This window comes from Liolophura sinensis, chromosome 12 (assembly GCF_032854445.1).
Source record: "Liolophura sinensis isolate JHLJ2023 chromosome 12, CUHK_Ljap_v2, whole genome shotgun sequence".
Lineage (NCBI taxonomy): Eukaryota > Metazoa > Mollusca > Polyplacophora > Chitonida > Chitonidae > Liolophura > Liolophura sinensis.
The window spans coordinates 15,916,536-15,988,624 of NC_088306.1; the positions used below are offsets into that span (position 1 = coordinate 15,916,536).

The 72,089-nt window shown below is 38.4% G+C and overlaps 1 protein-coding gene across 2 annotated transcripts; it reads right to left on the reverse strand.

Moving 5' to 3' along the window:
- Positions 1-7,117: 7,117 nt before the first annotated feature.
- Positions 7,118-60,059, reverse strand: LOC135479093 (ras GTPase-activating protein 3-like). Of its 2 annotated transcripts, XM_064758815.1 has the most exons (25): positions 60,001-60,059; positions 46,189-46,306; positions 43,778-43,871; positions 29,674-29,778; positions 27,976-28,058; positions 27,362-27,524; positions 26,344-26,414; positions 24,719-24,847; positions 22,866-23,016; positions 22,207-22,355; positions 21,319-21,433; positions 20,060-20,134; positions 19,461-19,584; positions 18,027-18,133; positions 17,567-17,644; positions 16,875-16,958; positions 16,174-16,247; positions 15,552-15,658; positions 14,496-14,578; positions 13,985-14,055; positions 12,857-12,946; positions 11,745-11,899; positions 11,345-11,365; positions 8,829-9,009; positions 7,118-8,268 (listed from the first exon to the last, which is right to left on the reverse strand). In XM_064758815.1, the coding sequence occupies exons 1-25, from the start codon at positions 60,050-60,052 to the stop codon at positions 8,205-8,207; spliced, it is 2,544 nt and encodes an 847-aa protein (XP_064614885.1). In that variant the 5' UTR covers positions 60,053-60,059; the 3' UTR covers positions 7,118-8,204. The 2 variants fall into 2 exon arrangements, with proteins under 2 accessions (XP_064614885.1, XP_064614886.1); XM_064758816.1 differs by lacking the exon at positions 11,345-11,365.
- Positions 60,060-72,089: the final 12,030 nt, after the last annotated feature.

A 72,089-nucleotide genomic window follows, 5' to 3' on the forward strand; every position in this document is an offset into this window, starting at 1 on the left:
CTGAATTGCTTAAATTCTTTTCGCAGGAATCTTGAAACCGAGAATAATTTCACCTACACCCCTGTCCCTCTGGTCAAAATACTGCTCTCTCTCAGTTTCGTCACATGACTCAAAAATTGTTAAGTACGACGTTAAAACCTCAAGCACTCACTCATTCTCAGTTTCATACTGCTCCACGCATGTGCTTATTTCACCGGTGTAAAATGCCCTTCTCGAGAATTTCTTTTAAACTCAAGTTCACGGGTGGAGGTATCTCAGGGCAGAGCATCACATTTCCCCAGGCACACTGGATTCCCCAGAATCCGCCTCACCCTAATCCTGCAGCCTATAAACCAGTCAGGCCAAGGTGAATCGGCTTCTCCACTGGTCCCTTAAGCTCCACATACATATGCCAGAAGGCTGAAGAATTACACATCACACATTAGCGTCAGAACAAAGACAGTGAGGCTATACAGAAGATACCCTAATAATATAGCGTCAAATTTAATATCTTTTAGCTATTATATAGGATGACACTCAGGGTTACACAAGCCACACAGGTTATATTCTTCACACATATTCAGTATCTTTCCAAAATTGTGACCACTGAAAAGTTGTTTTAACGTGTTATTTGTTTCAACATGTGTTTCTTATACATCTTGTGGCAAATGTGCTAACATACATGTGCCACTGATGACAAATGTGCTACCATACATGTGCCACTGATGACAAATGTGCTACCATACATGTGCCACTGATGACAAATGTGCTAACATACATGTGCCACTGATGACAAATGTGCTAACATTGATGACACACATCCGTTTGTCAGTACAACAAAAGTGGCAACTGATAACATTATCACTAGTAATACAATTTTATTACATAGGCCTACATGTCTATGTTACTTGTGTTCATTACAATTAACTTGTTGCCACTGATAAAATTACACTTAACTTGTTGCCACTGATAACATTACACTTAACTTGTTGCCACAGATAACATTAAACTTAAGTTGTTGCCTCTGATACCATTACGCTTAAGTTGTTGCCACTGATAACTTATGTTTGCCTTACAGCGTGTGGCAACTGATAACATTACATCACTGTTACATGTAACATACTTTCCTTCTATACCTTGTGGCAACTGATAACATCACATCTCTGTTACATGTAACATACTTTCCTTCTGTACCTTGTGGCAAATGATAACATTACATCACTGTTACATGCAACATACTTTCCTTCTATACCTTGTGGCAACTGATAACATTACATCACTGTTACATGTAGCATACTTTCCTTCTGCACCTTGTGGCAAATGATAACATTACATCACTGTTACATGCAACATACTTTCCTTCTATGCCTTGTGGCAACTGATAACATTACATCACTGTTACATGTAACATACCTTCCTTCTACATCTTGTGGCAAATGATAACATTATCACTAGTAATACATGTTCAACAAAAAACTTAAGTCAACTGTCAACATCTTTTCTCCTCTAAAAGTGTGCCCACTGAAATCACTGCCAGCAACAGCAATTTTCACACGTCAAAACAATTTACACCTTTAGCCAGGTGTATAAATGCAATTTATTAGAAAAAAAGTAAGAGAAAAACTGAAAACTTTGAGCAAAAGGGAGAACACTTTAGAGGTGATGAATCAACAAAGACAGGTCTAATTAAGGTTAATTAAAATGAAATTCTACAAACATCACTAACACAAGACTACATAAGTTCTGTTAAGTACAATGTAGTTTATCACATCTCAATTTAATATGCTGTATGTGAACAGTATTTGTTTATGAGGTTCCCCAAAAAAAAGAAAAAAAAAACAATGAAAAAAAACAATGAAAAAACAGGGAAAAAACAATGAAAAACATAGCCGTGGTCACATCTAATTACATCATTTCATCAAAATCTAAAGTTATGAAGAAGTTTACCTGAAAAATGTCAGATAATCAAACAGCTGGTCCTCAATAAATGTATCAAAAATAAGTAAAAACAGCTGTTTCAAAGTGAAGGATTAAAAGAAAAAAAAAATGTTCAAAATTTGGTCTCTTTTGATGATGGATATTTTCGGATGTACAAGACTGAAGTGTTATCACAGTTAATTCAAATCGTGCGAGGAATAATTCATCAATTGGAAATTATATCCCATAATATTACAGATGACGATCAATGATAAACTTACACCTCGAAACTACATTCTTAAGATCAGGCAGATGGAAAAATTGAGGTTTTTTTCTTTCTTATTAATTGATGATGCTCACAAACTGTTAGGTTGTTAAAAAACGGAAAATCCATGTTTGTCATTCAAAAATGCTTGTGTTAACCAGTACATGTGGCACCAAAAATGTTGCCAGCTGCACACAGAAAAAGTATGAAAACAACAGAAGTATATCACTGAATATAACTAAATACCACTAAACAACATTTATGTCAATTAAGAACTTCAATAAAACAATCTGAATGGCACTTTTATTTTATAGCTGCATTTCAACAGTGTTATGCTTAAAGAGGTAGATATTTTACGTGGTCGTTTAATAATTGGCTTGTATAAAATATATACACTTTTCTAGTGTTACCATCGTTACATAGAAAAGGCAAAGCTCTTCCACTACGATAATTCTCCCACCTTTTCAACCACCTTTACGACCAATACTTTGAAACGTTATGAGAGAGCTTTAGCATCATTTTGATAATATCTGTATGCTTAAATTCCCGGGAATAAAAGTGCTCCAGTGTTTAAAAAGATTGAGGATTTACAGTATACTCATGTTCTGTGAGAGAACAAAACAATGTGTTCCACTATTTGGAGCCATTTGTGTAGGCCGGCATTTCTCTTGATTGTTGAGTGTGAATTAATTGAACTGCAGGCCTGTTTTTATTTGACAGTATCACATCTCTTGTTCGATTATGGCAGATACGTTGGACAAAGTGGTTTATCCTCAAATCACCTACACCATTTCTTAGATGGTCACGCTTAAGATCTGCTTAAGATCACCTGGCTGTTCAAAACCATGTTCAAATTAAATCCCAATATTAAATGCAATCTGGATTACCACTGCATTTGTTATGTACTAGGACCAGACTGCATGTAATTTATGATTTACATCTTCTTTATAAATTTTAATACCAAGCTGTACACTTCATCCTCAATGGCACATTCACTGCTCCCCTTACTTCACTGCCAACCTTTACCAAACTTTGCTTTAACCAAAGGTTACTGGTGATGAAAGGCTCAAACTAAATCATTTCTGTTTATTTGATAATCCTTTTTTTTTTTGGTTTATGCTTGATGTAGTTTTGGATGTAGTTCATTTTTGGTCAAATTATGCAAAACAAAAATTGCAATAAAGACTTCATACATTTTCATTTCTGTCAACGCAGCTGAAACACAGGTCAGTCCATAAATCAAATAATAATCAGAATGAGCCTTTAAACAAGGGTACACAGGTCGCAAGCATGTGGCAAAAGGTCAAAAGGTCATCCATGCCCTGTGGTATCAGTGATGTAAGAATGATGTGAGAGTGATCAGAGGAAGTTGTAGTGGGGTGTGAAAGCTCTGAACAACACATTCCCCCAGCAAAGTGACCTGCTTAAGTCCTCACATGTATCGGCAGGTCTGTTACATGTATCATAATACAAGAAAAATCAAAACGGTATTTCAAACAGCCATCATCACGATCACAAGTTTTTACATCTTTGAACATCTTATCAGCTACAACAAAAATATATTTTCTACTCGCTACAGCACTTTGCCTGTAAAGGTTCTTTACATAAAAGATATATCCTACATGTATAGCATAATAAAAGTCAAACAATTAGCACAGAATTACAGGTCAACCAGCATTTTTATCTCTGAATGTGAAAATAATCAGTACACCATGAATATTAATTAAGCCAGCCAGTTATTATGCATTTCTCTACAGAATCACTGAAGGTACTAAACTATAATTATGCTCACGATACGGCTGGGTGACACATTTGATGACGATGCCCTTGTTTGGTGCAACTTTAACAACAAATGAGAAATATATAACGTGAATCACTTTGATATTAAACAACAATTTTGTGTACGGTAACCTCATTATTTGGATTATCAACAAAAAAATCACATGGCATGATTTCGATACAAGCAGATTTCTAACAACTTCATGAATCTGACAACTCATAACATTAGTAACCAAATAAATCAGCAGATCAATTTGTGACAATATTTTTACTTTGGTCCATGCAAAAGGCAAATCGTTACAAAAAATGCTTGAGTATTGTTGGCAATACAGACACAAAAAAGCAATAAGACATGATTACTCTCAGCTTTAAAATATTTAAGTAAACTGCTCAGTTGTTGTTGATGGGTCTAAAATTCACAACCTCTGCAGAAAGAGAACAGCAGCATGAAATATGCCATGTTTTCTTCATTTTTTTTTTCTTTCCGGATGGCATAGACTTTAACGTCTTCATACTGGTGCTTGTTGTGTATAAACCAAATACCGATGGTTTCCTATCTCATCAGATCCCATGAATATTGCACATCCTCAGGATTTGATTCAAAAACAGCAATATCGGGTTACACAACAAACCTGGCTAAGCCGGTGTTAAACCCTTAGTTAATTACACCCAATGAATCATAATGATGCCAGCTCAGCAAAAAGTCAATTTGTCACGATTATCAAACCCTGATAAAACCTTCTGGAGAAACGGTGCGCTTGTCATGCTAACATGCATGGTGAAAATCATGCTACAAAGTCAAAAGAAGATCCGAGTTGATTTCTCCAAAACTGAATACATGTCTATAAATACCCTTTCCACACAAAGTATTGCACATCACAATCAAAGTCCGATAAAAAAAATCCAGAACGGAACTTTTCTGACACCATTTGCGTGGACAAGAACACAATTTAGAAGAGAGCTACAAGCATGTGTAGATTGTCTACCTGTCAAATCTCATGCTGAGATTTTCAGTCAGTTTACAAACAAAACAAAAGAAGAAATTAGAAAACAAAACAATGACATTACAGTCGTCCATATAGTTATTATAGCAATTTACACAAATAGTAAACAAACCCTGAATTGAGAAAAGCCTCATCTATGGATTAGCAGGTGTCACTCTACGTGCATACCACAAAATCTAATATTAGCACAGTTGTTTAACTTCTCATGGATGCATGAATAATTAGTTTTACGAGTTTCCATAGCAACGCAAAAATCTCTCTCTGTCTTACATCACATGGTGTACTGTCAACAGTCTTGTATCAATGCAAGATCTAAATAGTTTAAAATCTGTATACGAGGGAAATTTGACTGCAAAAGACTTCCAGCATTCCACAACCACTCCACTAGCCTTACATCTGCTGAGGGTGTAGAGTCAGTGTTGTGACCTCAGGATGTGGTCCCTAACGCCACTAGCTCCATCACTACTTGCACACCTTTAGCAGACTTCCAGCATTCCATAACCACTCCACTAGCCTTACATCTGCTGAGGGTGTAGAGTCAGTGTTGTGACCTCAGGATGTGGTCCCTAACGCCACTAGCTCCATCACTACTTGCACACCTTCAGCAGACTTCCAGCATTCCACAACCACTCCACTAGCCTTACATCTGCTGACGGTGTAGAGTCAGTGTTGTGACCTCAGGATGTGGTCCCTAACGCCACTAGCTCCATCACTACTTGCACACCTTTAGCAGACTTCCAGCATTCCATAACCACTCCACTAGCCTTACATCTGCTGAGGGTGTAGAGTCAGTGTTGTGACCTCAGGATGTGGTCCCTAACGCCACTAGCTCCATCACTACTTGCACACCTTCAGCAGACTTCCAGCATTCCACAACCACTCCACTAGCTTTACATCTGCTGACGGTGTAGAGTCAGTGTTGTGACCTCAGGACGTGGTCCCTAACGCCACTAGCTCCATCACTACTTGCACACCTTCAGCAGATTTCCAGCATTCCACAACCACTCCACTAGCCTTACATCTGCTGAGGGTGTAGACTTCTAGCATTCCACAATCACTCGACTACAACATTTCCTGAGGCGTGTGTTTAATCCATGAACAGTCACTTGGTGTTTATTGTTTGTTTATGATTAAGAGGAAAAAGATAGTTGCAAATTGTGACCTGCATCTCCTGTGAAATTGCCAGGCCTGACTGGAAAAACACACTTTGAACCGACACTGAACAGGACAGTGAGCAAACTTTCCACAAACCAGTGGTGTAAGAGAATCTCCATTGATGTTTGTGATTCAATCCGGCCAAAATACACCACAGTCCTTAACCTTTCCATGAGCTGTGATCCTATCCAGCCAAACATGAGCTGTGATCCTATCCACCCAATCATGAGCTGTGATTCTATCCACCCAAACATAAACTGTGATTCAATCCACCCAACCATGAGCTGTGATCCTATCCACCCAAACATGAGCTGTGATCCTATCCACCCAATCATGAGCTGTGATCCTATCATGAGCTGTGATCCTATCCACCCAAACATGAGCTGTGATCCTATCCACCCAAACACAAACTGTGATTCAATCCACCCAAACATGAACTGTGATCCTATCCACCCAATCATGAGCTGTGATTCTATCCACCCAAACATAAACTGTGATTCAATCCACCCAAACATGAGCTGTGATCCTATCCACCCAATCATGAGCTGTGATTCTATCCACCCAAACATAAACTGTGATTCAATCCACCCAAACATGAGCTGTGATCCTATCCAGCCAAACATGAGCTGTGATTCTATCCACCCAAACATAAACTGTGATTCAATCCACCCAAACATGAGCTGTGATCCTATCCACCCAATCATGAGCTGTGATTCTATCCACCCAAACACAAACTGTGATTCAATCCACCCAAACATGAGCTGTGATCCTATCCAGCCAAACATGAGCTGTGATTCTATCCACCCAAACATAACCTGTGATTCAATCCACCCAAACATGAGCTGTGATCCTATCCAGCCAAACATGAGCTGTGATTCTATCCACCCAAACATAAACTGTGATTCAATCCACCCAAACATGAGCTGTGATCCTATCCACCCAAAGATGAGTTGTGATCCTATCCACCCAAACATGAGCTGTGATCCTATCCAGCCAAACATGAGCTGTGATTCTATCCACCCAAACATAAACTGTGATTCAATCCACCCAAACATGAGCTGTGATCCTATCCACCCAAACATGAGCTGTGATTCTATCCACCCAAACATAAACTGTGATTCAATCCACCCAAACATGAGCTGTGATCCTATCCACCCAAACATGAGCTGTGATCCTATCCACCCAAAGATGAGTTGTGATCCTATCCACCCAAACATGAGCTGTGATCCTATCCACCCAAACATAAACTGTTTGATCCACTCTAAATATTTCACAATCCTCACCCAATCCATAAACAAACTACTAGGTGGCTACTGGCAGGATACTCGGAGATGCCCTGTTCAGTGAACTGTTCAGTCAGGCTTGTACTATTATTATATACCAATAACAGTTCTAAAGGTCAACCGGATGTGATGTGAAAATACAAAAGATGAAAATGCTTTGAAACTCCTCTACATGGAGAACAATCCAACTACATCACAAAGTTATTCAACTGTTCTACATTTCTGCTCAATGCAGTCCGCACAACATTTCATCTTTGGTTGCTCAGCAACAATGAAAAGTGCAAAAGTAATATTAATGTTGTGTGAAGTTCATATTTAAAAACATCATTACCTTACAAAACTAAAACAGTCTTTGTTCATGTGCTAGGTCTTCACAGATATATATATATATGTACAAACATTGTACAAAATCAAAATGAGACATGTTAAAACAAATTATATACATGTATACACTGTCAATATAGACAATGGAACAAGGCAACGTTTAACAATAAATCTCTACCTTATACACAGTTCAACAGCAACAAACATATGCCACTCGCCAATCAGCACAAACCTTACAAATTGCACAAAACATAACAAGCTATAGCATAATTGTATTATGTCCTTAGTTTGTTCAACACACAACTACATGAATTCATTTTTAACCAATGAAAAAGCAGAAAAAGCATAAATGTAGCCAATGCAGTAGTTTGTAAATTATGTCTAACAATATTTCTCAAAAAACAAGAATAGAAGTCTAGCTACTTTGTAAACTTTGTTGATAGCACCGTTCTGCTGCTCGTTGGTCTTGGTTGTTATGATGACGATCAGATGAATTGATTACCGGGCTGTTGCCATGGTACTGAGATACTTCTGATAGTTGTCCTCACTGATAGGGGTTTCCCTGGACGATAAATTAAAGCAAAAATGTTTTTGTGAGACAACATTGACAAAAGGTATGACAATTTGAAGTTACTTAAACCAAAGCAGTGACCAAAGTCAGATGTGCCAAATTGCAGGCTTTCAAGGCCATAAAGTCAGGTTTGCCAAAGGGTAGATTTTCAAGGCTTTAGCCAGGTGTGCTAAATTGTGAGCTCTCAAAGCATTAAAGTCAGGTGTGCAAAACTGTAAGCTTTCAAGGCTTTAAATTCAGGTGTGCTAACTTGTAGGCTTTCATGGCTTTAGCCAGGTGTGTCAAATTGCCGGCTTTAAGATGAGGTGTGCCAAATTGTATGCTTTAACATCAGGTGTTCTAAATTGCAGGCTTTAGAATCAGGTGTGCCATAGAGTCTTTCAGGCTTTAATCAAGCTTCCAAATTGCAGGGTTTTTAAGTCTTCAAACTCAGATGTGCCAAATTGCAGCCTTAAAGGTTTTAAAGATAAGTGTGCTAAATTGCAGGCTTTCCATGGGCATCTGAACACCTGTGCGGGAAGTAGATAGTACAGGTGTACAGTATGACTCACTCTGATCCAATCACAGTCTGTTTCTGCACCATCTTCTTGTACTGCATGTGTTCTTGCTCAAGGCTGATCACACATTTCAGGATTTCATTCAGCGTCTCAAAACACGTTTTGGTGTCGTCAATATGGACCAATGGCATTGGTTCAGTGTCTCCGCTGTACACTTCCTGACTTGCACAGGCATCTGGGAAAATAAAAGCAGCCACCAATCAAATACACAGTACATCTACATATGTGTACATGTAAAAACAACAAAGTGTGCTCAGACATGCAAATACTTTTAATAAGTTAAAAAGAACAAACAGGAAAAATGCGATGATTACCTGATGTTCATCCCATTATGCTCATCATACACTTTTAGAAATATACATGCATTTAATGGTCTGATTGGTGTTTAATGTCGTATTCAAGGAATTTTCCAGTGATCACTTACATTTATGGGTGGGCAACTGAAGGAAACCGGAGGAAACCATTGACTTTCACCAAGTACTTGACAAACCTTCTGACTGATTATAGCTGCACTGTAGCAGCGAGACCTGGATTTGAACACATGACCTCATACGTTAAGGTCTGACAGTCACACCGAACAAATAGGGACATACACATGTAGTAACACTCCCAGTTTTAAGGATTTTACTAGCTTGAACTGACTCGGGATGAAGTCTTGATCTGACTCAGATGAAGCCTTGATCTGACTCGGGATTAAGCCTTGATCTGGCTGGAGATCAAGCCTTGATCTAACTGGAGATCAAGCCTTGATCTGACTCAGATGAAGCCTTGATCTAACTCGGATTAAGCTATGATCTGACTGGAGATCAAGCCTTGATCTGTCTTGGAACGAAGCCTTGATCTGACTCAGGATCAGGTCTTGATCTGACTGAGGATAAGTACTGGTCTCCCATGGATGATGTAACAGGTACTGTGACGTCAACAAAACACAAATACAACACAAACAGTGCCACGTAACACACAGAGAACACAGAAGCACAGCAAGTCACTTAACACTCAGAGAAAACCACCAGGACAAATGGAACGTCAACTGGGATGTGCAGTTTTTACTCAGCAGATACCTAACAGGGTAGCTTCGAGACCCAACTCTTTTGTCGCTCAAGATAAAAACAGTGAGTTGTGAGTTGTATCATGTGAGTTGTGAAGAATTTTAGGCCACCTTTGGTGACATTCATAATATACTGATCATTTATCCTGCTGTGTTCTATAGAGGTGCAAATGGCACATCCTTCTATTACAGACTTCACACGTTGACAAACGTTCAGGTCTATTATCTCCATCATTCATCCATTTCTAGCTAACTTTTTGTGGACCAAAGTTTCAAATGCCCAGGTGATAGTAAATGTGATCAATAATACTTGCTGAACATTTCTGACAGGTCACATGACAGAGTAGGACTTTTTTACCTTCAGCGATAAAAGAGTATGACATTCACCCATTCCAACATGTTGTTATTCATTTCTGTGTACTTATTCAGTACATTGGCTATGTGGCCACGATGATGAATCCACCTGCACATGTACATTCAGGTTCTCACTAGCTCATTCTGTTTGGGAGTTGGTCTCTTTACAGCCAAATCAACCTCTCACCAAGGAGACTGTGGGATAAAATCCAGCCTCTGCTGAGTGAGGATGATTTTAGCAAAAGCCAGTGGTGGGCTGGCACACTCGCTCCTCCACTAATTAACCCTGATTTCTGTCACATAAGTGAAAAATTCTGGTGTACAGAATTAAAGACCAATCAAACATAAAAGGCAGAATAAGCCAGCAAGAATCTCCAAAAAAATTTTTAAAACAACTATCAGAATTCCAGCTTTGTCATACATGCATGTCATTTTCTTTGAAACCCTTTATTTTACAAGCCAGGACATCTAAAGTCTTGTTTGGTGTGCTTTACATAAAAGAAGGGCAAATAGATGTACACGACGGTCACTTCATCTCAAATTTGTGGAGTAACCATGATTTCAACTATGCAGTTATGGAAAGGAAGGGGTATATTAAACCCTACACCTGGAATATTTCATGTCTATAGCAGATCAGAGAAAAGGTGAAATAGGAGAATAGGTGCCACAATTAATTTAAACCATTGTGTAACATTTCAAATACTTGTACATTAAATCCCGATGCTTTATTTAGGAGTCAAACACTAATAGTGCAAATAAAACATTGAAGAAAACAAAATGTGGATTAATAAAAAAGAGAAAAAAAACAGAAATAAATTTCAGTCATTCTGTAGCGTCTTTACTATATAATACAACAGATGTGCCATCCATACATAAAACAGATGTGCCATCCATACATATATATATATATATATGTACCAGTTATAAACACCCAAGACATGAAACAAACAACAAATGAATACAGCAAAACTCAAAACAGAAAGTGAAAGAGAAGAGAACCAGGTGGTTATTACGAGTGGGAGTATTGTGTAGAACCACGTGAACACTGATCTAGTCAGCTATGAACTGATAAACAAACTGCTGACAGCAGACATGTCCTGGGTCTTACCATGAATCTCACACAGGTAAGCTACAGGTGAGAGAGAGATATATATATATATGTATATCAGCATATCATTTGTTACCATGAAAACTAATTACAGGTACACACACATATATTTATATATACAAATACTGAACAGAGAGAAAGACAAATGATTGGTGATAGGTTCACCATGAATCTACATTTAAAGGGATGAAGATTTTAACCCAGTTTAAATTTATCCATTTATTTATTTGACTGATTCTTGTTCAACTCCATACTCAGGAAATTTTAACTTATAAGATGGGCCTTGTGCATATCATATCTTTCTTCATTTTGTAATGTTCAGAAATGAAAACCGTTTTCATGATTTTTTTATGAGAAAAAAATTAGAAAAAAAAAAACACCCATACAAGCCAAGCCTTACCTTGTAAAGCTTCCAACTTTTCTCTGTTTGTTAAAAACAAAGAGTGAATTTTCTCAATTTCTCGGTCGATGTCAATGTCCTTTTTGATTTCGCCCACAGACAAGCCTCCTGTCACAGGTGTACAGCCCTTAGCACTTGGATCAAACGATTTACAACTGTTAAAGAAAAAAAAAATATATACTGCTTTACACATCTACCCTATTTCTTCAGCCTTTTCACATGTGGGAGAGAAACTTTCAGTGTGATTTTTGCACCTTTTTAATTTGATTTTGAAGGGAACACTACATTGGCTGGTTTGGCCCATTTCGGGCAGTCTACAAACATACTCTCAGAATGTGCTTGAACAACCACCTTACAAACAAGTGAAAAAGTTGAGGAATTACAGCACTAAGGTACAGTACACTGTGGTTCAATACCATTTCCATTGCACGGTTTCTGCTAGGCCCGTTTTGAGTCTTGTAAACAGACCCAATCCCCCTGGGAAAGCTACCGAAAATTCTCGCTCAGATAAAAAAAAAAAAAACTGAAATAAAGAGAAGACTTCTCCATCTGATATGTTGACGATACTAAATAGTCAAAGCACCAAACAAACCAATTCGCACACTTGCCTAACTTGTGTATTTGCTACATCACCGAGGAGTCCCATTCCTGCACTGCGCCAAAATTTCTCTTTCGAGACCAATGACCTAATGCACGCAGGGATAGTGCATGTAGCACTAAATGGCCCAATGTGCTCCAGCATAACAGCTAGAATGCATAGGCCTATACTAGCCCCAAAATCCGGTCCGTGGATGGTCTACTCGACTGACCTCTATACACTAAGAATTTTTGGAAAATGCTGTTAACAGTGACAAGGAATCAATGTTCGATGTGTGAGACGATGTGCCCTGACAGGTCAGAAAGGTCAATCACAGGTGCGCATGCGGAGCGCATGAAAACAATCGTTCTACGTGTAAAATGTCACAGCGAGATATCACCGCACTGCCAGATAAATAACATCATCACTGGAAAATCTGCCATCAACTGCCATCAAAACCATTTCCAGATCTGTACATGTGCCTGTATTGAATGATTTGATGCTGACAAGAAAGATGACAAGGGAGATAACTCACCACAACCAATGTCCATTGATGAAGGCAGCTGGGTGGTACTCCTTTAAGCGGTTCTTGTTTGATGTGCAGATTTTGGTCAGGATGTCAACCCTACAAATGCAGCGAGAAATGTCAAATCATCACTAAATCCTCATGGCCAGCCTGCCATGCCTAAGAATACACTATTCTGAATTCCAATGAAACAACAGTATTATTGTATCACATGATAATACAAATTTTAGGGGGTAAACTTGTGATACTACTGTAACTCTTCACGCTTGGGAATGTAAATTTATTTATCTGATTGATGTTTTACGCCGTACTCAAGAATATTTCACTTATACAACGGCGGCCAGCATTATGGTGGGTGGAAACCAGGCACAGCCCGGGGGGAAACCCACGGCCATTCGCAGGTTGCTGTCAGACCTTCCCACGCATGGCCGGAGAGGAAGCCGGCATTAGCTGAACTCACAGCGACCACATTGATGAGAGACTCCTGGGTCATTACCCTGTGCTAACACACTAACCAACTGAGCCACAGAGGCCCCTGGGAATGTAAATGACACATCTTTGAGGAAAATGGGCCGAGTGTTTCGATAATTTTTAACGTTGTTCAATTTCTCAAAGCCTCACACTCGGGTAACATAGGCTAAGGCATGACTGGAAGGATTGTTGCCCTGGGAGTAATCTATCATCACTGTAGGAGCTTCTGAACAAGCTACTCCAATATCTGATAATTACACCACAACAAAATATCATTAAAACATTTATCAAACACTGATCAAAACATAAACATGAAATTTCAAATAAAAATGTTTAACAAGTTTCTCTTCATGAACTCTTCGGAACATCAATTTAATTGATACTTCTCTTCTGAAGTACATCAATCTCCACCTTGTGACACAGTAGCCCAGTAGATTTAGCCCCGATATCAAAAGAGTGTCACATTTTCTGGAGGAGCTCGCTGCTAAAAGTAAGAACTATAGAAGCTGGTATTCTATCAACATAACTGGCCTTATTTGAAATGGATGAATATGTATGATTTCTTTTCCGGTTGAGAGCTTCTTGGCACAGTATTAGGAGTCCCATAGTGTGCATACAAGGAACATCTCACTGATGCCATAGATGTTTGTTGCCATGGTAACTCACCACTGGGCTTCCTCCACACAGTTGCTGGCCTGAATGTACAATGCTCTCTGAGACTGGACCACTTGAAACATCTGCGACAACAACAAAATCAACATCATACAGCACTGAAGTTTCTCGGCAATATGATGGACTGTGGTGGTGAGAATCGACAGGTATATCTGTGTTTTAGATTGGCATGATGTACATAAAAAGAAAAACCTTCTGCATCCAAACCGATGAACCATGACCACTACAAAATCACGATGTTCCAAACCTAAAGGGAGCTAATTGATATATATGTGGTATGAGGTCTTATATGTACATTTTGCCGACAAAACGAAAGAACAATCTAACACAATCTTCACCACGTATACATTCATACTTACCATCTTAATCATCTGAAGAACACCAGCAACCTGCGCGGCTCATTTTTAATTTCCTCACACACAAGTACTGCAAATAGCGGTACTGTCATCAGAACAGAAACAACCAGAACATATTTAACCAATTAGCATTGCGTTTTCGATCTTACACATTTCTTCTCGAAGGATTCCTCCTCCAGTTTCTCCACTGCCAGGATGTCCTCAATGGGGATTTCACACAATGGTCCTTCGCCTGTACACAAGTCACAATTACAACACGTAAGTACACTTATTTATTTACTACCCTAATTCTTCAACCTTTTTAAATGCCCCTTCAAGCCCTGCGGAATGGACCAACTGCGTTTTTGAATTCAACAATTAAACGCTACGGCAGGTAAATATCAGAAATTGTTGAAAATAGGCCTCAATGTTGAATTTAATGGAGCTACATGTACACTATCACAATTTATTTATTTATTTATTTATCTGATTGATGTTTTACGCCATACTCAAGAATATTTCATTTATATGACGGCGTCCAGCATTATGGTGGGGAGAAACCAGGCACAGCACAGGGGAAACCCAGAGAGGAAGCCAGCATGAGCTGGACTTGAACTCACAGCGACTGCATTGTTGACTCCTGGGTCATTACGCTGTGCTAGCGCGCTAACCGACTGAGCCACCGAGGCCCCTACATTATCACAAGAATTAGCTGTAAATATCAACAGCTGGATGACATCATTTGTTGCCTAACAGTCAAATCACCCCAATAAATATCTATAAACACAGGTCTATGATTTCAGAAAGAGTATAAATTTTCTGTGAGGTTAAAAAAGATTAAAATGGACTTAATATTGAGTTTTGTGTATTTGAAATACTCCATGGGAAGAAAAATTTTGTTTTTGATACTTGATGACGAAAAAATACTGACATTTCTGCTTGTTCAAGTTGAGTTTCTAAAAGAAATTGGCTAGATAAACCCTGATATTGTTTAAATATTCCACCTGGTTTTTCTTGAGAATGAAGTAAGACTTTAAATAGCACCACATCAGCTGTACTAAACACAATAACATGCTGTTTATACCACAATGTAGTATTACAACCACAACTCCACTCATGACCAGATAATCAACTCCACACTCTTCTCCTGAAGTATCACCATAAACTGGTGCAATTTCACAAACAGTTATTTTTTAAATTAATAAGACTAAAACAACTCTCCTTACCTTTGTTTCTGGCATAATTTAAGCTGTGATTCGTCAGACAGAAATATCGTCTTTTGAAATTTTTCAGCCCAAATTTCTTCCTTCCTTGTGCCCTTTTTATCATCCATCTGTAGGGAACAAAGACTAGCCAATCAGGTTTTGATACACACAGAGGCGACACTGTACATGAGTTGTCTGCCCATATTCACCAATTATAGATCATCTACATGTATATCATCTAGATCATCTCCTGCATTGTTTGCATTTGTTTGCAATGATTAACATCATTTTCCACATTATTTTTGTAACCAAGTGGCGGTATTCCACAACTGCCAATTTTAACAGCCACGACAAAAACTGACTCAGTGCCTACGTCCATTTTAATAAAATTTACAATTATTAAAGCAATCTGCACCCTAACACTGATGAATATTTAAAATATGATTATCATTCAAGGCCAATTTTGTCCTGACATTTCATTACGTTTTTTCAGAAACATTTCCAATATAAAAGAAAATCAACAATCAACATGCAATACAAGTCAATTTGACAGGTTGCTTCTGTTTTTATTAAAATATATATAAAATTTCAATTGCAATATGTTGTTGGTGTTTTTTCCATCACAGAACTTCCGCTGGCTTACCCCTCCTTGAGAACTATAGGTGCCTCTATCTTTATAGAGTGAGCTTGTCGAGCGGAGGAGATGATGTCTAGGAACTGGAAAACGGAAAATATCAATATTTATTTATTTACTTACTTATTACACAGATGACCTGACCTGTAAAACAACATGTATATGTACAATGCCATGGCTCTCAGCTGGGGCCTGGACACTCAGCGACTGGCTGATCAGACTCAACAGCAAATCTTTTGTTTTACAGGAATGAATTCATTGCTGGGTTTGTCTGAAGCCATTCCAGTAATATATCATGTTTATACATGTTCAAATGTCTGTAATTAGGCCAAGCTTACAATTCATTTATTTATTCAATTGGACTTTAACGTCATACTCCAGAATATTTCACTTATACCAGTTGCCAGCTAAAGGTAGGGAACCGAGCAGAGTCCGGAGGAAGCCCATGACTATCTCCATGTTGCTGACAGACCTTCCCATGTACGTTCAAAGAAGAAACCAGCAACCGCATTATTGACAGGCTCCTGGCTAACCATCTCTGCCAGAGGCCCCCACCCAAGCTAATAAGATCAATGATCAAATACACATACATGTCACCCAAGTTTTCATAATGAAGTCTCTGGGTAAAGCCCACTCAACAATTAATTAAATTTAATTATAACACCTAGTTTACCAAACATTTATCATTTTACGTAGCACTCGAGTCTTACCCGTTTGACACCATCTGTGTGTTTGTCGTCTGAGAAGTGTTGAAACAATGGAACCATGAATTCTTCTTTAATACCTAATGACAGCTGAAAATAAAAAAAAGAAAATAAAAGACCTTGACAAAATTTAGTGCTCACAACCCTATTTATCAGTTGAGAATGTAAAAGTTAGTTAAGTACAATAAATCTGATAAGGCGAAAACACCCGTTATCTGCTGAGGATCTCTATTACTAGTCTTACAGACAGTAGGGAAGAAATATTCCCATCCTTACATATAAGGAAAACAACTACTCTAAATGTTCAACCTATTCAACCACTAAACCACTTCTTTCAGAGGAATTCATGCATACAATCATTATGAAAATGACCCAAGAAATGATTTGCTTGTGTCACTAAAGATGCAAGCTTCATAAAACTCTGCAAATTATTTCTCTACACCCCATAGCTCTCTGAGAATGTTTCAAAATATTAGTTGCAGATGTAGCTGAATAGGTTGAAGAATTAGGGCACTGAAATTAAATTATAAAGTTATTTACAGATTATTAGCATCTAATGCCATTTTTATTTCACTCTTGCAATGATGATTATCTTTAAATACATGGGTAGAGGGAAACTGAGAAAAAAAAACCCCAACAAATCACAAAAGATGAATGTGAGAAGTTGTTCTGAAAGAAGTCTGTGGGCGAGAACTTACGGTTTTGGAGCTGACTAGATTGCCCATGCTCTGGATCGCCTTGGATACCAGCGTTAGAGTTCTGTGTAATGTGGGACTCTGAAAACACACACATGGACTCTTATTACAGTATTATTGTTATTAATCATCAAAGGTTTAGAACCAGCGACCTCAAAGTTAGGCTCCAGAATTGCCGGCAATACATGTTAACTGTCTGGACCATTTGACCAATAGGAACATGCAGTCCAAAACAATATGTGGTAAAAACAATATGCGTTCAAACACATTATGTGGTCAAAAACAATACATGTATTTGGTTGAAATCAACACGGAGAAAGACAATATGTGATTAAAACCAATATATGGATAATAAGGTGACGTGCTTATGATTCATAGAGGTGAAAAAAAAACAAAAAAATAAAATGGAAAATTAAGAAGTGAGAATTTCAAAAAGACTTAATAAACACACGTCACCACTTACAAGCACTTCATTGGTCAGTTCAAAGAGACGTGGTCCGAGAATGGCTGGGGCAAAAAACCTGAGAAAAATAAAGCCACTGACGACTTGGTATCTCACTTCGGTGCTCTCTGAAAAAAACGATTGAGGGAGAGAAAGAATGAGTTACCTTTAGAACATTTCCTGCTCATCCTAAGGTTATATGTATGAATGTATGGGGTTGTACGTTGTACAATATTTGAAGTCATATGACGACAAGAAGTGATACGATGTGTATACATATATTGTATCTTCTTGTGGCAGGGCGAGTCCATGCCACCAAAGTGCTGCCGCCACTGAAGTATCATGCCAAATACACCAGACATGACACCCCATCTCTAGTCACACTATACTGACACCGGGCCAACCAGTCCCGTCTCCTTGCTCTAGCATCTCAATGCTGAGCACGTAATAGGCACAAATTATCATGGATATTAATTAATTTTCTGATTTACTGATTTAACTCCACATGTAATACTTAAAACTAAAGGTCTGCATCGTCGTATTCTGTTTATATTGACAAATTTCTGTTCCTTTTTTAATCTTACCTTTTTCTTGATAGGCTCCAATATGGCCGTATTTATACTGGTATTATTTCTTGTTATTTTTAACATAATGAATATATTACACACTTATTATGTTCATTCAGTTTTAAACATATCTACATGTACACCTATCTCAGGTGTAAAATGTCTACATATCGACAGGTACGTCTATCTCAGGTGTGAAAAAGAACAAGGGATAGTCTTGTACCTCCTAGGATAAAATTCCTGTCAGTTGGAGGTGCATTCAGAAATCTGTCCTCCATGTACCTCATTTAACTACTGTCCCGGGATTGTTGGAGGTGGATTTAAAAATCTGCCCTACATGTACCTCACATTATAACTACTGACCTGGGACTGTTGGAGGCGGATTTAAAAATCTGCCCTACATGTACCTCATATTATAACTACTGACCTGGGACTGTTAGAGGTGGATTTATAAGTCTGCCCTACATGTACCTCACATTAAAACTAATGACCTAGGACTGTTGGAGGCGGATTTAAAAATCTGCCCTACATGTACCTCACATTATAACTAATAACCTGGGACTGTTGGAGGTGGATTTAAAAATCTGCCCTACATGTACCTCACATTATAACCACTGACCAAGGACTGTTGGAGGTGGATTTAAAAATCTGCCCTACATGTACCTCACATAATAACCACTGACCAAGGACTGTTGGAGGTGGATTTTAAAATCTGCCCTACATGTACCTCATATTGTAATTACTGACCTGGGATTGTTGGAGATGGTTTTAAAAATCTGCCCTACAAGTGCCTCATATTATAAACTACCAGGACTGCTGAAGGTGGATGCAAACTTCTGCCTAACATATTATTTCAACCTGCCTGCATGTATCTCATATAATTACTGACCTGGGTAATGTTTCATGGCTGCATCCTTCACAGCAAAGAAAATCTCACAGACAATGGTGGGACAGACAAGACCTGAATCCGTGATGGACTTGTACATCTTCTCTACATAGTCCTTCAATGTCGCCTGTCATTTACAAAGACATGAACATGTAATATGCAAATGTGATTAATACCCAATACACCTATTTTGCTACAGGTTCATGGTAAAGAATGATTAATTTATTTGATTCACTTGATTGGTGTTTTACGCCGTACTCATGAATATTTCACTTATACGACCAGCATTATGGTGGGAGGAAACTGGGCAGAGCCCGGGGGAAACCCACACCCATCTGCAGGTTGCTGGCAAACTTTCCCACGTAGGTAAAAAATAAGGATGCAATGGTCATCATTAAGAGTTTAATGGAGTCCAGCTCAAGATGGCTTCCTATCCAGGCATATGTGGTCAGGTGTGGCAGCAACCTGCAGATGGTCATGGGTTTCCTCCTGGCTCTGCTGCGTTTCCTCCCATCATAATGCTAGCCACTGTTCTATAAGTGAAATATTCTTGAGTATGATGAAAGACCTCAATTTAATAATAATAATTATTAAAATCTCACCATATTTTCCTCTAACTTCTCGTCTTCTTTCAAACGACTTGGATCTATCTCACAGGATTTCTGCTCTGACCTTATCTGCAATACCGAACAGTTTCAAGAATTTACCAACAATTCACTCTAAACTGTTATTGACATAACTAACAGGTAGTGTACAGTCTAGGGTCTTTTGTTACACAAATCTAATGCAGCTTGATGGTAACCATGGTGTGGCATACAAATACCATCTCTAACCTATGTCCAGCCCTTCAAATTTGAGGCATGCTATTAAACAAAATCTACATGCTGGCATGTTAGAAATAACACCTCAGCATACATTTGGCTGACTTGCTATGGTAACTTGCATGACTCTCCAAAGTGAGCCCACATAGTGGTATGCTACATGCAGATTTCTTGAGCATGTTGGGTGTCAAAGCTGAAGAAATATTAGATGCTGTTTTACATGCATCAGTGCACTGTGTAACCAGAAAATCCGGCCTAACAATGGTATATATTTCATTATACACAGAGACCGCTGCCACCCTGAGCCCGGGCGATGTGTGCACCCTATTATCACAATGTATCTGTGTTTAGTTACCCCATCGGCAAAGCTCATTGCATACACCATACTTAATGTCCAAATCTACTTAATACATGGTCTGTCCGCAAGTCAGAGTCCAAAAATAAGGTCTGTTTTGAGGCACTCAGCTGCTTTAATGCTACCCAACTAACCTCAACTGGTAAGTCAATCATGTTGAGAAATTGACATCGTGTAAAAATATGCCACAACCTTATTTAAGTATCCCAATCTATAGTTCCATACGCACAGGTGAACAATGATGTTGTTCTGAAAGCTTATTCTAGAGTGAAGTAGAAGTATGAAGTGCTAGATGCCAAGAAAATGATAAGAAATTGAGAAAACTGAGTTGATGTATCGTGGCGTGGCAAGGTAAGGTCAGGCGCACATACCCTGCACATGAAAACAAAACCTGCACATCCGCTGTAACATTTGTGAGCAGGTTAAAATGGTGATATATTCTGGAAATATCACTCACATTGTCAACGAAGCCATGGGCAAATGTACATATAGTTTATCTGACTTTTGCCCATGACGCCTAAGTGTTGGCTTGTTTTTTAGTTTCCCTGACTTGCTCGACTGTTCCCATATAGATATTTTTCTACAGAAGTCTTCTAGACCTTACCAAATAATTGCAAGTTCACGGCCGATTTCTTGGCTACGCACCATGTAGATGCACCTGTGTACTAACACAGACAAGACTTACGAGGTCAATGACACCCTTGATGGTGTCGTGCAGGTAGGGGATCCCCACTAACTTCATCAGGGAGTCCACCAGCTTACTGGCTAGGGTGTTCCCACGGAACAGCGTGTTTGGGTCTCTGTACAACAACAACAACAACATACAGGCATAAGTACGTGTGTCTACAGGACTGATAAACAATGCATAGTCTTATATCATTTTTAAATTACAACAATTTGTATTATGAAGTTGTACATATACATATATGTGTGGCTTGGGTATAATTTAAAATGCAAAAACCTGAAAGACTTCCTGGAATTATATTTCTCAAATGAGTATTAACTGTTTACCATTATGTAATTAATAGTCAAAATCTATAAACTATTATAAGAAAGATAGCAAAGAATAAAACCTTAAGTTGTTTTGGAGGAAAGGTGAAAAGAGACCTACAGCCATTTTATTTTCTTACAAGCTTGATAGCTGTATAAATCTACTTTTAATCTGGATCAAAGTCTCACGATCGAGGCCGTGGAAACAGATGACCTGTCAAGTTATAGAAATAACATGCCCCTGATTGATTATAATTGATAATATGGTGACTTTTTCAATTTTGTGCACGTTTTATCCTTGTTACCAGTACTTTAAACTGCAATATCACAGTTATGTAATTTTTAAAACTTTATGTGGAATACTTTATCGAACCTTAAATATATTTGGTCTGATTAAGTTGTTATGATATGGCAGTGAGTGAGTGAGTGCTTCGGGTTTAACGTCAATATGGCAAAACAGATTTGGGCATATAGTGTAGTAGTCCACTGAGGAAGGCATGATCACAGCTTGTATGAAACTCGCTAGAGTACAGATATACACATGTAACCTCATGTGTTCTGCTCCTCATCAGTTTAGACTTACGAGGTTTTGGAGATCTCCCACTCTGCCAGGGCCTTCACCAGTGGCACCATTTTCCCATTCTGTAGGAAAATCCTCATGATTGGCTGAGCTGCATCTTCTAGATTCTCCACAACCTCGCTTAATATACAAGCTGCGCTGGATGTGATTGGCTGAAAGACAAAGTGATTTACATATATAATAGACAGCCAAAAGAGATATAAAGAAAAACATATATAATATAATTTTACAAATTCAGCATCTAAAAATAATGAAAAGAAAAATTTGGAATCACACACATGTAAATGTACTGTGCTATTCTGACCAATGATAATATGTATGCCACTCTCTGCTTGTGGTACACAGTGAAGGACAGAGACCATCCTACAACCATGACAACCTATCACCCACCCACCCCACCCACAAATATGATCTCCCTCCTATGAGTTGATCTTGCTCTTGATGCTTTTATCAATTCAAGAAAAAACACAAGCCAAAAGAAAAAAACTCACAGCATTGTCATTTTATTTACTTACACATTTATAAATGAGTGTGCAGTGCTTACGGACTTGTAATTTATATGATGGGAGCAAATTTTATGGGCGAAAGAAACGATTAAATGTGCCCTGAAATAACTCTGTGCATTACCATTACATACCTGGTGAACTTCCTGACTTCCTTACCTGAACATTTGGTGATTTGAGAAGAAGGTTACGCAAGTCTTCATAGTAATGAGATGAAAAGACGTGGTCGGCAGTGTAGGAGATTTTGAGACGAATTGATCCCAATTCCTGATTAGTGTGTTTGGACCCATCTCGAGACTGTAAGAAATACCTGGATGAAGGTAACAGAGGAAAACACTGACAAATGTACACAAATCTATACTGCTAATGTCTGGTACTGTAGACTCAACCTGAGACGCTATGAAATACCTGGATGAAGGTAACAGAGGAAAACACTGACAAATGTACACAAATCTATACTGCAAATGTCTGGTGCTGTAATGACCCAACCTGAGATGGTAAGAAATACCTGGATGAAGGTTAAGAAATACCTGTATGATTTTTTGATTGGTGTTTTTCGCCGTACTCAAGAATATTTCACTTATACGACGGCGGCCAGCATTATGGTGGGTGGAAACCGGGCAGAGCCCGGGGAAACCCACGACCATCCGCAGGTTGCTGGCAGACCTTCTCACGTACGGCCGCCAGCATGAGCTGGACTTGAACTCACAGCGACCGCATTGGTGAGAGACTCCTGGGTCATTACGCTGCGCTAGCGCTTTAACCGACTGAGCCACGGAGGCCCCTACCTGTATGAAGGTTAAGAAATACCTGGTAGCAGAGAAAAGGATTGAACTGTAACAAATGTATATATTTGTCACAATATAGAGGTAAATACTGCGTGATCAGTCATTTAATTTACATTTAAAAACTGAAGAATACTATTGAGAAAGACTAAATTTTCTGAGAGTGCAAAGTGCAGCTACATGCATAATACTACCAAGATTTATCTCCCTTAATGTGGATCGGTTAAATATGGTGACAATATTACATGCATCTATGGACCATAAGGTGTATCTAACAAAGACAAAACTCCAAACCAATTTAAGGCCTTGGAGGTGGTAAAGAAACCATCTCCAGATTTCTGAACTGCGCGGGAACACATTACAGTCAGATAAAGCCATAACACACATATTTATAACTGTATATAATCTGAATATTTCTTTCTTTCACTTTTGTTAAAAGTTGTTGCCATTTATTATTAAATTTGCTGATATTTATGAGCTCCAGCCTTCATTCCGCCTTCCTCAGCACTTTCTGATTGGGCTGTAAATATCCATACAACATTTCATGTAAAGAGACTTACATCAACAACAACACTGACACAGGTCTTTAGGGTGAAGTGAGTTTTAGCATTCTGCAATGAAGTAATTTGCTTTGTTCATACAAAATCTGACCAAGTTGCCAGTGAACTTTAATAGGCCAAATAAACAGTTTTACATTTGACAGGTAGACAGCTAAACTTTTTGAAACCTGCTAGTGCGCACTAATGACTCTGGGAATATATTACTCACCTTGGGAATGTTTTACTTACCATGAGAATATATTACTCAAAACTGTAATATATTACTCCACCACAGGATTATAATACATCACCATTGTTCAGTAAAGTACCCCTGTTGTGAGTAATACATCCCATGGTGATGTACCACTCACCACAGTGATGTACCACTCACCACGGGGATGTATTACGCTTCATGGGATTGTATAACACACCATGGGGTTGTATTACTGACCATGGGATGTACTACTCACCATGGGATTGTATTACTCACCATGGGATGTACTACTCACCATGGGATTGTATTACTGACCATTTGATGTACTACTCATCACCATGGGATTGTATTACTGACCATTTGATGTACTACTCACAATGGGGATGTATCACACGATGGGATTGTATTACACACCATGGAATTGTATTAGTCACCATGGGATTGTATTACTCACCACTGGGATGTGCTACTCACCATGCATTGTGCCGATGTCTGATGTCCAAGTCCCTGAGCGGTATTTTGACTTCCCCTAAAAACACGCCGCGGAACATTCCCCCTAACACTTCCCGAGACACCCGTGAGTCATCGTGCCATAACGATATACTGTGACAAGTACAGAAAGAATGAGAAAAGCGCAATAAATATCAATATCAATGAACAGGACTATTAGCAGGATCATGAGCAGGACTATGAATGGGACCATGAGCATGACCATGAGCAGGATCATAAACAGGACCATGATCAGGACTATGAACGGGACCATGCGCAGGGCCATGAACAGGACTATGAACGGGACCATGAGCTGGGCCATGAACAGGATCATGAACAGGACCATGAGCAGGACTATGAACGGGACCATGAGCAGGGCCATGAGCATGACCATGAACAGGACCATGAGCAGGACTATGAACGGGACCATGCGCAGGGCCATGAACAGGACCATGAGCAGGACTATGAACTGGACCATGAACAGGATCATGAACAGGACCATGAGCATGACCATGAACAGGACTACAAACAGGACCATGAGCATGACCATGAACAGGACTATGAACGGGACAACGAACAGGATCATGAACAGGACCATGAACGGGACCATGAGCAGGGCCATGAACAGGACTACGAACAGGACCATGAGCATGACCATGAAAAGGACTATGAACAGGACCATGAGCATGACCATGAACAGGACTATGAACGGGACAACGAACAGGACTATGAACGGGACCATGAACAGGACTACAAACAGGACCATGAACGGGACCACGAACAGGACCACGAGCATGACCATGAACAGGACTAGGAACAGGACCATGAGCATGACCATGAACAGGACTATGAACGGGACCACGAACAGGACCACGAGCATGACCATGAACAGGACCATGAACTTGATGATCAATGTTTTGTCAATATAATTTTCTAAACAATACACCAACCTACTTGGTAATGGATTTATAATTTTTTATACATAGCTACTGTAATTTTTCACTCTTTTCACATGTTTGCAAGGAGATTATTCAAGCATATCCTGAAGGCTTTATTCTGTGTTGATCGACTGATCAACTGTACTTTTTGTGAAGCCTTCAAACTGGCCTAAATAACATTACAATGTTAGCTTTAGTGTAGATGTACACGAAGTACAAGCAGACAGGTACAAGGATTTTGTGTAAAAGAATCAGCTCATTTCTGCGCTGAAAACATCAAACAAATATTTTGACAGGTATTCTGCCTATATAACATTACAATGTTAGATTTAGTGTAGATGTACAAGCAGACAGGTACATGTACAAGGATTTTGTGTAAAAGAATCAGCTCATTTCTGCGCTGAAAACATCATACAAATATTTTGACAGGTATTCTGCCTAAATAACATTACAACATTAGATTTAGTGCAGATGTACACGGAGTACAAGCAGACAGGTACATGTACAAGGAATTTGTGTAAAAGAATCACCTCATTTCTCCGCTGAAAACATCATACAAATATTTTGACAGGTATTCTGCCTAAATAACATTACAATATTAGATTTTGTGCAGATGTACACGACGTACAAGCAGACAGGTACATGTACAAGGATTTTGTGTAAAAGAATCACCTCATTTCTCCGCTGAAAACATCATCTATGACGTACTGATTCCTGTCCTGGTTCTGCCCTCTGTTTTCCAACTGTAATGGACATTTCACATACAGGTGTACTGGACCTTGAATGACTGATGGATTGATTTATTTACTCTTTTGATTGGTTATTTACACCGTACTCAACAACGTTTCACTTATACAATGGCGAAAAGCATTATTTATTTACTAATTTTTTTCCCCTGTGTTTTACACCCTACTCAAGAATATTTCACTTATACAATGGCCAGCATTACGGTGGCAGAAAAGCACAGTAATCTCAGCAGTGTGAGACTTCTGATGATGGCATGATTGGTGTTGTAAGTCATGGAGTACTCAAGAATATTTCAGTCATATGGTGAAGGCAAAGCAGAGGAGTCAGGGCAAAGATTAGGAACCACTGGCCTCAGACAAATAACTAACGAACTTTCCCACACACGGTGTACGCCATGTATAGTGTGGTCGTTTTCTGAACTTCCAGGAATTTGAGTGAGGAGAGTTGCCTTTGTGTGAGTGGGTTAACTCTGGTAAGTCACAACTGTCTCAATAGTGTCTCCATCAACTGATCGCATACAGAAGTCTTACATGTGCATGGAAAACACTTTAATTTTATTTAGTTTTATTTACTACTATTTGATTGGTGTTTCACATGCAAGAGTAGTTCACTTAATACGATGATGGACAGCATCATGGTGAGATTTTTTATTTATTTATTTGATTGATGTTGTATGCCACATGCAAGAATATTTCACTTTTAATATACGATGGCACCCAGCATTATGGTGGGAGGAAACCAGGCAGCCGGGAGAAAACCCACCACCATCCACAGGTTGCTGCCAGATCATCCACAGTTTGCTGCCATACCTTCCCACATATGGCCAGAGAGGAAGCCAGCATGAGCCGGACTTGAACTCACAGCGACTGCATTGGTGAGAGGCTCCTGGATTATTGCGTCTAAACTGGCACGCTAACTACCTAATGTATTTGACCTCACTCACATCAAAGAAGAACTTCTCATCGTACTGGGGACATATCGTTTTCTTCTTGACGCATGTTCTCTTGACATCTTCTTTGGCGCGGGACTTTCCGTAGGAGACGGTGACCAGTGCGTAGGGGTTACAAGCCCCATTGGTTACTGTCAGGTCACTGCACTCCACAACTCTACAACAACAACAACAGTACTGTGACCTTGCCATAAGCCTCCCAACATGAAACAGGTTGTGCTTACCCTTTACACTATATTGATTATTCTGTGATATCCTGCACAATTTCTCTCAATGAACATGAACTAACTCAGAAGGATTATTCTGACACCTTTGCTGCATTGGAACTCAAGTTTTCAACCATATCTTTGCAAACCCATCAAACTGCAAACATATCTGCTGTTGGGTGTGTGAAGTTGCTTCCGTTTCATTTGGTTGATGGCGTTAATAATGTACCATAAGAAAGTCCAGTGGAAAAATTATTTGTCCCTAATAACTACATGTATTATAGATAACATGCATGACTTTGCAGACTGTGATTTGGATGTACACCGTCATGTCAAAATTGTAAAACTAATAGAATTTTACATCTTTGGAGTTACCAAATATTAAAGCAGCTTTGAACTCACCTGACGGCCATCCTGTGAGATGTAGAGCTCTCTGGGTCTGTATTGAGGAATTCATCAAAACTAATCTCAATGTGTACTTTACCCTGAAAATAACCAGGTACAATAATACAGCAAAGTGTAAATTTATCCTGCAAATAAATTGGTAATACCGCAATGTGTGCATGTACTTTACCCTGCAAATAAAGAGATAATACAGCAATGTGTTCTTTGCGCTGCAGGTAAGCAAGTAATACAGCAACGTGTAATTTATCCTGCAAATAAGAAGGTAATACAGCAATGTGCACATGAAGGGGAATAGGAGGGGTGTAGGTACCTTATAATCCTCCTGACATAAAGCTACAGCCAAACCAGCAAAATCGGTATTTGAACCGACAGCCTCACAGTCCACCATGAAATTGAATCATCTGATTCAAAATCCTTGAGTGGACTTCATTTCCTTTCATTATTACCTACATATAGTGTTCAAGATTATATACTTATATATCCACAAGTTCCAGCCACAGCTAAACGCCCTCAGGGACAACTGCACAATACAAACAGCCTGTGTATATCATGTTTGTACACAAACATCACCACAGGGGTCGAGATCCAGGAAGAACCAGCTACTTTAATACATTAGGGTTCCAAGAGCTGTGACCAGATCAACTCGTACATATCACTGCACACAGATGGCCTAAATCGTATTATATTGTGGTGGTAATAAAAGGTTGGGTGTAGTATTACAAACGTGTTGAGAGATCATACTACAGGTACATGTGCCTTATGTAATCATGGCAAAATAGAAGCACATCTAAACCATCTACATGTTGTTATAGTATATTGATGGTTTTCCATCTTGAAACTCCTGTCCTCTTTAACAACCCATGCATCCATACATGTGCATAAACAGCTATACATATATCAAGTGGGCATAAAAAATGGGCTGTACTCTGACACTCAATGTCTCGGAAACCCTCTTGCGTCAACTTCTAAAAATTTACACACTCAAAAGCCATTATGTTGTAAGTATATAGACCAAATTTCAATTTCATCCTTAAAGATTTCTGTTCATGGGACCAAAATCATGACACTATAGAGCCAGATGATTTTTCCAGACAACACTTGATTGACGCGTGTCACACAGGTGCAGCGCGCACTCTACTCATGACACCTAACTCAATGTGGGTCACCAGAACGTGTGTTTTTGAGGCTATGTCATTTTAACCCTGTGTACAGACTACTCAAGCTATAACCTTGAAAATTGGTCAGTATATTAACAAAATCATCCCATTTGAAAATCTAAAGTTTGAAAGGGTTTGAACAAAGGATAATGGAGCATTGCAGCATCAAAGTACGACCCATTTTTTTTATGCCCACCCGATATAATACATTTTTCAGTTTGAAGTCGTTATTGGCCTCCAGAGCATGCAGGTGAGAGAGGAAACGAGTGATCTTTGCTATGGTATTTGAACACAGACTCACCTGGACCTCACTAATGGCCTCCTAAGCAGGTGAGAGGGAAACCAGTGATCTTTACCATGGTATTTATACACACATTCACTTGGACCTCGCTACTGGCCTCCAAAGTAGGTGAGAGAGGAAACCAGTGATCTTTGCCATGGTATTTGTACACAGACTCACCTGGACCTCATTATTGACCTCCAAAGTAGGTGAGAGAGGAAACCAGTGCTCTTTGTCATGGTATTTGTACAGACTCACCTGAATCTCGTTGTTGGCCTCCAGAGCAGGTGAGAGAGGAAACCAGTGATCTTTGCCATGGTATTTGTACAGTTCTTCCTTCCTAAGTGTCACTTTACCCAGAACCTAAAACAGAATCACAACCATTTTAACCCAGACATTTATTGATTTATTTGATTGGTGTTTAACATCGTATGCAAGAATTTTTCACTTATACGACAAGGGTCAGCATTATGGTGAGTAGAAACCTGCAATCATCATCAACCTGCTGACAGACCTTTCCATGTACGAACGAAGAGGAAGCCAGTTGGACTTGCTTGGGGTGAGTGCTTGGGGTTAACATCGCACTTAACAATTTTTCAGCCATATGACAATGAAGGAGTCCTTTGAGTGCATGCAATGTGCCTCCTTTTGCAGGACAGATTGCCATCGCCCTTTTACCCAATGCTGTTTCACCGAGACGACTTATCAAAGGCAAGTAAGCCGCCCCACCTGAGTCATTATACTGATACAGGTCAATCAGTTGTTGCAATTCCCTTACTGCTGAACGCCAAGTGAAGAAAATATCCTCTTTTAAAGTCTTAAGTGAGAAACGACTCAGGACTGACCCTGGATTTCCCGCCCCCAAAGGGGACACTCTATCAACTGAGCCATCGGGTCTGGTCGCACTGGTGAGAGGCTCACAGGTCGTTGTGCTGTGCCGGCATGCTAACCCCCTCGGCCACGGAGGCCTATTGGGTTTAAATGCCTTACTCAATACATTTTTCACTTATATGATGGTTGTCAGATTTATGGATGGAAGAAATCTGAGTGTTCTCAGAAAACAACATCCCTTTCACTTTGCCAGATACCGGAGAACCGTTCTGACCTCAAGCCACAGTCAAACGGTCGAGAGCTGGAACTGAACATGTCGAATGTGCAAACTGATATCTGCAGTGAGCCAGAGCTTCAACCATTTGAGATAAGCGTCAACCAGAAAGACATGTAGCAGTAACAAAGTTGTACTTAAATGTTATAAAAGCTCTCAAATCTGAGAAACACCGACTGGTGATTTTCATAAATCTACATATCATTTTGATTAGCATTTTAGCAATGCAGCTTTAAATCGACATACACCATTCACATGACCCAATCACTCCATTTTTTTCTTAATTTGGCCAAAAAAGTTAACGATTCTTGAGCTCATTTTGGGGAGGGATGTAACCAGTCCAAGTATATCTTTCACAAAGAAAACATAAAATAGTATTGCTTTTACAGAAACATAACTTGAGTTTGTCCTAAACTTCTTTGCAAATTAAAGTACTGTACAATGCATTTCACCAATGATCATCCTGCTTCAAGTACATGTATTTTCAAACTGCCATTCCAAAGCCAACAATTTTCTATAAGGCCAGGTCAGACCAGTTTTGAACACAATCATGCAGGCATATTTCAATTTAAAACTGACATTCAGGTGTGATAACTCATGATTTCAGGGGTAACAACTCTTGGCACTGAGATCAAGTGTCAAATATACGTCATTATCCAGATTTTATTTTAACAAACAAAGCGTTGAAACACTTTTAATTCAACAGATTTTTTTTTTCAGCAGAACTGAATGTTTGGAAAATCATTCCACCATCTTGCTTCAATAAACTTGAGGCATTCAGTTTTATCTTGAATCTTGCAAACCATGTTTCACAGAGGCCAATATATTTCATCCATTTTCCGGCATTTTTTTCAAGCAGAATTCACTACCCTTTTAAAAAGTGAGGGAAAATATAATTGTTTGCAAGTATTTGGGTAGTATTAAGCAATATGTTAACATTCAATCTACATTCCTCCTTGTATAATAATACTTAAGAAGAAGTTTTCCATCATGTGTTTAATTATACCATGATATAGTTTATAAAATAAAACTACTGGTTGATGTCCCAATTTATAATAGTATAAAACTGCCATGATTATATGCTAGTTTTACTTATCAATGGTATATATGCGATGGGGTGGGGAAATATACGTCATTTTTAACCATGGTGAAATACACCACACTATGCTTGTTTGCATCAATAGATAGGCAAGAATATGTCGTCTTATCTGTCGTCTGTTCACATATCTGAACTTCAACTTTTCACACAGAGCATTATGCTATGTGTATAGATACATGTACTTGCTAATGTACATGTGTTTTAAACCTAAATTCATTTTGTCTAATGTTTAAATTTGTAACCAGAATTATTTCAAACCACAACTACATTTGAAGCACATTTCTGACAAGGTGTTGGAAAAATGACAAGAATTCATCTTGAAGCACATTTCTGACAAGGTGTTGGAAAAATGACAAAAATTCATCTTGAAGCACATTTCTGACAAGGTGTTGGAAAAATGACTGAGGAATTCATCTTGAAGCACATTTCTGACAAAATGTTGGAAAAATGACAGGAATTCATCTTGAAGCACATTTCTGACAAGGTGTTGGAAAAATGACTGAGGAATTCATCTTGAAGCACATTTCTGACAAGGTGTTGGAAAAATGACAAGAATTCATCTTGAAGCACATTTCTGACAAGGTGTTGGAAAAATGACAAGAATTCATCTTGAAGCACATTTCTGACAACATATTGGAAAAATGACTGAGGAATTCATCTTGAAGCACATTTCTGACAAAATGTTGGAAAGGTGACAAGAATTCATCTTGAAGCATATTTCTGACAAGGTGTTGGAAAAATGACAAGAATTCATCTTGAAGCACATTTCTGACAACGTGTTGGAAAAATGACTGAGGAATTCATCTTGAAGCACATTTCTGACAACGTGTTGGAAAAATGACAAGAATTCATCTTGAAGCATATTTCTGACAACGTGTTGGAAAAATGACAAGAATTCATCTTGAAGCATATTTCTGACAAGGTGTTGGAAAAATGACAAGAATTCATCTTGAAGCACATTTCTGACAACATATTGGAAAAATGACTGAGGAATTCATCTTGAAGCACATTTCTGACAAAATGTTGGAAAGATGACAAGAATTCATCTTGAAGCACATTTCTGACAACATATTGGAAAAATGACTGAGGAATTCATCTTGAAGCACATTTCTGACAAAATGTTGGAAAGGTGACAAGAATTCATCTTGAAGCACATTTCTGACAACGTGTCTTTTTGGGATCAGAGTGGAAACATTTCAGTATTATTACAAGTGACCTAACTAACCATACACACTTCCAGTACACATGTACGTGTATATGCAGATGTATGAATACCAAAACCTGCTATCAGGCTAATTTCTGTCAGATGATGTCAACCACATCAGATACATTAGATACATTCTACCACATAATTATACACTGGTTACAGCTGGGTACATTTGACACACTTCACAGGATTAAGGACTACAGACAAATCATATGTAGCTAGTACAGCCTCTTATCTGATGCCACATACATGTATATATATGTACATGTATATGATTCATTGCGGTGGGTTAAATTTGACCAATTAACGGCATGTATCCATTACATATAGGACAATCAGTACATGTAAACAAATCATTGAAATATGTGAATTGTCTTATCTGAAACTCCATGGATTCCATCCACTTCTGGATGGGTCACAATTATGACAATGATGTAGAAATTGCACAGCCTAATTTCTGAACTGATTCACATGTCATGTGGTTCAGACATAATTTCAACATGATGACGATGATGTCCATGTATGTACACCAGTTGTTGTGCCAAGGCAAACTTGATGTATGTTCTCAGAGGCCCTTGCTGGATCATTTGGCTATAAAAGGTTTGTTTAAAGTGTAGCCAAATTAACACACAGTTACAGGCACCAAGCCTGACCTTTTGTCTCTTATTCATCTCCTTTAAGCCACAAAGTTTGTCAGTAAGTTGTCCGAGGGCGATGGTTTACTCTCGTCACTCTAGGTCTCTCCACAAATAGAAAATCTACCGCCATAGTAAAAGTGAACCGTTTCTGAGTATAGCAATAAACTTTTACCAATTACATGTATTGTATATATATACAGTACATCTATGCTGTCTTCTATAGCCAAGGGATAGTCTGTGTTGCTCAAGATGACCTTAATGTATAACGTCTAATTTAGTTACATATGCAAATATTTCTCTGTTATGTTTAACAACTGCAGCCCAATCACCTGACACAAAAATGAAGAGGGGGCCTCCGGGGCTCAGTCAGTTAGCGCACTAGCACAGCGTAATGAACTAGGAGCCTCTCACCAATGCAGCCGCTGTGAATTCAAGTCCAGTTCATGCTGAAGGTCTGTCAACAACCTGCAAATGGTCATGGGTTTTCCCTGGGCTCTGCTCGGTTTTCTCCCACCATAATTCTGATCGCCGTCGCATAAGTGAAATATTCTTGAGTATGGCGTAAGCACCAATCAAATAAATAAAGATGAAGGTGTGGAGATAAATTTAAAGAAGGGTTTATTAAACAAGCCATACTCAGCAAGGAGATAACCTACATGTGCATAATCATATACAAGTATATGACCTCATGGTAAAATTGGTCAATGTTACCATGGTAACTAACCTGTTCAATTTATTTATTAAATTTATACAGTTAAACATTCACGAATCCTGCATTATTAAAGTGCATCACGTTATTCATCAGGTACATGACAAAGATCAAACCGGTTTAAATAAAATTACTAGGAAAATAGCAAAGTGTCAAAAAAAATAATTATTACTCTTAATGATGCCTAAAATTAGTGAATGTAGAAGATTTTAGAATTCCACATAATCAACTGATCCGTCAGACAAACATTCTAAAGTATACCTGTATATACATACACACCTCACATGAGAACAAAATCTGACGGCTACACAGGATGTGATAAGAGCAAAATTGTCCAATTCTGAGCTGAAAATCTTTTTGAAAGACTAAAATGACAACTGTTACAAATATATCACATTATGCAGGTTTGTCCATGTAGCCATGTAACTACAGATGTGACCTTATGCAGGTTTGTCTATGTAGCAATGTAACTACAGATGTGACCTTATGCAGGTTTGTCTATGTAGCAATGTAACTACAGATGTGACCTTATGCACATTTGTTTATGTAGCAATGTAACTACAGATGTGACCTTATGCAGGTTTGTCCATGTAGCAATGTAACTACAGATGTGACCTTATGCAGGTTTGTCTATGTAGCAATGTAACTACAGATGTGACCTTATGCAGGTTTGTCTATGTAGCAATGTAACTACAGATGTGACCTTATGCACATTTGTTTATGTAGCAATGTAACTACAGATGTGACCTTATGCAGGTTTATCCATGTAGCCATGTAACTACAGATGTGACCTTATGCAGGTTTGTCCATGTAGCAACGTAACTACAGATGTGACCTTATGCAGGTTTGTCCATGTAGCAACGTAACTACAGATGTGACCTTATGCAGGTTTGTCCATGTCGCAATGTAACTATAGATGTAATTGTGCATCACAGTCAATACCAACCATACCCAATAACACGTACCTATACTTATCTTTACTCCATTTAACAGGATTTGTGTGAAGTTTCATCAGTAATTCATAATTAGCTGCCTCTGAACATACTGTTACATTCAGTGCCAAAAAATACTGAAAAAGGGTACAATAATATGGCACCTAAAATCACTAGACAATGAGGCTGGTTTTATGCATTTTTTCCGCCAACACTGGGTAGTTTCCGCCAAATTATATCATTATCACACAAGTCCAACCTTTATGAGTTGTGCAATCTTTGCTATTCTGAGTTCAGTGTTAAAAACAGCTGCAAGAGTGACGACGACGATATCAAATTTCTCCACAAAACGACTTGCTGTTCTGCACACCGTTGTAAAAACAGGTCGTCAAACAATCTTTGACTTAGTTTTTTAAAGTTTCCAGACAATTTCAGGGAAGCAGTAAAGCATGGATTTACCATGTTTACAGCACAAGACAAGAATTTTTGACCCCTCAAAAACAGCCACATATACCTGCTCTCGAAATTTTGCAGCTGAAAGCTACAAGACGAATGCAGCTAAACTCGAAAGACTTCCACAACAGCGCCTGCACTTAATGGTTATAAAATACTATATCAATTTGATCAAACGGAAAACTGATGAACAGCAAATCTCTGGCATGTGTCCGGGCACGAACGCCAACGTCCATATCGTACACGTATTTATATTGTGGATGATTATAGGCTCCTATATGCACAGGCTGTTCGGAGTGACAACAACAACATGTATCAGCAGTTGTCATTACATATGGGTATGTGAATTTAGAAACCCTCGGGGAATAGAATGATATCTATTGTGAAGAAAGAAAAACTAGTAAATAAATATTAAATCTTAAGATAAACACACAACATGTAGATGTAGAGTAAAGCTCAAGCTTCTGGCCAGCTAGTATTGTCAGTGCGGTTGGAAATGCCTGGACAAAGATCAAATTCAACGTCCGAAAACTCGGAATCTGAAGTCTGGTTGATGTCAGTGTCATCATCATCGTCCACTATGGGTTCAAACTGATACGGCAGTACATTTGCTTAAATGTAGCTAGAATTCATCTCAAAAGTGACATCACTCTGATACCAATTCCCAGGTTATACTGGCCAGATAGACTTGGGTTGGCCATCTACATGTATGACGTCACCCCCTGAGCCATATACCAGCATAACTGGGAGGCAGGCAGTCGGCTAGGGATCGGCTAGGTCAGTAGATTTATTGTTTTGGGTCGATCTGAAGTCATTATAATTACGTTTCTCAGAAGCTCTCTCAGTAATATACTGTTTAAATATGTTATAAACTTTACTTTATTGTGGTATAATCTGGATTCTATTATAATTCTAAGACGCTTTATGCAACATGGTTCTACAATGATAATACCAATACTACAAAAATCTTTTTGAATGATTCTCATACACACAAGAGAGTCCAATTAAAGATATGAGGACAAATGTAATCAGATGATAACAGAAAGACATAACAACATATCATCACCTAATGAATGCTGTAAACAGATAGTAATAAGACATACTCAGAGATACATGCAACACATTGTAGATCCCCACAGCTGATTTTGAAATGTTAACTACTAAATCCATCAATATTGGACAAGTAAATCTTGAAGTGAATACAGGTTATGTGACTGCTTTCTACTTTGTTTCATACATCACCACAGCATTTCCTTTCAGATTTACCTCTGAGTGCAATTACATGTTGCATTTAGTAGTGCTGCCTCAATGGGACTTCATGCCAGAAAACAGCAGGCATGACGCCTCACTTATTCACAGTGCTGCATGACAAAGGCCCAACTAGTGGCAGATCTATATGTATCCTTTATGTTGAGAACAAGATTTTTAATCAAAAAGTACCAATATTGCACTTAACCTGCACACTCGAAGTTTAATTCTTAGACCATGTACACTTGACATGACCAGGCATGGAACTGACCCAGGGTCTCTCACTTAACAGGCAAACCATCAAGCAAAGCAGCTTGACAATTAAAAGCTACATGTATTTACAGGTACGTGTAATTAAGAGTGAATTGAGGAGGACATAATGATGGTTCACAAAGCACACACTCGCCCTGAGATACACAAATAACAATTCACTGAACACACATGTACACATATTAGCTACAGACAAATTTGTACATTTATATGTGTACAACAACCACCTACGTATTTGTCTAATATCAGGGGCTTGTTCCTCCCAAATTAATAACTCACCACTAGTGGATTTCTATCTTGTTCTTAGTACACCAGCAGACTAGCCTTCATCTGCTGTGCACAGACAAGCTTCTGACACACCACAGGCATACCATTAGCACACCACAGGCATACCATTAGCACACCACAGGCATACTACCAGCACACCATAGGCATACCATCAGAACATCACATGCAAGCTTCTGGCACACCACTGGCATACCATTAGCACACCATAGGCTACTACCAGCACACCATAGGCATACCATCAGAACACCATAGGCAAGCTTCTGGCACACCATAGGCATACCATTACCACACCACAAGCATACTACCATCACACCATAGGCATACCATCAGAACATCACAGGCAAGCTTCTGGCACACCACAGGCATACCAATAGCACACCACAGGCATACCAATAGCACGCCACAGGCATACCATTAGCACATCACAGGCATACCACCGGCACACCATAGGCAAGCTTCTGGCACACCACAGGCATACCATTAGCACACCAGAGGCATACCACCAGCACACCACAGACATACCATTCGCACACCACCGACATACCATCAGAACATCACAGGCATACCACCAGCACACCACAGGCATACCATGAGAACATCACAAGCATACTACCAGCACACCACAGGCATACCATTAGCACACCATGGGGATACCATCAGAACATCAGAGGCATACCATCAGCACACCACAGACATACCATTAGCACACCATAGGCATACCATCAGAACATCACAAGCATACTACCAGCACACCATAGGCATACCATTAGCACACCATGGGGATACCATCAGAACATCAGAGGCATACCACCAGCATACCACAGACATACCATTAGCACACCACAGGCATTCTACCAGTACACCATAGGCATACCATCAGAACATCACAGGCAAGCTTCTGGCACACCACAGGCATACCATTACCACACCATAGGCATGCCACCAGCACACCATAGGCATACCACCATCACACCACGGGCATACTACCAAATCACCACAGGCACACCACAGGCAAGCTTTTGGCACACCACAGACATACCATTACCACACCACAGGCATACCACCAGCACACCACAGGCATACCATTCGCACACCACCAGCATACCATTAGAACATCACAGGCATACCACCAGCACACCACAGGCATACTTATAGCACACCACAGGCATACCATTAGCACATTACAAGCATACTACCAGCACACCACAGGCAAGCTTTTGGCACACCACAGGCATACCATTGGCACACCACAGGCATACCATTAGCACACCACAGGCATACCATTAGCACACCGTGGGGATACCATCAGAACATCAGAGGCATACCACCAGCATACCACAGACATACCATTAGCACACCACAGACATCCTACCAGCACACCATAGGCATACCATCAGAACATCACAGGCAAGCTTCTGGCACACCACAGGCATACCATTACCACACCACAGGTATACCACCAGCACACCATAGGCACACCACCATCACACCACAAACATACTACCAGATCACCATAGGCATACCATAAGCACACCACAGGCAAGCTTTTGGCACACCACAGACATACCATTAGCACACCACAGGCATACCACTGGAACATCACAGGCAAGCTTCTGGTACACCACATGCATACCATTAGCACACCACAGGCATACCACCAGCACACCACCGGCATACCACTGGAACATCAAAGGCCAAAATGTTTTGCCAAAATGTCCATACAAGCCACCATTAACTTCCTTTCAAGTACATTTTGTCGTCAGTTGTTGATCCGCCCATAATTTGTAATAGTAGACATGACTGATCAGTAATCTGCTGTTAACAAAACTTTGACAGAGAATATACGTAGCCAAGTAACTGGGGCACAATTTCCAAATGCTAAATTTGGGAAAAAGTGCCACTTATGGATATGTTATATATGCGCATATGGTAACTCAATAGATTCATAATACTGAGGCCATAGCAATCAAGATGCAGAAAAAAAAATAAGAAAGAAAAAAAAATTCTATGACTAACAACCATAACAAGACAGTAAACACACACTAGTATAGCGTAATAAAATGTTGAAGAAAATAAGAACAAGTCTGTAGTATGATAACTTCCAAACAGTTATAGATATACAAGAAACTGCTGCAGCTTTAGGATGAAATACCTTTGTGACATTCCACTTGCGTGTTATAATACTGCAGGTAATGTCCGTGCCCGCCTGTTTGGGGAAAGGGAAAACACGGAAAGGAAAATGAAAGTAAGACAAACGTGAAGGGGAAAAAAACAAATCGAAGTAACTGTGCTCATTCTGATGTCATGGCAACTGCAGATGTCAGTTTGTCAATCACTATGGTCAATCACTATGAAGCATGCATTTTTGTGAAAGAAATCTGAATTGTAGAACAAGTCGATGCGTCCATTTGACAAGATGTTATTATGCACATCTCAAGGTAAACATGTCCAGATAATAGTCAAATCCATCTGTCCACAGCATTTCTCACTTCATAAGAGCCTATTCAAAACTCCTAGAAACTTGACATAGAACTGCTGTTCATAAAGGAATGTACAAAGTTGAAAGTGCCAAAATGAGCCTAAACTTTTAAATAGGAGCTGTTTAATATAGTTAGCCATGACATTAAAAAAGCAAAGATTGACATTTAACAAATACAGTAAGGTGATGGATGAAATTGTAGTAACAGAAGGGTGCACTAACTTGTTTGAGAAACAATCTGGTCAATGGTGTTAATGAACACATGCTGAACAACAACAAGAACACAGAACAAAAGCAGTTGGCAAGATAACCATACATGCCGATAAAATATGGGCCAAAGTTGAACAATAAATTTTGACTGCTACACTTCACTTTTACTCTTGATTGTGTTACTTAACCTAAACCACAATGTCTATAATCACAAAATAATCCTCAGGAATATCAGCATAATTGTAGGACAATTATAGGCATCTTGACAGGAATGAAGTACCACATGAGAACAGAACAATTCAGAAACACCGATAAACACCATGCAATGATCAGTGATGACATGCTCAGTTAAAAGGAGACAACCAATAACCAGGCATACACAACTGAATCTATATCTACAGGTACATGTACTTTCATCCATTTTCTTTTTAACAAATGTTTTGGGTTAGTGTTAAATACATTAGTATTTATAATGGTGAACATGTAGATGAAAGACAACTCTGACTATAGAGGGACTTCAGACTTTTTCTTCCATGACTGCTGACATAATGCTTGTGAAGGGCATTACACATATAATGTTAAAACATAGTGTTACTTATTCACAGGGTACACACAAGAAAGCCTTGTGATATTACATTCATTTATTTACAAGTATTTATTTGATTAGAGTTTTTAAGCCACACTCAAGAATATTTCACTTTATTTGACAGCGGCCATGTACACTGTATGCACAATAAGTAAGGCCAGGTATAGAAAATAAAGTTCATAAGTAAGGCCAGGTATAAAAAATGAAGTTCATAAGTAAGACCAGGTATAAAAAATAAAGTTCAGAAAGCTCGCAATAGAATTCAAACAACCCAATGCATGTACTGGTACTGGAGAAAGTTTATAAGGACTTGAAGGCACCTGTATTTGTAATAGAGTTTTCAGTTGTGCCTGAAAGTGAAGACTATAAAGCTCTTTGGTAGAACCCTGGGGTCAATCCTGGGTCAGGTCACACCTAAGACTTTAAAAGAGGAAGTTGTAGCTTCCTTGCTTGGCATTCAGTATTAAGGGGAAAAGCAACAACTGGTTGACCCATATCAGTATATTGGCTTGGGTGGCGCGGCTTCCTTGCCTTCAGTAAGTCGTCTCAGTAAAGCAGCACCAGATGAAAGAACGGTGGAAATCCATCCTGCAGCAAGGAGGCACATTATATGCACACTAAGGTCTTCTTCATTATAATATGACTGAAAAACTGTTAAGTATGACGTTAAACCCCAAGCACTCACTCAGTCATGCACTCACAAAACAGTACATTGGTTGGATTAGCCAATTTCGGGGCTTCACAAAAATTATATCGGTCTACATAGAATAATGCTGCGGAATATGCTGGAACAAACACCTTGCAAGCATGCAAAGAGTTGAAAAATTCAGACAAAATTTCACTTTCTTACAATTATAATAATCACTTTCTGGAGGTCAACGCTCAGAAATAGCCTACAGGCAATTACACGGCAAAAAGAGATACTGAGTTGATCTCAAATTTAGTCCTTGAATCAGCTACTCATTTTGCCTCATTCTAAGAGTTCTACTGATTTCAGAGATATAGTCTGAGATTTGTCTGTATTTAGATATTTCACCGGAAAATGAGAGCAATGGTTTTTGACCTTTATTTGCCTCAAAAATGCACGTCTTTGGGCAAATTTTGGGGCAAACAACATCCTCACTCATATACTGTTTCTAATATAGGGTTGTTGTCCTGACAGCTTTTATATCAAAACTGATACACTGTATGTAAACCTGACAGCTTTTATATCAAAACTGATACACTGTATGTAATTCTAGCTGAGCATCAGTAACAAACCAGAGGTACACAAGAATGTCCACTACAAAAAAACTTTGAACTAACAGGTCATAATAGAAGTAAAGAAATGACAATGTGTAGGAGTAGTCTCCCCCTGGAGGGGTGCATCCAGACGAGAGTGAGAATAACAAACTACCTGTTTATCACTAAGACACCCACTCGGCTCAACTACGCACGGACATAAAATTACAGTTTCAAACCTATATTCCTTTAAACTTCATACATCTACAAAAGAATACAATCTGTTGTATACAAGCAGTTTGGGTATAAAAGGCCGTTACAACCTCTTATTTATTTATTTATTTCATTGGTGTTTTACGCCATACTTAAGAACATTTCACTTATACGATGGCGGCCAGCATTATGGTGGGTGGAAATCGGGCACAGCCCGTGGGAAACCCACGACCATCCGCAGGTTGCTGAGAGACATTCCCACTTACAACCGGAGAGGAAGCCAGTCTGAGCTGGACTTGAACTCACAGCGACCACACTAGTGAGAGATTCCTTGGTTATTACGCTGCGCTAGTGCGCTAACCAACTGAGCCACAGAGGCCCCCCGTTACCACTTCACCTTTAATACACAGGGAAGTATGACTCCTCAGAACAATACATACACGGGGTGTACTTAGGATATATACAGAGTATCAATCCCTTCACCGATGTTAGATCAGAAAAAAAGTAGTGCCCGTACAATCTGTGCAGGTGCAACCATCAACAGAGTTACATGAGATTACTTTTAATTCAGAGAATACCTATTTAGTAAAGTGTTAAATTTCCATTCCAACAGTTTATGGTCCTTAAAGAATGTATAAAAGCCATTCTCATGACTATATTTGAGCTGTAGCAGATAGATCCCTCAAAAACAGATGTAACTAAAAGAACAATTTCATTACATGCTTTGTTAATTCAAATAATTAATTGAGTAGAGAAATTAATTGAGTAGAGAAATAATTTGTGCAGTTTTATGAAACTTGCATCTTTAAATGACACAAACAAAGCATTTTCAGCGCAATTTTCCTAATAATTGCATGCATAAATTCCCAAAGTGCTTTGCCAGTTGAGATTGCTAACTTGAAGATTCACAGCACATGTAGACAGGCCACCTGGTGGCGAATACTGTCTAGTGTAAAGATATTAAATATAAACTGATCACAGCCTAGAATTCCGCTCTTGCTAGACTGGATACAGATTTCAATCCAGAGGTATGATTTACATGTGACTTATACCACATCAGCCATCAGGTTTATGGGCTGTGTGTGCCTAGAGTATAAAACCACCATCCTCGGGCAGGTGCCGGATGGTCTATCTAAATGTACCTTCAAACTGTAGCAGATGAAGCTCAAGAGCTAGATTCACCCCACTAATCTCCTGTCAGATCAGCAGATCAATGACCATGACCTACTGTGGTGGGAGAATATAACACTTTTCCTTATAGCATGAACTAGCGAGGATCCATTTAACCCTCTCACCAATGCTGTTCCTGTGAGTTCGTCTAGCTCATGCTAGCTTCCTCTCGTAAGTAGGAAGGTCTGCCAGCAACCTGCAGATGGGTCGTGGGTTTCCCCCGGGCTCTGTTTGGTTTCCTCCCACCATAATGCTGGACGCCATCGTATAAGTGAAATATTCTTGAGCACGGCATAAAACACCAATCAAATAAATAAAGAAATAATTGTAACCTGCTGCCATTATGGTACTTGTATTAACATTCTGCTCACAGCTCATCCAACTACGTGCTCTTTGTCTACTACTTACAGAAAAACACGGACAGCCTCCTTCTAGCAATCATTGTCACAAAACCCAGACATAAATTCCTGAACCTCTATGACAGACGGAATCCAAGCACTGTTTCCATGGTAAATGTAGATGAAATCATCTTACCTTTTCATTTCTGTGGCCAGCCTCGTAAACGTAGCATGACAGGAATCGGAACTTCCGGGGAATTTCTCCTTGGAACTCTTCCCCATAAAATGGACTGCAAGACCAAGTCCAAAAAAAAAAGTTAACAAGCACTCTTGAAGTACTAGAATGCTCACAGCAATGAGTGCTGCCTCACAACAGTATACAGCCACCTCAGTAACATGTAACACTACCTCATAACAATGTTGTGCTGCCTCACAACAATGAAGAGCAGCATCATAACAATGTAGTGCTGTCTCAGAACAATGTATTCCTGCCTTACAACAATGTACTGCCACCTCATGACAATGTAGTATTGATTCAACACAATGTAGTGCTGCCTGACAACAATGTTGTGCTGCCTGGTAACAATGCTGTGCTGCCTCATAACAATGTTGTGCTGCCTGACAACAATGTTGTGCTGCCTCATAACAATGCTGTGCTGCCTCATAACAATGCTGTGCTGCCTCATAACAATGCTATGCTGCTTTATAACAATTTAGTACTACCTCAGTAGCATGTAACGCTGCCTCAATTTTACACAAGGCATCTGAGGGTTTTATACCACATGATATGTCACACCAATGTCACAGCGCACAGTGTAATTTACAAACAATACCAAGAATGTTAATTACATGTAGCTTATCACGGAATGAGGTGCGTATCATATTTGTAACATACTTTCCAAACATGGAAATAAATACTTGGGAACACACCAACTAGCTTTGTACAGTTACAAAGGTTTCCAGTTCACACTTCATGGGAGTAAAGTAATGAACAAATTACATGTAGATTTACATGTGCATGCACTGACAGAATTATAACACACCTATGCATACATGAATATACAGATCTACCCAGTGGGGGTGAAAACATAAAGTGTAATATACGCTGCTTTAAAAATGCCTAAAAATATGGCATAGTAGTTTGCCATAAAATATTAGTTTGAAAAAATACAAAAAACAAAAAAAAAACAAAAAAAAAACAACAAACAAACAAGAAACAAACAGGAAGACGAGGAATGAAAGTAAAAGATAGCTACTGGCTATCCACCTATGGTAAAGTGTAGCCGACATATCTTTAATACATGTACATATTAAAGTATGTGTCAAACACTTCTGATATACACTGTACATGTACTCAGGTGTAAAAACAGGAAACCACCCACCAAACTTAAATCGACGAATGGACTCTCAAGTTTAAAGCCACGAACGCAAAGCTTCAGGGCACTCAGTAATTGTTAAACAACAGACATGACAGAAGCAGACAAGGGCTCTTTCAGGTTATCGTTTTCAATGAAGAGCAAATTACCTGAGCACATTCAAAAAGAGGAAATCTGCAGGGCTAAAGCGCTAAAATTAATTACATGTTGTCTGGGGGTTATGAGTTTGCTTTTTTGTGTGTTTTTAATATCATGTTACATGTATTAAAAGCAAGCTTTTTAATTTTAAATGAAAAAAAGCAAAAAATAAAGTACAAAGGAAAGTGGAAAGATTACTACATCTGACATTATCTGAGTATGTTTACTTCTTTCTAGCCCATATTTTTATGGTAAAACTAACATTTTACCCCAGCCAAATATCAAATTTAGGGACTATGGGTCAACATGTAAATTACTTGATTTGTAAAGACCGATCTACTGTATGCCTACATGTACACGATCTGTAAACAGCACTGTGAAAATATGGCACTAGAAATTCTTCACATTTACCTCTTTAACACTAAAATACTTCTGAAATAATAGTAGCTACTTTGATCAAATTATCCTTGATCTAGTTTACTAAGATATGTCAGCCGAGTCTCTGGTTGGACAGGCCATTTCATTAGCCCCACATATTGGGACCCTAATTATTTGATTTGTGTTTTATGCTGTACTTAAGAATATTTCACTTATACGACAGCATGCAGTCGCTGTGAGTTCAAGTCCAGCTCACGCTGGTTTCCTCTCCGGCCGTACGTGGAAAGGTCTGGCAGCAACCTGCGGATGGCTGTGGGTTTCCCCGAGCTATGCCCGGTTTTCTCCCATCATGATGCTGGCCACTGTCGTATAAGTGAAATTTTCTTGAGTACGGCGTAAAACACCAATCAAATAAATAAATGAATAAAAAATAAATATACGACAGCACTCAGCATTATGGTGGGAGGAAACCAGATTCTGGGAAACCCATGACCATCCGCAGGTTGCTAGTAGATCTTCCCACGGACGAGCTAGACTTGCCTTACCTGGTTTATAAACACAAATATAAATTTACTCGAAAGAATAATATTAACAAGTTACAATGCGCCTCTGACTTTAGACAGTATTATGTGTGAATAGAGAAAGATCTGCACTCCTTTCTGTATGTGATCGCACCGAAATTTGTATTTCTATAAATAAATAACAATGAACTCACCTGGAGGATTTCTCTACCACAGAAGTTTTGAAAATGTTTTCATTGTCAAGTTTTAACACACAGTAAGTACTTCGATTCCCTCCGGACACTGAACTGGTTGGTAGTTTTTTAGCTTCACCTGAAAAAAATATTAAGTGAAGTAATCAAGTTCAAAAAAAAAAAAAAAATCAACATATGAAAACATACCAGCAAAGGCATGTATATGTAACAGATGAAAAAATCACTTGTTCATCAGATCATGTCGAAAACTATTCACAGCTTCCTGGTTTTAACATGTTCCCGCCACAATATGGCTGAGATATTGCCGAGGTGGCGTTAAGCCATAATCATTCATTCATTCATTCATTCATTCATTCTTTATCTGAAATCTGTATCCATTACAAGTTAGAGTGACTATGTACAGTGATTAGAAATAAGTATCAAATTATCAATAATTCTATAATTATTTTACTGTCAAAACACAAGGGAGACATAAAACCTTTTTTATTTATTTTCACTTTTACATCTCAAGTTTAGACATCTCTCTGTACACGAAATATAATCTGTAAAAATAAATACTGAAGTACAACATCAAAAAGCTGTGTGTACATATGAATTAAGACAAACTGTACAGTTCATGTTCAATTCATGAACTTTAATCTGAAAATGACTTGTAAACTTGCTCAATGATAAAATCATGTCACTTTTTCTGGTAACATTCAATGGTAAAATGATATGTCACTACAGAACTGAGAAAGAAATGAGCCAATACATATATTACAACAACTAGCCATGATGAACTCATGGCTTTTTTTTAATGGAAAAAGATCATACAGTTTTAATCATGAAACATATTTGTGACTTACATACATGTATGCATATATCAATGATTTAGCACAGCATTTGTATTAGAACTGTATTAGTCAATGTAGTCGAACCATTTAAGATAAAAACCTAGACTAGTATACTGCTGTACTGTATATGAATGAAAACATTCATGTATGCCAGCTAGTGCTTATAAGTATAACTTATTTCAACTGTGTAGGTTGTATAATAAAATATACATGTAAAACTGTTAAGTTGGATTTTGAAGCATTCAATCCTACTATCATAAATCACATTCAATGACTATATTGTGTGGTGTGGTCCTAAAAAAAAAAAACGACAACACAGAACAGGAAATTCCCTCACATTATACATGTACATCTACATATTGTTTATAACTGCAGGAAGTACCCTGTTACAGTGGCTGACCATGTCCTGTCTTACTTCTCCAGTATAATGTACTTGTACACAGCCGGTAGAGGCATAGTAACCATGGTAACATAAATATAAAATATGTTCAACCTATTCTACCACTCAAGCATTTTTTTCATTTTAAGTTAATACTAGTATGTATACAACTATTAGGGGAATGACACTAAAATTGATTTGTTTGTGTCATTAAAGATGCAAGCTGTAAATTATTTCTCTACACCACATACTGTAGTTCTCCCAGAATGTTTCAAAATATTGGTTGCAGTGGCATTGAAAAGATGGAAGAATTAAAACAAGTACACATGTAAAATATTATCATAAAGTTTATAACCATACAGATAACCTGTGATCACTTGATCTCAGAGACATGCCAGAACACTATGAGTAGTACCAGTACTGTATTTCAACTGAAGTTAAGCATTTTTCAAATAACGTATTTTGGTCAATTCTGACTGATTCATCCACCTTGTAAGGCCATTTAAGTTTGATTCATTTTTTATCAGGAAAAAATAACTGCTGGAATCAAAAGTATCATTTTAAGGCTTTTGTGGGCTTCTGAAAATACATTTTTACATACATTTACCAAACTTGAGGTGTGAAGTATACATGTCTTGTCCACATGCGGCACACATGTATATTTCTTCTAAAATTTGGGACACCTGGTCTGTTCATTTTAGCCAATAAATGTTATGTAATTCTAGCAGAAATATTGAGTCTGCTTTTTCTTACACGGTTCGACCATCTGATGAATAACATGCTAATATCTTTACTTTTCCAAAAGGCTGGTAAAGAAATGTAATATTCTACTTTCAACAGTACTAATATGTGTCCCAAATTTTAAAAGAACTAGGGTACATGTATATTCTACAAACTGTCACATTTTTACAGATTACTGCTATAAAGTTTCCCCTTTCAAAAAAACGATCACTCAGGGCCATACATTCTACATTGTGAATGTTTTTCATCTCTTTTATTTATTATTTAATTCCCGGCTGTGCATTTGGTTTGGTGTACAGAGTTATGATTTGCCCAATCCTCTTTTGTATAGCAGCCCCCCCCCCCCCCTCCAAAAACCGGGTCCGAATCTGGGGAATACCCTTTCCCCTGGCAATAATGGGTTTTATTCCCCACTGCCAGTGTCTGACTATAACATGACAACATCACAGCTGTATGTACAGTGTATAATACAGCATTATGCTTTACCTCCTCTTTTATATAGCAGACCCGTAAAATTGTTCCTTTCCCTTGACATCGGATGGCCCTCATGCCTTTTATGTCCCACAATGCCAGCGCCTGACATGTGACTATTACATGATGACTCCGCAGTTGTATGTACAGTGTATAGCATAGCATTACAGTTTACCTCATCTTTATACATAGCAGCCCCTTGATTTCGAGCGACCGTCATGGCTTTCATACTCCACTGCCAGTGTTCAACATGTGACTGTTAAGACGACAATGAGTGTTTGATAAATGAGTATTTATAATGTTTAACTGTTCATCATTTGAGAAAAATATCTTGGGGACTTCTGATTTCCACGCCCCGTCATGTCCATAGCGTTACTTCAAACTACATCTATGTATGAAACACCTCACATGTCAAAGGTCAAAGTTTCCATCCAAATTAATTCCAAATGTTTTGTATTTATTTCATTGGTGCTTTACGCCGTAATCAAGATGGAGGCCAGCATTATAGCCCAGGGGCGGAGGGGGGGGGGGGGGGGGGTGGGGGGTGGGGACCCACAACCATAATTCCAAATGTGTTATCACACAGAGTAAAGTACTTGTACATGTGTAATTATCAGCCACTATTAAAGCCTAAAGAAATTCAAACTTTTTTCGTTTTTTCGGCTTAAAATAACAGTGAGCATTCAACTCCTAACTAAACCTCCTTGGACTATATTTTCCACAAAATGTCAATTGAGAGAATTATAAGGGGGAAATCCGTGACTGGCCTAAGCTGTTTGCCTGACAAAATAACATGCAAATGAGGCGGTGCAAAGATTCCCACAATGCAACGTTCACGAATGGGTCGCACATGCAAACAATACGATAGATAGAAAACAAACTAAAAGTCTAGTAAATCAAATACAATCTTCCTTTCTATTGATAATCTTTTTTAAAATACACGTAATTGCCAACAGCAGAACTAAAGTTACATGGTAGGCCTCATAATTACAACGCAGTGCTGTGTCTAACATTTCAAGTTCACCGAACATCTCCCGTCGTCTAGACAACAAGGCAAGATAACTGACTTTAAAAAATCAGACATTCTAAATACCGTGATATGAGTGAATTGATGGTCGAAGGGAAACCCGGGATAAAACTTAACATTCAATCGTTCACTTATCGAGTCAGATATGTGTTAGTAGACATCTGAAAGTCTCAACTTTATGTAGAGGAGGTCTAAAATAACAGGACACTTTTTTCCACGATGCCATATGCCCCTTCAAAGGAAATCTTGATATTTTACTTTGCTACCCATAGCACAATAGATACATGCATATTAAATTGTTAAATGTGCATGTTCAAGTCTTCACCACACAATTCACAAGAAGAAAAAAAAATCCATATACTACATGTACATGTAGGCCTGACTTTAAATTAAATTAAATTAAATCACGAACATGTAAAGCTTGCAGCAACACTTCTGTTAAATAACGGACTGTTCATGTAGGTCAAGCAGTGCAGGAATCAGGATGCACATGTGTCACAGAAGTCAGCATTTCATTCATACAGAGTGAAACTGGCCCAGATAAAATCCCATCCTGGAGTACAATATGTGGTCTACATGTACATGTAATAATACTGTATCATAGAACATAATACGACAAAATCCCATTTCACACAAAGGATTGGCCATCCTTTATAAAACCTCAAATCTCGCCCATCAAATTGTGTTCTTATAGGTCACGCGATAGGAAAATTACACATGCTCACTCAATACAAAGACACTGCTGTTTCCAATCGCCTATGAAATCTGCATTCCTTTTTTTTTTTAACCAGGGGGAGAAATGTTTTTTGATTTGTCTTGTCACATGAGCCAGAAACTGAGTTCAGTCACCCATCTTTCCCAAATTTTACCTGTACCAATTTTTAGCAAACATTTTTACTTAATATTCACAAATTTCAACTTTTTCTCATCTCATGATAACTCATGGCAATAAACTGGATCTCTTACCTGTCACATGAGACAGGTAGAATTTTATTCCACCTGTCTACTGTAAGCCAATTTTACCGGTCCATAACTGGTGGATATGTAAACATTACATGTCCTGTTAACATGTACTTTACCGGAAATGTCATACATTATACAGCCAGTTTTAATACAATGGACTTCAAACTTGACATAAACAGCCAAGAATCTATTAAAAGGAGAATGCATTTCTAATATCACTGGTACATGTAAATACAAATGCATTACTTCATAATTTATTTACACTTAATAGAATTTTTATCACACATGTATGTACACAGTACCGAAATTTCCGTATTATTAATCCCAGCTAGTTCTCTTTCCACCCGTACATATCCTTTGTCAGTAATACGCATACCTGACTAACTGCCTGACCGAAAGTCATACTACCTTTATGTACAGATTCGTGCTTCCATTTTAATCTTATGAATTTATTTTTAACTTTCCATATACGTACTGTAAACTTGTCTCATATCTTAGCTCCTCTTAACCTCCCTCCCTTTCACCCTCCCCCTGACAAGTAACACTAGTTGCCATACATACGAAGTCTGGTCATAGCTGTGTTGTAGGGGGCTGAATCACCAAATAAAGTACCATGGACTGCAGTCTACACTAGAATTCTCACCATGATGTACTCATCAGAACACCCCACCCCACTCCCCTTCAACACCCTTCTCAGAATATGCGTCCTATGGTATGGACCATAGATTCCATAATAATAACAATTATGGGAACCCACAATATTCTATTTCAGTAGGTAGTCTACAGTGTGTCTTGTACAAGACAAACAGAAAAACCTCATATTGTCAAAGTAACGTTATTTCATATACAACTGTCTGCCACACAGTTGTAAGCTAAGCTTGTACACCATTTTTTTTTTGGGGGGGGGGGGGGGGGGGTGAAACTAAGCCTGAAATCAACCCATCACTCTTGTATTTTGAGGGTTTCTGCTTGACTACATGGAATTTTTTTTAAGTTCATAACCGCGTGGGTACTACTTAGAAATATATAAACATAGGTCTATATGAATGAACCTTTTCCTATTGTGTAACACCACTTATGTACACCACTTATCCTAAATGGCCACAAATTTCGTCCATGACCAACTTGCCCATTTTTCCTGATTCTTAGAATTCTATTTATTTCAGAAAATGTTTTGAAGTTTCCTTGGGATATGGGATGATATTCTAGTGGCAAAATTGTAAGTTTCAGCACCCAAAATAATATTTTGTGGGCAAAATTTTAGGTCATTTAGGGTATGTACAGTCAAACAAGCCATAAAATATGTCATAAAGACGAGAATGAGTTTCTTCTGTGGTGTTAACTTTATCCATCAGGATCAGGATGACTCAATACAGATTCACAAGTCTCTGGTGCTAATGCACTGAACAATTACAGCACAACCTCTGGTTTAAATGAAAGAGCCGCTCTCTCTCCTTTCACATGCAACTCTTTCACAGCAAGTCTCAGAGCACTAAGTTAGCAGGTGCCCCTAAACTATGGAACAAAACGGAAAGTTTATCCCTAGTAAAACAAATCCTGATCAGTTTCCTCCCTGAAAGCCATAATATAAGTGAAATATTCTTGACAATGTACAGTTTAAAACACCAATCAAATAAATAAATACCATAAACGACAAAAGAAAACCAAAGCACAAAAATATACAAATTGTAAGCAGACGCTGACACAATTTGCCATACAGCATTATCTCGGTGAGTCATAATGTCATGTCTGGCAAGTACTACAATGTAGCTAACACATACATACATAAATGTACATACTTAGATAACATAAACTTCTGCTTTTTTTTCTTAAAGTTAAATGAAAACGTGGACATGTGCAATATGCATACCAGAACATGAAACATGCTCTTTCACTTGCATATATAATCATTGATTTTGAAAATGTTGAAACAAATGTTTAAGAAATGAACAGAATCAAAGGTAGCGGTCACTGTAAGTGTGTGTGTTGTGAGGGGTGGGAGTGTTTCAGGCTGCCACAGGGAGTGTTTTCTTAGAAGCTATTAAAGCATGACATACAGGTAAAGTCATATACAGGTAGAGTCCTCATATTATCCGAGCTACCCAGTGTCGCTCAGAGTTTTACATCCACAGGTGATCTGTGAGCTGGCTTGCATGTACCATACATGTATCAGGGAAAGCAACAGGCAGCTTCACCTGCTGGTCACCATGACAACCATGAAATCCCAGTCTACTAGGGTTGTATCATTATGGCATTATAAGATACATGAAACTAAACACTCTGGATCCAAAGCATATGTGTAATGCAAAATGAAAAGCTTACATGTAGATACTTCAAAAAAAAAAAAAAAAAAAAAAAAAATGATAAGTCGCATAAATGACATTTCATTATTTCAACAAAATTTCATTTCTCACCTTCAGGACACATGATCATCTTTGTCATCATCGCAACCAAGGATGACAAATGAAATTCTGTTGAAATACTGAAATTGTGAAATATGAAATACGCGACTTTAAATTTTTTTTGTAGTATCTATTCTTTCGCATTATGCCAAGCTTATTTGTTTGATGGAGACACCTTTAGTTTATATCAGCTGTATATATGAATTAAGATACATTATATGTTTCTTTATAGAACCTAGTGCACAGACACATTTGTTGTTGAAAATAGAGTTTTCAGATCTTGGTGTCAAATGATCCAGAGCATCAATTACCCACACACTAGCAATAATTGTTGCCCATTTTTTAAGATTCCAGCAATAAAAGACTGTCATATGTTACGCTGAAGGTCATGGGACCACAAAAAGGCAGTCATTTTGGATGAACTCATCTGACATTTCCAGACGCTGATTGGTTGATGGAGAAGACAAGGATCTCACAAGATTTAGACTCCGAACAATCAAAATCTTGTGCCCGGCTCATTTGTTTTGGATTTTTTGTCGCCCCAAATTAAACAAGCTGAATCTATGGATCAAGTGTTCCATACTCGGGAATTCTGTTCCATACTCGGGAATTCTGTTCCAAACTCGGGAATTCTGTTCCACACTCAGAAATTCTGTTCCACACTCAGGAATTCTGTTCCATACTCGGGAATTCTGTTCCACACTCGGAAATTCTGTTCCACACTCGGGAATTCTGTTCCACACTCAGATTACCCACACCCACAAGTAAATTTTAAAGATTTTTTTTGTCCAGAGCAAGAAATCTTGTCTTCGGCAACAAATGTTGAATACATACGCTGGATTTAAAACTGCAGAATGTATGATCCACACGCACTACATGTCATAAAAAGTAAAATGTAGTAAGACATATAAACAAAACAAAAAACAAAAAAAAAAGGAATCTGAATCTCTTAAGACTGACCAACTTTGTCAAACGATCACTTGATTAGATTTATTTGATTGTTCACCTGATCACCAATACAGGCAGCAATTACAATGGCATTTATATTTATACTAGATGGTTTACAACAGGAAAGGTCAGAACTCTGATGGGTCTAGTGTATATCAAAAGTTAATGTGCTATAAAATATTTTTGCCATTTGAAACACTGAATCGGAATATGTATCGACAGCATAATTGCATTGAAAAGAACTGTGGACACACCAGATTCGGTTATAAATGTTCTACCTTTGATATGCACTGATCTCAATCTATACTATTTATGTTCAGTTTGGTTCAATTATGTGGCATGTTAATGTGCTTCCAGTCTACAAAATTCAATTAGATTATGTCTGAACATCTGTGCAAGAAACGGATTATTTTCGCTTTCGATACAGCACTGAACTGAATCGAACATATTCATGTTAATCCACCTTGATGTTCGCTTGAAGGTGGTATTCCAACGGAAAATCTAATCCTAATGGACTCAAATAGAAGTAAATCGATTTAAATCAATGCAAATTAAATAAAACAGTATTTAGTGTGACAATGGTATAAGAGATAAAACTGTGAATATATAGTACATACCTGACAAAACTTTCCCTACATGTACATGTGAGGTACAGACTTAAGTGACCCTCAATGAATGGAGGATTACAATCTGCACAAATGACTCTACAATTGTCCCTGATTCGTACAGAGAGGGCAATGGTTTGTCAATGGACAAAAACTTGGTTTAACTTTAACAGTTTGTGAATGAAGGTATAAACATGCTGCTGTGTGAGTTTGGATTCTGCACACAAAAAAAAATGATCCAACGTAATGCATAATTCAAAGCTTTTGTACAGTCACACTAATTCATGTGTCGGAAATCCTGTATTTTATTAACTCTATCATAAATCACATGTTTACATTCAGCATGTATGCAGATGAGCCATTAAGAATCAATAAGTTTTACACATCCACCTGCATTCCTGCAGCAACTTCTACACACGTTCGTGCATATGTTAATAGGTACAGATAATTACGATACTGATTTGCTCTGTTAAGCATGTACATAGAGATAAATACCTAGAATAAAATAAAATAAAATCAATAAGCGAGCCAAGTGCACAATGATCAACCGTTCAGACTGAATAAATATAAAATCCCACTAATTCATTCTTTTTTTCTGGGAAAAAAAAAAAAAGAGTCATGAATTATGTCATTTATGTGTTAAAAAACCCGCTAAACGATTATATGCAACAATGAAGCCCTTAGGGCAAATGCCTATTATTGTGTGTAGCTAATGAGTCACATTATTCTGTGGTTAAACAGTTCGAATGAGTTTTGTCAAATGACACATGAGGAATATTTGATTTTGTACCTGGACTGTGTAGGTAATTTTGGTACTGGTATTTTGTAACAAAACTAAGTCTGTTCACACTTAGACGAAAATAAGTGAACATGAAAAGATCCATTGTTCTATTTGAGTTAAAATTATGAATGTTTGTCTCACAGTTCCTCCCTTTGCATGCATATCACCAGATGAACGGTCAAGTATATAATGTACAATAGGCATCACAGTCACCATGCTTAGAGCTGTGTGAACAATATCACCATGGTTACATAATAAGAATTGTAAGCATGACTAACATTTGAGCAAAGTATAAGAAAGCTTATTAATTATGCATGCTGTCCTAATAATGTCCAGACAAAGATATGCTCCTGATAATTTACAGGCAAGGATAATACATATGGTCCTAATATAATGGACAGACAATGATATGTATGTATGGCCCTCATAATGCACACACAAAGATGTGGTCCTGACAATGTATAGACAGGTTATGATCCTTATAATGTATAGACAAGGAACGATCCTTATAATATACAGACATGGATATTATCCTTACAATGTACATGTATAGAAAAAGATGTGATCCGTATAATGTACAGACACGGATATATGGTCCTGACACTGTTCAGACAAAGATAATATATGGTCCTGAAAATGTTTTTGTGTTTTTCATTGGTGTTTTACGCCGTACTCAAGAATATTTCACTTATATGACGGCGGTCAGCATTATGGTGGGTGGAAACCGGGCAGAGCCCGGGGGAAACCCACGACCATCCACAGGTTGCTGACAGACCTCCTGTAAATGTACAGCCAACGATATGATCCTGATAATGTACAGACAACGATATATGATCCTGATAATGTACAGACAACAATATATGATCCTGATAATGTACAGACAACGATATATGATCCTGATAATGTACAGATAACGGTATGATCCTGATAATGTACAGACAACGATATATGATCCTGATAATGTACAGACAACAGTATGATCCTGATAATGTACAGCCAACGATATATGATCCTGATAATGTACAGACAACGGTATGATCCTGATAATGTACAGACAACGATATATGATCCTGATAATGTACAGACAACGATATATGATCCTGATAATGTACAGACAACCATATGTATGTATGGTCCTGATAATGCATAGACAAGGATATGATCATTATAATGAACAGACATGACGGAGACATATGCTCGTGACAATATACAAAGACCTGCCCATAATGCATGTAGCACCGATGACATGGCGCAGACAAGATGACGTAATCTGGACCAGAAGGCATCTCATAATAATATGACAAATATAAAGAGGCATAATAAACACTGCACAGGTATCACCATACACTAGTAAAATTAAATGTACTGTAAAATAAACGTTAAATAATAGCATGTACTCCTTAATTTATCATGGACAGAGTTGTTAGTTTTCCTTTGTTGATGAGTTTCCGGGCTACCCTAATTCTTCAACCTTTCTGCACATGAAAGAGCAACTTTCAGTGTGATTTATGCACATTTGTAATCTGATTTTGGAGACAAAACTACACGCACTTTGACTGGATTGGCCATTTTTAAAGCTTCACAAAAAGTAGTATCTTATCAATGTACAGCTGTACACAGAATAACGCCTTCAGACATGCGTAAATAAACACCTTGCAATCATGCAAAAAGTTACAGTTACATTCCTGTATTGCTGAAATTATAGCCATTATTTCAGTCATATGACGATGGTGCAATGCAATCAGGACACCTCAATAGCCAGTCCATATGCAATAAACCCTGAACATCAACTTACTGGGTCTCATGGGTGTCTGTGTATTCTAAAAACCAGACCAGGAAGTATCAATTCTAAAGTTTTCCATCTACAAGTAATCTTTCAGGCCGAGCCCAGGCACCGGTATCCTGCTATTGAACAATTTGTTTTTCTATCCGGAACAATTTGCTTTATACGGAAATACCCTTAAAAATGCTTTGTGACACAATGTAAGCTTTATATATGGATCTAGAACTACAATGTATTAAAGGATGAGAAACCCTTATTTACTTATTTGATTGGTTTTTTACACCGTACTAAAAAAAATTTCACTTATACAATGGCGGCCAGCATTATGGTGGGAGGGAACTGGGCAGAGCCCAGGGGATGAGAAACCTTTACGCACACATTAGAATGTCTTGCATCAGTGTCTTGCAACATTCATCCTAGATCAGGCCCTTAACCCTTTTTCACAAAAATTCATAAATCAGTTTTTCGCAATTTTTCTTCTAAATGATGACGCATAATGGCGCTATAACACACTTACAAAGTTTTGCGAAAGTAGCCCCTGTTCACTTACCAGGCAAAATCTGGATGATTTATCTGATTGGTGTTTAAATGACGAGGACAATAAAGTCTTCATGATGAGTGTACACGTACACTCTGGAATTCGCAGGGTAATTCTGTAACCAAGCATAAACTGACAAGCTCAATCAGCTGGGTCATCTGGGCTATAATTACAGCATTGTGCACCAGTGATGCTGTACTGCCATCTTGTATATGTGAAGTACACTGTACATGTAAAGTACACTGTACATGTGAAATACACTGTACATGTGAAGTACACTGTAAATGTAGATTTACATCATACATCACAAACGTAATCCTATAAAGTACACTAAAAAATCATCAACTACATTATTACTTTCCTGACTGTAGAAGTTTAGATTACAGGACATGGCAATTAAACTGACAAAATCTGAAAATTAATCAAAATCAGAATGAATACGGGGGAAACAGATAAAAAGCTATAGTCTATTTATGCTAACCACATCAATATCTCAGACAATATATGAATGGCTTACTTGTGATGTATACGTATGTACATGCAGTACTATAATGCTTTTCAGACACGTCAGGAAGGTGCTTGTACAGGTAGATATTACTGTACACATTTAATATGTACACCTACACTGACGTCTAAATCTACATCTATTGTATATATATAGACAGTAAAACCTTCAGAAGTATATGTGTTAAAAAATTTAATATACATTAAAAATAAACAGATACGACAGTTGAAACCAGAAAGCAGATGACTGAATAGAACATCTACGTAACTTCATACTACTGGCATGCACAGAAGAAGTACCCTCAACTCAACATACCCATATCTTAATACAACAGGCTTTAATAGAAAGCATCCAAATTGTAAACAACTACCTGTGGCTGGGTGAAAGTTTCACGAACCTCATTGTTGTCTCTGTAGCTATGCAGCAGAGACAATCATCAATGACAACCTTTCCTACAAACAGCACTACTATCTTAAATTGAATCTTCAACTAGAAAAAAAAACTGTACATGCAAAAGTCCATTTCAATGCCTAAACATCAGCTAACATTCATGCACCAATTCAGTACATGTACATGTATGTCTGACTTTGTGTTGCACAAACAGTTTGCTCTTAAATACTATTTCTCCTGGTTTTTATGAGACATGTTGAAAAACACGGCTAATGAAAATGAAAGTCATGAGATGTCCACACAAATTACTGACATGACTGAAAGCTGACAACTTCTGGCACAAATCAATAAGTTTTGCAGAAAACAGTTACAAAAAAAAAACGGCAATTTAAAAACAAAAATCAGCAATTAAATCTACTTAAGTTGAAAACCTTTACTCTTAAATGACATCAAACTACACTAGAGGAGACTTCAACTGTAATAGCCTGTTCAAGTCCAGTGGAAATCTCACAAGAGCCACAAGATTATGCGATTTACAGTTAGTGGTAACAGATAACTGGATGGCACGCCACGTTAAACTAGATTTGCACGAACTACAGTTGCACTGCATGAATACTATTCATTCTCTTCTACTCTACCATTATATACCAATGTATACCAACATTAAGTTCACAAATAAAATGAACGTCCAGATTTTCAGTGGCTAAAGCCAAAGTCTGTTTGTGGAATTTGCCTCAGTGATAAATAGTTCTACAACACAAAAATTCATGTGTGAAAAAAGTTCATAACATAATCAGAGGCTAAAAGGGAATTCTAGAGTATCCGTGTGGCCCTACTTAGGGGGTATACTAAGTCAATGGAAATTGATCGTTCACAAAATGACATTTCAAGAAAAGAAGCTGTGTTTCTTCTTGTACAGTTTCATCAGTGTCATGTTTGAACTACACCATAGCATTCCATGTGTGTGTGCTTGCGTGCTAGTTTACTCAAATGTAAACATACAGGCCTGCGTCTTTTTTGTTATTTTTTTTAGCAGTGTACTCATTTGCAGCTACAGTGTTACATTGTAATGTATGTCAAAATGCGGAGTTCACCATGTGAAAGACAGTTTATCGCCTTAGGCGCTTTTATCGTTGTTTACAACAATTTAACACCGTGACACTGTCCCAAAAGTGTATAACGGCTGAGAAAGATTTTCCTTAACCAATTTTCTGCAGGATCTGATGCAAAAAATTCGCCCAACCCTCAGCAGGATTTTTTTTCTCTCAGAAGATCTTTAAACGAACGTCTGCCATGCCATCTTTTTCACTGACTCAAACCGCCCGAGTTAACAATCGCTTTTCATTAAATCTACGCACGTCAGCTTTTGTTTTCTTTGGCACAGAGTTAAAGAACATCTTGGCACTCTGACACACAAAGAATTTAGCTGAGACAACGCAAACTTACCTATTTTAACTCTTAAACTCTCCTGTATTCGCACATCTCCAACTCCTGCCATCGCTGACCTACTTCGCCCTCTGTGTTGTGTTGTTGCGCTGGAATTCGCTTCCGCTATGAGCTATACTCTATCCCATTTAATGGGGTGTAGCACGTCTCCTTTCTGTCTCTGGTTGTTTGACATCTGAGCTTTTACAATTTAGTATTCTCTCTATCGGTAACGAGAGATGATTCTCTGGAAATATAATTTACGATATAAAAGAACTTCTGGAAATACATGTACTGTTCATTTCATAAAGTACTTTTGCCTAATTTATTAGGCTTATTTAGTTTGAATGACACTCGATAAGCAACAAGTAAAGGCTGACAATCATTAATTTGTAGACATAATACTATTTTTGGAGGTTTTCTCGAGAGTTTCATTACACAGACCGCCCTATAAATTACAAGTGAAATTTATTCTGTGAAAAACTATTAAGGAAAAAGAAAAAGAAGTGAAGGAGTGCGGCATATTTTTAAATCTCGTGAGCCATATTGTTACGTCAAAAATTGATTGTAGCGCAACATCTACAATGTTAGAATGCACCAGTTTCTACAGCAACGTCGTACTCTCGTTAATATGACGTTAGTGTGACACCAAAAAAAAAAAAAAAAGAAAAAGAAGAAAACTGTACTTCCCCAGTTCTGTATAACTTGACCCAAATTAAAACAGTTAACAGTCCGATTTTTTTTTTTTTTTTTTCACCAGTAACTTCATATTTGAATAACCGAATTAAAACAGGTGGTGGAGGCTTATGTGTTATTTCCTGAATCCATGTTGGTCAACCTTGATCGTATATGTAATGAATTGTCAGCATGTACAGGTCTCAATAACATCCAGATAGGAAATGTGAATCAAACCACAACTAAGACTTGTTCTTACAACAGTTTACACGGGATGTTTCCCACCCTTCCCTTTCCTTTGTGGTTAGCAGGGTACTACGAGGGGAAACAAAATGTACATGGATTTATCACCAGTTAGTAAACACAGGCCTATATACGTCTATACATGACAGATAAGGTCGTTATATGTAGGCATGCATATACTGACCAAAACCATAAGCTGCTTGTTTTATATTATATCATATCAGTAACAATTAGCGTTACTTTCTCCGCAGGTGTTTTAAGCTCTGACTCGCCACGCCTGTCAGGCCCTTCGCCAACGAGATCGTGCGTTCATATCCAGCTTTCGCTGGCTCGATCTGCAGTGACATTAATTGGTTCACAGGTGCAGTGTGCAGTGTCTGTCTGAACAACTGATTGACAGGCTGGCCGTGTGCAGTGTCTGCCTGAGCAACTGATTGATTGGCTAGTTGTCTAGCCGTTTGTAGTGTCTGCCTGAACAACTGATTGATTGGCTAATTGTCTAGCTGTGTGCACTGTCTGCCTGAACAACTGATTGGTTGGCTAATTGTCTGGCCGTGTGCAGTGGCCGACTGGCTGGTCGTGTGTCTGCTCGAACAAGTGCCTGGTTGGCTGTGTGTCTGTCCGACCAGTTAGCTGATTGGCTAGCTGGCTGGTCGTATGTTGGGGTGTACTCGAACAACTGACTGATTGACTGAAGGCCTGTCTCTCTGACTGTCTAACTGTTTGACTACTGCCTTACTCAACTGATAACAATTAAGTTTGAAAAGGGAATAAGTTGTTGTTGCTTTTTTCTTACCATGGATGTGCGTGATGCAGGTCTATATACAATGCAACCTGTGTGTGTCTTGGGTTAATGTTTCAATCCTGAGTGATACTTGCTAAAAGTATATCTGCAAACAGATCTATTCTTACTTAGCCTCTAACGTTGTACAGCAGTCATCGTCAAACCATCGACGACCTAATGAGTTACACATGCCTATACAAAGTACCATGGATATATTCCCTCTGCCATACAGGCTAATTAATGTGTGTGTAGCCTTCTGCACCGACTGCCCTTGGTACGTGCGTAACTCTATGTATCTAGACTTGGTTGTTTCTCTCATTAACTCGCATCACTCTGCCATACACACACACACCACTGGGATGGATGGGATGGATTTGCGGGGGTATATCCGGCCCATTATAAATCTAGTCACGTGATCTGTCTGTTCTCATGTGTCATCAGCATCCGTACAAATGTGTGTATCATATACAATCAAACATGTGCCTGGATGACAAGTTACTCCTTTATTTATTTGATAAAAATTTAGCTCCACATTGAAGATCTCTATACACCGGCAGTCTGGTTTATGACCAAGGTGGCAATGATTCAAGAGCCTTTTACTAATGCGATTGTTGTGAGTTCAAGTCCCAGCTCATGCTAGCTTCCTCTCTGCCATTACGGTCTGCCCCGCCCCCCCCCCCCCCACCATAAGACTTCCCGCAGTCGTATAAGTGAAATATCCTTGAGTATGGCGTAGTCAAATACCAATAAATCGAGTAAAATAAATAAATAAATAAATAAATAAATAAATAAATAAATAATTCAAATATAGGCTTTCAATATGTACATGTATATGACAGCAGTCATGCTACATGAAGGCCTATAATAAAGGGAGTAAATATAACTGCAAGTTCAGACAAACAAGTTTAACTATCGTGATGTTTAGCGTAAGCAGATATATTCACATTAAGTAAAAGAAAGCCAAAATATGAAGTAATGTCCAAGCAACTGAAAACTACTGAAATACCTTGATTTATGTTTTCAGACATTTTTAAAAGTGTTGAAAGACATTCAGATGGTGGGTTTTATGAGTCATACTGATGGTATCTTGGAACTAACATTACCTTTCATCCTGATGTTCACCAAAAGAAAGAAATTTTTGAGAACATTATTTCAGTAATGTTTTACTCATGGGTAAAAAGTTATTCCAACATTCAGTGTCGTGATAAGAGTTGGACAAACTTTGTGTGACGTCAGAGTTCCTAAACTCTGATGGTATGGTCCATAAAGCCCACCTTAGAATTCAAATGTCTGAACGCCTTTACTATGAAAGTATGTTTGTGCATAGTTTTAAGTGGCCTATTCAGTGATGCCTACTTCGCATTTAGGTCTTTTTCTTTAATGAATGAATGCCTGAAACATGCTTATAATTGCTCAGATATATATATATCAGGACTTATGTCAAGTCGTTTTTGTATTAGCTTGAATTCTACAAATGTATAAAGGGATTGTACGTATATCCAGTTCATCAGTATGTAGGCTTACAGTAATTTGTACCTATAACAGCTTCCGTTTATTTACATATGGTCGTGGAAAACTTTTGTACCGTACATACAGTATGTGACATTGATTTTTAACTAAACGTGTGCATGAATAGACGACTTTCACCTATGTACACTCCTGATGCAGAGATTAATAAAAATAAATTAAACATGTACGATAAACGTTTATTTCTGTACTATTACGTACAGAATAATCTTACTAAAGACATACAAAATAGTACTTGTTGTTGCCTCGAGGAACTAATCCCCGTGAACAAGAATACTCATACATCAACGGACGAATTTCCACAAACCTTTTTTTTAACTGTACAGTGACTGTAATGGTTTGTATGTATGTTTTCCACATGGAATGAAATGCAATCGAATGGGATTGCAATATGCAGATCGTGATGGATGCTGAATTTGGACTCACGATGGCATCCATGTAAGTTGCGTGGTACGTCACGCTATAGCAATGAGCATAATATATAGTGCTAGAGGCTTATACGGCATGAATTACTGCCTCCTGTTCTAAACATGTTCTCCCCAGGACATGGAAGATGTTACCCATATAATCAAGTTTTTGTACGGCATAAACTCTGCCATACTCGACTGAACACAGTCCGTACATTCAGAGTTTGCATTACTCTATAAGAACAAAGGCACCGGAAACAGTAATTTCATGTAAAAATATTAAAGTAACATATTTAAAGTAAAGCTGAATATAGGCCTAACATGAAACAGAGTGCGGTAAAAGCCGAAGCTTTAACATGTCAGCTTAAAACAGCCGAGTTTTAGACCAGAGCGAGTTGCCCCAGTAGTGTTCCGATAGAGAGCTGTATGGTTATAGGGTTACGAATGAGGTTTAGTGTATGACCCAATAGGAATGGAATTTCCTTTGTGGTTTGCGTGAAGACAATGTGCCATCCACCATCACCAACAGCACCGTATATACACAGTCAGACAATAGGCTTATAACACTATACTTGTATTAATGTTTACGCCAGCGAGACGCTGAGGCCGCATATGCAAGTCAGTCGTTTACAAAGGACACTCTAGTTTCCACCGCTCCAAGACCTTCAAGACCGCCTTCACTCTTAAAACTAACGTCTTACCCCTGACACTGTAAAGATCACGAGGAGTGACTGAACTTTTAAGAGTTATCTGACCACGCCCCGGGACCACGAAGCAATCTTAGACATAAGTCAAAATTTTAATCATTAGGGCCTAAATTTTATATGTTCCTTTCATTTACTTTAGCTGAAATTTGTTGAACAATAACTCACCCAGAATTTACGTCGTTAAATAGCATACTGATCTTGTCACATGAGAAATAACAATTTTAAAGTGATTTGAAACTTTAACTATGATGGCGTGATCCCGGGGCCACACCCAATAAAAGTTGGTTAACAAACATCTTAAACCAACACTAGAAACAGTGGTTTCTTTAACACTTTTTAATGGAGTTGGAATATGAACATCTTTGAAGAGTGTTGAAACGTTAACACTAAATTGGCTGGATTGGCCAATTTCAGGGCTTCACAAAAAGTACACTTTTATCAGTGTACACAAAATAGTTAAGTAGGCCTATATCGTTTACGCCAATTGGCTGAGGTTTGGAGGACTGTTGACCCCTTAAGAGCCTCCCCCCGCCCTCCCCCCCACTCCCCAGTAGTCTAGCTATAAAAAGGATCAATCAGAGGAATGGATTTAGAGGGCAAAATGAAGTTAGGAAATCACGAATAGGGAATAGGGCAAAAGTAACTAACTGCAGTCTCCCCGCCGAGAGCGAGCATACATTTGTATTGCCAATGGGACATAACTCTTAACGTCACAATAATCCGCACATGAACTGAGAATAGTTCCTTCCCCTGGACGGACTGAGGGTTTCTTTTCCTTTTCGTTTTTCAACAAAGCGGAAGCCTTGTCTGCTGCTCTTCCCGCCGTTACTACAATTATGATGTGTAACCAGCTGCAATGAGAGGTGAGAGTTCGAACCCAATTCCAGCCGGTCATCCCGAAACACGACTTTTCATATTGCGCCCCTTTGGGCGATCATCCTAACATTTACATGGACACCTTGCTACTCTTATACCAGGTGTCGCGCTTCGTATCTATTTCTTTCTTCACACAACATGTTGCAAACAAGTCCTTCATGAATTTGCAGATTCCCAATAAAAAGTATACCCACGCGTAGATTTATGGACATGAAAGTTCTTATGCCACCAATAAAATTGTGTGCATAATTTCACAAGATGCAGGTCACAAAAACAACACAAGTCTAAAGTGATAGCTCAATTTGACCCGGAGACTGAGGACAATGACCACTGATGCCGAAAGTGCATTTCCGATTGACTGTGTTGGTTTAAATTTAAAATGTAATTCTACGCTCCCCTATTCTCCTGTATTGTTTTAATCACAGTGGATTAAGCTATTAGCTACGCGCGTTTGTTTGCTGTTGTCTGCAAATGTCTGATATCTGAAAATATGTATTGAATCTGAAAATATTCCTTACTGTTCTCCTTAAAATTATCCTGAACACCAAGTGGTATAACGCCACATACATTGTCCTTGTAAAAATAAAACAACAAAGTATTTAAGTATATAAAACAATAAAACAACAAAATATTTCGATTTATTTATTTATTTTTTTTTATTGCTGTTTTACGCCGTACTCCAGCATATTTCACATACACGACGGGAGCCAGCATCATGGTGGGAGAAGACCGGGCAGTGCCCTGGAGAAACCCGCGGTCATACCTTCCAACTTTAATACGACCAGAGAGGAAGTATGAGCTGGACTTAAATTCAGAACGGCCACATTGGTGAGAGGCTCCTGGGTCATTGCGCCGCACTGGCATGCTAAATCATTCAGCCAAGGATTCCCCAGGAAATATTTTGAATTATGACGTATTGATAACTTGAAATGTACACCTATATACTCTCCATATAACCCTATGATTCTACAGCGGAATCCTCCTATTACCCTATGGTTCAAAACTAGAATTCTTCGACAACCCTATAATCCTGCGGTAGAATTATACCACAGATCTATAATTCTACACTGGAATTATGCTATAACTCTGTAATTCTTTAGCTGAATTTTGTTATAACCCTATCATTCTATAGTAGAATTCTGATATAATCCTATAATTCTACAACAGAATTCTGCTACAGCCCTATAATTCTACAGTAAATTCTACCATAGCCCTATAATTCTACGGTGGAATTATGCTATTATCCTATAATTCTATAGCAGAATTCTGCTACAACCCTATAATTCCACGGTAGAATTCTGCCATAGCCCTATAACTCTACAGTGGAATTATGCTATAACCCTATAATTCTATAGTATAATTCTCATTTAACCCTATAATTCTATAGTAGAATTCTGATTTAACCCTATAATTCTATAGTAGAATTCTCATTTAACCCTATAGTTCTATAGTATAATTCTCATTTAACCCTATAATTCTATAGTAGAATTATGATTTAACCCTATAATTCTATAGTAGAATTCTGATATAACCCTATATTTCTATAGTAGAATTCTGATATAACCCTATAATTCCACGGTAGAATTCTGATATAACCGTGTCATTCTACAGTAGAACTCTGCTATAACCATATGTGATGTAACATTTTGGAATAGTCTTGTATGCTCAAGTGAATTCTATACAGATAAATTGATGCAAACTCACTGGAACTCGATGGAATCAACAGTCCGAGTAATTTTTATCCTAAAGAAAAATCAATATCTTAGCTTTCTTTTACTTTAAATATTGAGGCAGGATAAAACAAACCGCAACAGTATATAGCGGTGCACCGAAATACGAGAAACGTCATCAGGGATTTGTTGTGCTTCTTTTTAGAGCTATATATGAGCTAAAGCTGGGAACACTTAATAAGAGATGCTGAGACAAATACGTTAAAGTTTGATTCTCTGCTGCCGTAAAGTTTGGTAACATGGTCACATATGCAACTTAAGGTCACTTTATTTGTTGGAACAGAACGCTGGACTCGGCAGCACTTGACCTCGCTAGATACCTGACATACGCAGTTCTGGTAACCTTTTAAGTCGTATCTGAAGAAGCAGAAGATGGATTTGAGCCTGTATCTTCGTTAGCTAAGGGTTTTCCATTGCCTCCTCCCCGCCGCCCCCCCCCCCCCCCACCCGATCTATAGTATGAGGGGTACATACAGATCCACCTTCATTTGCATAAATATGCAAATTTAGCATACAAACGGGTGGTTTACGCTGGTCGAATTGAAATTTTAAACTTGTTCACAAATTCACGGGTCTTATATATGTATGTGACTTTATTTCAGACACATGGTCCATATATTGCATAATACATGATTAAAGTGCAAGAAAAAGAAGAAAAAAAGAAAGACCAAAGAAGAAAACAAAAAAAAAACAAAAAAGAAATTTGGAAGAAGCACTGAAAATGCATGTATTAGCATACGTAATGTGTTCATACATCACGGCAACACGTACTTCATTACTGGATAAGCCATTTGACTTCTTACCTAAAGTAACTAAAATACATGTACGACTGGGAGTATTGTGTTGTTACGTTGTACGTCATTACTCCGGTCTCAGTCCAAATAGCACTCATGTACACAGTTCTGCTACAAGTGCCCCATGGATTTGCAGCCTCTACCGGATAATTGACAACAAACTATATTATCAGATGTGGAGCTACATGCCATCGATTTTGCTGGTCTTTTTAATTGAATTTTTCTGCGACAAATTTTGGCACAATCCACGACGCTTTTTCGAATCGCACAACACAAATCAGCTTGTAATCTAAACCTACGTTGGCTGAGGCGACTCTAAATCTTTAATTTCCCATATACACGTCTGTGTAAATCAATTCCCGGACGCTCTACAGATTCTTTGCTTTAATTTGCAATACCGCCGGCAACAGACCTGACATTGGATTCTTCGTATTTTTTCTATTGAAAACCCGGTACAGTAATTTGGATTCCAAATTTTTTTTTTTCCCGTAAAGATGACAGTCGATTGATTATCTGGCCGACATAGTGTATAATAGGCCACTAAACGCACATACAGTGTATAATAGGCCACTAAACGCACATACAGACACAAATCTCGTACTTCCAGCTCATGCTGGCTTCCTCTCGAACCGTGCGTTTGAAGGTCTTGCAGCAACCTGCGAATGGTCGTGGGATTTCCTCGGGCTCTGGCCGGTTTCCTCCCACCATAATGCGGGCCGCAGTTGTATAAGTGAAATATTCTAAATTTCTAATAAGTAAATAAATCTTGTAGAAAACGAGAGTTTAGCTCATAACATATAGAAAAACTTTGTCCCTGAGAAGAAATCTTATCTAGGAACTCTGACGTCACATCACCTTTTTTCCTGATGTTCACCAGAAGGAACGAATTTTTGAGAAATCTTTTAATTATGGGTAAAAGGAGTTATTCCAACATTCAGTGTCGTGATTAAGACTTGGAAAAACTTCCTATGAAGTGAGAGTTCCTAAACCCTAATAATGTGGTCAATAAAGCAAACCTTAGAATTCAAATGTTTGAACACCTCTAACTTTTTTTCACAAAACTCTAAAAAAAAAAAAAAAAAGAAAGTATAGTTATGCATAGGTTTATGTGGTCTAATTAGTGATTTGTAGAGGTGCTTTCCTTTAATATAGAAAATAAAACTTTGAAAAAGGGGTGCATGAACTTTCGTTATGGCCTCATTAAACTTCACTCCTTCCATGAATTATGGATCGATGTAAGGAATTCTGGTATTAGAAGACAGTGGGTTGTTGTCAGAATGTAGTTGAATATTGTCAGAAGACAGCGTGAGAAGATGGATGGTAGTGAGAAGTGGATTCTAGATTGTTGTGAGAAATGACTATAGCGCTGGTTATTTTCATACTCTTCACGTGATTGGGTGTCATGTCCGGTGTCTTTGTCATGACATTTTAGTGAGGCAGCGCTGTAAATATGTCAGCACTGAGGCATTTTCGACCACATGACGCAATTCCGTCGATGTTGGATTAGGCTTTTGGTGTTTGCATTGTGTGTTCTGCGGTTCTCCTAAAAAAAAAACCCACTTACACACTGGCACCAGAACTGTTTTGCCATAAAGGTGATAACCTTTACTATCTTATAAATGTGCCACAATGTCAATACCTTGCAAAGTATCACAATGATTTTTGCCAACGTATTAGTCAGAGACATTCCAGTCGACATTCTCTTTCCGATGGCTCATATTCCGGCTCCGGCGAGAGTTCTACATCCTGATTAGTTGTAAATATAATTTACATAACGGTTATGAAAATATATGAGGTTTTAAATTATATATCTGTACATTAACATGATTAATAAGGACTATTTTTATTCTTTAAAAGTAGACAATCACTAGAATGTTACTGTCTTCAAAACGAATAGGGCGCGAAAGGTTGTATTCTACGTCTAGAAGGTGCTTATCAACCCTGTTGTGTGAAGTAAATTATAAGGCTGATGGCTACAAACAGTTTTCCTCAAAGCATGGAACAGGTTCGCCAAGATGTGATTTTAAACGTGCTTGAATGCTTGAGCTACAGAGCAGTGTGTTACCCCATCTCTTCCAAACATAAAAAATAATTCAATTCTTTCTTGTCCTGTTAGTTTATTAGCCATAATTAACTCTGAAAGAGAGAAAAAAAAAATTAAAATCAGTATTAAATCTGAAACACAGAAAAAAATCAAAATCAGGATGGTGCACGACTTCTGGGACACCCTGTAGTGATCGCATACCGAGAAGTCATGCGAGACTCGACAAAGCGCTAGCCCCAGCCTGGATGTAGACAAACACTATACTTAGGCTACAGATGAGAAACTATCGACGTGCTCCTTTGTAATCCTTCATGGCTTTTTGCCGAAAAAGAAGGCAAAAGAAAAAAAGTAACTGATTCAAGTCTTTTCTCAAGGAATAGGTCCTATACATTTACCAGGAATTACAAAAACTTCTTCCAACCTCGCATTTTGATCTGGACTGGTTCGCGTGATCGTCATGGCAACAGATCGATTTCATTTTACCTATGAAATCACATTAATTATACAGGCAACAAACTAGATGGATTGACACAGGTCATTTTGGCGAAGGATTTTTTGCCGCCCGTCTGGCGGTTTGCCGAACTTAGAAACCCGATAATTTGGCGATCTGTCCGAGACCTGCCGAGTTCTTTGTTAAATCCATGGTGATGGATGGCTTGTCTCTGATAATGCCCCTAACACCAATCATGACGCTGGTCGAGCCGGAAAAAAACCCACAATTGATATTTATTGGCTAGGAATGATTGAAGCTAGGCACAGTCTAATACAACAGGACTGATTTTATCGCTTGGAGACACAAAGTGATTTGTTGAAGAAATACACTGACTCAACACGCGACAGAATGGTGTAGATAAATGAAACAAACATTTCGCAATTTTTTAAATGCAGATATAAAAGTAATATGCATGTCATCTGTGATCAAACTGGGTATATTAACTGCTAACAAGCCCTGTATATAACCTGTACGTACTGTAGAAGAAATACTGGTTACCCAGGCCTAGAAACAAACTGTCTTGAGCTTTGGACTATAGTCTACTTCTTTTAGCCAGTAGCCTATATTCAGCTGTTTGTAAAATCAATCATACTCGCTACCAAAATTGCCTTTAGACAGTGATACATAACAACACAAACTCTACACATTGATATGTTGTATGTCTATATTATTGCAAGGAAATGCAGTTAGGGTACTTTTTCTAATTCATAATGTTAAACTCCATAAGCCTGGTTTCAACACCAAGAACTCCAATAGCTGCGCACCGGCCCGGACAGCACAGTTGGTAGAGCGTCCGCTTCGAGACCGGTAGATCCAGGATCAATCCTTGATCGGGTCACACCTAAGTTGTAACTTCCGCGCTTGGCGTTCAGCATGAAGAGGATAGTGCAACGACTGGTTGACCCGTATCAGTATAATGGCTCTGGCGGGGCGCCTTACTTGCCTTCGGTAAGTCGTCTCAGTGATGCAGCACTAAATAAAAGAGCGGTGGAAATCCGTCCTGCAACAAGGAGGCACATTACACTTACATGCATCCTAAGTATTCCTTGGTCGTCATATGACTGAAAAATTGTTGAGTACGACGTTAAACCCCAAGCACGCACTCACTGACTCCAATAGCTGCACTAACATGCGGTTAGAACAAACTCCACCCGGTAACACAGCTACACTACTGTCTCAGCGAATAGACTGTATTGTTTTTTTTTATAACAGAATTTCCTAGCATGCAGCTGTAAAACCATACTGTTCTGAGATCATATACTACAGGAGATAAAATAAAATTCATTTATCAAGGTTATATTATACTAAAAACGTGCAAACAATGTCAAATATGGCAGTGTCAGAAACAGGGCTTAAATTTAAGTCGATGGCAGTTTAGCTAACTGGGGTCGCCTTTCGTCAAAACATACTGAACTTCGTCCAATATCCAGCTTGACACTGGTTTCTGAAAAATTATGACGCCATCAGAGTCAATGAATTCTTGGTGTCGAAAGCAGGCTTATAGGGTTAAACATAATACATTAGAAAAAGTGTTCCTGAATATTCTTTGCAAGAATATAAACTTCCCACATGTGTAGAGTTTGTGTGTTACGTGTTACTGACTAAAGACAATTTTGGTTGCGAGTATGACTGATTTTACAGACAAATGAATATAGGCCACTGGCTAAAAACAATAGACAATACCAATGAACCTGTGAAAGATATACGCTTTATACCCTTACTTGTAAATAATATGATTCTGGATTCAAAAACCCCACAGGACGTAGGCCAAAATTAATGCTTTAAATCTTTTAACCAGCAGGGATGAATGTAACAATAACAGCGCTCTTG

Excerpts from the sequence above, each read along its gene's own strand:
- LOC135479093 (XM_064758815.1), bottom strand. The coding sequence starts at position 60,052 with ATGGCAGGAGTTGGAGATGTGCGAATACAGGAGAGTTTAAGAGTTAAA. Across the intron at positions 46,307-60,000 it reads GAGTTTAAGAGTTAAAATAG|GTGAAGCTAAAAAACTACCA; the intron begins GTAAGTTTGCGT and ends TATTTTTTTCAG. Across the intron at positions 19,585-20,059 it reads AGAAGTTAGAGGAAAATATG|GCGACATTGAAGGACTATGT; the intron begins GTGAGATTTTAA and ends TGTAAATGACAG.